Consider the following 71,851-nt stretch of genomic DNA (forward strand, 5'->3'; position numbering starts at 1 on the left):
ACCCACTTTCAGATTCTACTAAAAGAGTGTTTCAAAACTGCTCTAGGGAAAGGAAGGTTCAACTCTGTGAGTTGGATGCACACATTGCCAAGTCGTTTCTGAGTATGCTTCTGTCTAGCTTTTAGGGGAAGATATTTCATTTCCCAGCAGAGGCCTCATATCGCTCCAAATATTCACTTGCAGATTCTACAAAAAGGGTGTTTCAAAACTTCTCTATCAATAGGTAGGTTCAACTCTGTGAGTTGAATGCAGTCATCACAAAGATGTTTCTGACAATGCTTCCGTCTAGTTTTTAGGTGAAGATATTTCCTTTTCCAGCATAGGCCTCAAAGCGTTCGAAATAAACACTCGCAGATTCTACAAAAGGAGTGTTTCAAAACTATCCTATGCAAAGGAACGTGCAAGTCTGTGAGTTGAATCCACTCATCACAAAGAAGTTTCTGAGAATGCTTCTGTCTAGTTTTTATGTGATGATATTTCGTTTTCCAGCCTTGGCCTCAAAGCGCTCCAAATATCCACTTTCAGATGCTACTAAAAGAGCGTTTCAAAACTGCTCTATCAAAAGGAAGGTTCAGGTCTGTGAGTTGAATGCACTCATCACACCGAAGTTTCTGACAATGCTTCTGTCTAGTGTTTAAGTGAAGATATTTCCTTTTCCAGCCTAGTCCTGAAATCGCTCAAAACATCCCCTAGCAAATTCTGCAAAAAGAGTGTTTCCACACTGCGCTCTCAAAGGGAAGATTCCTCTCAGTGAGTTGAATGCATAAAACACAGGGTAGTTTCTGAGAATGCTTCCATCTGGTTTGTATGTGAAGGTATTTCCTTTTCCAGTGTTGGCCTCGTAGCACTCCAAATATTCCCTTGCAGATTCTACTAACAGAGCGTTTCAAAAGTGCTATATGAAAAGGAAGCTTCAACTCTGTGAGTTGAATGCGCACATCACAAAGAAGTTTCTGAGAATGCTTCTGTCTAGTTTTTATGTGAAGATATTTCGTTTTGCAGCATACGCCTCAAAGCGCTCCAACTATCCACTTGCGGTTTGCACAAAAAGTGTGTTTCAAAACTATTCTATCAAAAGGAAGGTACAACTCTGTGAGTAGAATGCACTCACCTCAAGAAGTTTCTGAGAATGGTTCTATCTAGTTTTCGTCTGAAAGTATTTCCTTTTCCACTGGATGACGCAATCGCACCAAACATCCACGTGCAGTTTCCACCAAAAGAGGGTTGCAGAACTGCTCTGTGAAAAGGAATGTTCCACTCTGTGAGTTCCATCCCCACATGACACAGAAGTTTCTGAGAATGCTTCTGTCTAGTTTGTATATGAAGATATTACCTTTTCCAGCCTAAGCCTCAAAGAGCTCCAAGCATCCACTTGCGGATTCTACAGAAGCAGTGTTTCAAAGCTGGCCTATCAAAAGGAAGGTTTCACTCTGTGACTTGAAGGCCCTCATCGCAAAGAAGTTTCTGAGAATGCTTCCGTCCCGTTTCTATGCCAGGATATTTCCTTTTGAAGCATAGGCCTCAAAGCGTTCCAAATATCCACGTGCAGATTCTACAAAAAGAGTGTTTCAAAACTGCTCTATCAAAAGGAAGGTTGAACTCTGTGAGTTGAATGCACAAAGCACAGGGAACTTTCTGAGAATGCTTTTGCCTAGTTTCTACAGGAAGATATTTCCTTTTCCGGCGTAGGCCTCAAGGAACTCCATATATCCACTTGAAGATTCTGCTAAAAGAGTGTTTCAAAACTTCTCTCTCCAAAGAAAGGTTCAACACTGTGAGTTCAATGTACACATCACCAAGATGTTTCTGAGAATGCTTCTATCTACTTTTTAGGGGAAGATATTTCCTTTTCCAGCATAGGCCTGAAAGCGCTCCAAATAAACACTTGCAGATTCTACAAAAGGAGTGTTTCAAAACTGTTCTATCAAAAGGAACGTTCGAGTCTCTGAGTTGAATGCACTCATCACAAAGAACTTTCGCAGAACGCTTCTGTCTAGTTTTTCTGTGATGATATTTCGTTGCCCAGCACTGGCCTCAAAACGCTCCAAATATCCACTTTCAGATTCTACTAAAAGAGTGTTTCAAAACTGCTCTACGGAAAGGAAGGTTCAACTCTGTGAGTTGGATGCACACATTGCCAAGTCGTTTCTGAGTATGCTTCTGTCTAGCTTTTAGGGGAAGATATTTCATTTCCCAGCAGAGGCCTCATATCGCTCCAAATATTCACTTGCAGATTCTACAAAAAGGGTGTTTCAAAACTTCTCTATCAATAGGTAGGTTCAACTCTGTGAGTTGAATGCAGTCATCAGAAAGATGTTTCTGACAATGCTTCTGTCTAGTTTTTAGGTGAAGATATTTCCTTTTCCAGCATGGGCCTCAAAGCGTTCGAAATAAACACTCGCAGATTCTACAAAAGGAGTGTTTCAAAACTATCCTATCCAAAGGAACGTGCAAGTCTGTGAGTTGAATCCACTCATCACAAAGAAGTTTCTGAGAATGCTTCTGTCTAGTTTTTATGTGATGATATTTCGTTTTCCAGCCTTGGCCTCAAAGCGCTCCAAATATCCACTTTCAGATGCTACTAAAAGAGCGTTTCAAAACTGCTCTATCAAAAGGAAGGTTCAGGTCTGTGAGTTCAATGCACTCATCACACCGAAGTTTCTGACAATGCTTCTGTCTAGTGTTTAAGTGAAGATATTTCCTTTTCCAGCATAGTCCTGAAATCGCTCCAAACCTCCCCTAGCAAATTCTGCAAAAAGAGGGTTTCCAAACTGCGCTCTCAAAGGGAAGATTCCTCTCAGTGACTTGAATGCATAAAGCACAGGGTAGTTTCTGAGAATGCTTCCGTCTGGTTTGTATGTGAAGGTATTTCCTTTTCCAGTGTTGGCCTCGTAGCACTCCAAATATTCCCTTGCAGATTCTACTAACAGAGCGTTTCAAAAGTGCTATATGAAAAGGAAGCTTCAACTCTGTGAGTTGAATGCGCACATCACAAAGAAGTTTCTGAGAATGCTTCTGTCTAGTTTGTATGTGAAGATATTTCGTTTTGCAGCATACGCCTCAAAGCGCTCCAACTATCCACTTGCGGTTTGCACAAAAAGTGTGTTTCAAAGCTATTCTATCAAAAGGAAGGTACAACTCTGTGAGTAGAATGCACTCATCTCAAGAAGTTTCTGAGAATGGTTCTATCTAGTTTTCGTCTGAATGTATTTCCTTTTCCACTGGATGACGCAATCGCAACAAACATCCACTTGCAGTTTCCACCAAAAGAGGGTTGCAGAACTGCTCTGTGAAAAGGAATGTTCAACTCTGTGAGTTACATCCCCACATGAGAAAGAAGTTTCTGAGAATGCTTCTGTCTAGTTTGTATATGAAGATATTACCTTTTCCAGCCTAAGCCTCAAAGAGCTCCAAGCATCCAATTGCGGATTCTACAGAAGCAGTGTTTCAAAGCTGGCCTATCAAAAGGAAGGTTCCACTCTGTGACTTGAAGGCCCTCATCGCAAAGAAGTTTCTGAGAATGCTTCCGTCCAGTTTCTATGCCAGGATATTTCCTTTTGAAGCATAGGCCTCAAAGCGTTCCAAATATCCTCGTGCAGATTCTACAAAAAGAGTGTTTCAAAACTGCTCTATCAAAAGGAAGGTTGAACTCTGTGAGTTGAACGCACAAAGCACTGGGAACATTCTGAGAATGCTTTTGCCTAGTTTCTACGGGAAGATATTTCCTTTTCCGGCATAGGCCTCAAGGAACTCCATTTATCCACTTGAAGATTCTGCTAAAAGAGTATTTCAAAACTTCTCTATCCAAAGAAAGGTTCAACACTGTGAGTTCAATGTACACATCACCAAGAAGTTTCTGAGAATGCTTCTATCTACTTTTTAGGGGAAGATATTTCCTTTTCCAGCATAGGCCTGAAAGCGCTCCAAATAAACACATGCAGATTCTACAAAAGGAGTGTTTCAAAACTGTTCCATCAAAAGGAACGTTCGAGTCCCTGAGTTGAATGCACTCATCACAAAGAACTTTCGCAGAACGCTTCTGTCTAGTTTTTCTGTGATGATATTTCGTTTCCCAGCACTGGCCTCAAAGCGCTCCAAATATCCACTTTCAGATTCTACTGAAAGAGTGTTTCAAAACTGCTCTAGGGAAAGGAAGGTTCAACTCTGTGAGTTGGATGCACACATTGCCAAGTCGTTTCTGAGTATGCTTCTGTCTAGCTTTTAGGGGAAGGTATTTCATTTCCCAGCAGAGGCCTCATATCGCTCCAAATATTCACTTGCAGATTCTACAAAAAGGGTGTTTCCAAACTTCTCTATCAATAGGTAGGTTCAACTCTGTGAGTTGAATGCAGTCATCACAAAGATGTTTCTGACAATGCTTCTGTGTAGTTTTTAGGTGAAGATATTTCCTTTTCCAGCATAGGCCTCAAAGCGTTCGAAATAAACACTCGCAGATTCTACAAAAGGAGTGTTTCAAAACTATCCTATCGAAAGGAACGTGCAAGTCTGTGAGTTGAATCCACTCATCACAAAGAAGTTTCTGAGAATGCTTCTGTCTAGTTTTTATGTGATGATATTTCGTTTTCCAGCCTTGGCCTCAAAGCGCTCCAAATATCCACTTTCAGATGCTACTAAAAGAGCGTTTCAAAACTGCTCTATCAAAAGGAAGTTTCAGGTCTGTGAGTTGAATGCACTCATCACACCGAAGTTTCTGACAATGCTTCTGTCTAGTGTTTAAGTGAAGATATTTCCTTTTCCAACATAGTCCTGAAATCGCTCCAAACATGCCCTAGCAAATTCTGCAAAAAGAGTGTTTCCAAACTGCGCTCTCAAAGGGAAGATTCCTCTCAGTGTGTTGAATGCATAAAGCACAGGGTAGTTTCTGAGAATGCTTCCGTCTGGTTTGTGTGTGAAGGTATTTCCTTTTCCAGTGTTGGCCTCGTAGCACTCCAAATATTCCCTTGCAGATTCTACTAACAGAGCGTTTCAAAAGTGCTATAAGAAAAGGAAGCTTCAACTCTGTGAGTTGAATGCGCACATCACAAAGAAGTTTCTGACAATGCTTCTGTCTAGTTTGTATGTGAAGATAGTTCGTTTTGCAGCATAAGCCTCAAAGCGCTCCAACTATCCACTTGCGGTTTGCACAAAAAGTGTGTTTCAAAACTATTCTATCAAAAGGAAGGTACAACTCTGTGAGTAGAATGCACTCATCTCAAGAAGTTTCTGAGAATGGTTCTATCTAGTTTTCCTCTGAATGTATTTCCTTTTCCACTGGATGACGCAATCGCACCAGACATCCACGTGCAGTTTCCACCAAAAGAGGGTTGCAGAACTGCTCTGTGAAAAGGAATGTTCAACTCTGTGAGTTCCATCCCCACATGACACAGAAGTTTCTGAGAATGCTTCTGTCTAGTTTGTATATGAAGATATTACCTTTTCCAGCCTAAGCCTCAAAGAGCTCCCAGCATCCACTTGCGGATTCTACAAAAGCAGTGTTTCAAAGCTGGCCTATCAAAAGGAAGGTTTGACTCTGTGACTTGAAGGCCCTCATCGCAAAGAAGTTTCTGAGAATGCTTCCGTCCCGTTTCTATGCCAGGATATTTCCTTTTGAAGTATAGGCCTCAAAGCGTTCCAAATATCAACGTGCAGATTCTACAAAAAGAGTGTTTCAAAACTGCTCTATCAAAAGGAAGGTTGAACTCTGTGAGTTGAATGCACAAAGCACAGGGGACTTTCTGAGAATGCTTTTGCCTAGTTTCTACGGGAAGATATTTCCTTTTCCGGCGTAGGCCTCAAGGAACTCCATATATCCACTTGAAGATTCTACTAAAAGAGTGTTTCAAAACTTCTCTATCCAAAGAAAGGTTCAACACTGTGAGTTCAATGTACACATCACCAAGAGGTTTCTGAGAATGCTTCTATCTACTTTTTAGGGGAAGATATTTCCTTTTCCAGCATAGGCCTGAAAGCGCTCCAAATAAACACTTGCAGATTCTACAAAAGGAGTGTTTCAAAACTGTTCTATCAAAAGGAACGTTCGAGTCCCTGAGTTGAATGCACTCATCACAAAGAACTTTCGCAGAACGCTTCTGTCTAGTTTTTCTGTGATGATATTTCGTTGCCCAGCACTGGCCTCAAAGGGCTCCAAATATCCACTTTCAGATTCTACTAAAAGAGCGTTTCAAAACTGCTCTAGGGAAAGGAATGTTCAATTCTGTGAGTTGGATGCACACATTGCCAAGTCGTTTCTGAGTATGCTTCTGTCTAGCTTTTAGGGGAAGATATTTCATTTCCCAGCAGAGGCCTCATATCGCTCCAAATATTCACTTGCAGATTCTACAAAAAGGGTGTTTCAAAACTTCTCTATCAATAGGTAGGTTCAACTCTGTGAGTTGAATGCAGTCATCACAAAGATGTTTCTGACAATGCTTCTGTCTAGTTTTTAGGTGAAGATATTTCCTTTTCCAGCATGGGCCTCAAAGCGTTCGAAATAAACACTCGCAGATTCTACAAAAGGAGTGTTTCAAAACTATCCTATCCAAAGGAACGTGCAAGTCTGTTAGTTGAATCCACTCATCACAAAGAAGTTTCTGAGAATGCTTCTGTCTAGTTTTTATGTGATGATATTTCGTTTTCCAGCCTTGGCCTCAAAGCGCTCCAAATATCCACTTTCAGATGCTACTAAAAGAGCGTTTCAAAACTGCTCTATCAAAAGGAAGGTTCAGGTCTGTGAGTTGAATGCACTCATCACACCGAAGTTTCTGACAATGCTTCTGTCTAGTGTTTAAGTGAAGATATTTCCTTTTCCAGCCTAGTCCTGAAATCGCTCCAAACATCCCCTAGCAAATTCTGCAAAAAGAGTGTTTCCAAACTGCGCTCTCAAAGGGAAGATTCCTCTCAGTGAGTTGGATGCATAAGCCACAGGGTAGTTTCTGAGAATGCTTCCGTCTGGTTTGCATGTGAAGGTATTTCCTTTTCCAGTGTTGGCCTCGTAGCACTCCAAATATTCCCTTGCAGATTCTACTAACAGAGCGTTTCAAAAGTGCTATATGAAAAGGAAGCTTCAACTCTGTGAGTTGAATGCGCACATCACAAAGAAGTTTCTGAGAATGCTTCTGTCTAGTTTTTATGTGAAGATATTTCGTTTTGCAGCATACGCCTCAAAGCGCTCCAACTATCCACTTGCGGTTTGCACAAAAAGTGTGTTTCAAAACTATTCTATCAAAAGGAAGGTACAACTCTGTGAGTAGAATGCACTCATCTCAAGAAGTTTCTGAGAATGGTTCTATCTAGTTTTCGTCTGAATGTATTTCCTTTTCCACTGGATGACGCAATCGCACCAAACATCCACGTGCAGTTTCCACCAAAAGAGGGTTGCAGAACTGCTCTGTGAAAAGGAATGTTCCACTCTGTGAGTTCCATCCCCACATGACACAGAAGTTTCTGAGAATGCTTCTGTCTAGTTTGTATATGAAGATATTACCTTTTCCAGCCTAAGCCTCAAAGAGCTCCAAGCATCCACTTGCGGATTCTACAGAAGCAGTGTTTCAAAGCTGGCCTATCAAAAGGAAGGTTTCACTCTGTGACTTGAAGGCCCTCATCGCAAAGAAGTTTCTGAGAATGCTTCCGTCCCGTTTCTATGCCAGGATATTTCCTTTTGAAGCATAGGCCTCAAAGCGTTCCAAATATCCACGTGCAGATTCTACAAAAAGAGTGTTTCAAAACTGCTCTATCAAAAGGAAGGTTGAACTCTGTGAGTTGAATGCACAAAGCACAGGGAACTTTCTGAGAATGCTTTTGCCTAGTTTCTACAGGAAGATATTTCCTTTCCGGCGTAGGCCTCAAGGAACTCCATATATCCACTTGAAGATTCTGCTAAAAGAGTGTTTCAAAACTTCTCTCTCCAAAGAAAGGTTCAACACTGTGAGTTCAATGTACACATCACCAAGAAGTTTCTGAGAATGCTTCTATCTACTTTTTAGGGGAAGATATTTCCTTTTCCAGCATAGGCCTGAAAGCGCTCCAAATAAACACTTGCAGATTCTACAAAAGGAGTGTTTCAAAACTGTTCTATCAAAAGGAACGTTCGAGTCTCTGAGTTGAATGCACTCATCACACAGAACTTTCGCAGAACGCTTCTGTCTAGTTTTTCTGTGATGATATTTCGTTGCCCAGCACTGGCCTCAAAACGCTCCAAATATCCACTTTCAGATTATACTAAAAGAGTGTTTCAAAACTGCTCTACGGAAAGGAAGGTTCAACTCTGTGAGTTGGATGCACACATTGCCAAGTCGTTTCTGAGTATGCTTCTGTCTAGCTTTTAGGGGAAGATATTTCATTTCCCAGCAGAGGCCTCATATCGCTCCAAATATTCACTTGCAGATTCTACAAAAAGGGTGTTTCAAAACTTCTCTATCAATAGGTAGGTTCAACTCTGTGAGTTGAATGCAGTCATCACAAAGATGTTTCTGACAATGCTTCTGTCTAGTTTATAGGTGAAGATATTTCCTTTTCCAGCATAGGCCTCAAAGCGTTCGAAATAAACACTCGCAGATTCTACAAAAGGAGTGTTTCAAAACTATCCTATCCAAAGGAACGTGCAAGTCTGTGAGTTGAATCCACTCATCACAAAGAAGTTTCTGAGAATGCTTCTGTCTAGTTTTTATGTGATGATATTTCGTTTTCCAGCCTTGGCCTCAAAGCGCTCCAAATATCCACTTTCAGATGCTACTAAAAGAGCGTTTCAAAACTGCTCTATCAAAAGGAAGGTTCAGGTCTGTGAGTTGAATGCACTCATCACACCGAAGTTTCTGACAATGCTTCTGTCTAGTGTTTAAGTGAAGATATTTCCTTTTCCAGCCTAGTCCTGAAATCGCTCCAAACATCCCCTAGCAAATTCTGCAAAAAGAGTGTTTCCAAACTGCGCTCTCAAAGGGAAGATTCCTCTCAGTGAGTTGGATGCATAAGCCACAGGGTAGTTTCTGAGAATGCTTCCGTCTGGTTTGCATGTGAAGGTATTTCGTTTTCCAGTGTTGGCCTCGTAGCACTCCAAATATTCCCTTGCAGATTCTACTAACAGAGCGTTTCAAAAGTGCTATATGAAAAGGAAGCTTCAACTCTGTGAGTTGAATGCGCACATCACAAAGAAGTTTCTGAGAATGCTTCTGTCTAGTTTGTATGTGAAGATATTTCGTTTTGCCGCATACGCCTCAAAGCGCTCCAACTATCCACTTGCGGTTTGCACAAAAAGTGTGTTTCAAAACTATTCTATCAAAAGGAAGGTACAACTCTGTGAGTAGAATGCACTCATCTCAAGAAGTTTCTGAGAATGGTTCTATCTAGTTTTCGTCTGAATGTATTTCCTTTTCCACTGGATGACGCAATCGCACCAAACATCCACGTGCAGTTTCCACCAAAAGAGGGTTGCAGAACTGCTCTGTGAAAAGGAATGTTCCACTCTGTGAGTTCCATCCCCACATGACAAAGAAGTTTCTGAGAATGCTTCTGTCTAGTTTGTATATGAAGATATTACCTTTTCCAGCCTAAGCCTCAAAGAGCTCCAAGCATCCACTTGCGGATTCTACAGAAGCAGTGTTTCAAAGCTGGCCTATCAAAAGGAAGGTTTCACTCTGTGACTTGAAGGCTCTCATCGCAAAGAAGTTTCTGAGAATGCTTCCGTCCCGTTTCTATGCCAGGATATTTCCTTTTGAAGCATAGGCCTCAAAGCGTTCCAAATATCCACGTGCAGATTCTACAAAAAGAGTGTTTCAAAACTGCTCTATCAAAAGGAAGGTTGAACTCTGTGAGTTGAATGCACAAAGCACAGGGAACTTTCTGAGAATGCTTTTGCCTAGTTTCTACGGGAAGATATTTCCTTTTCCGGCGTAGGCCTCAAGGAACTCCATATATCCACTTGAAGATTCTGCTAAAAGAGTGTTTCAAAACTTCTCTATCCAAAGAAAGGTTCAACACTGTGAGTTCAATGTACACATCACCAAGAAGTTTCTGAGAATGCTTCTATCTACTTTTTAGGGGAAGATATTTCCTTTTCCAGCATAGGCCTGAAAGCGCTCCAAATAAACACTTGCAGATTCTACAAAAGGAGTGTTTCAAAACTGTTCTATCAAAAGGAACGTTCGAGTCTCTGAGTTGAATGCACTCATCACAAAGAACTTTCGCAGAACGCTTCTGTCTAGTTTTTCTGTGATGATATTTCGTTGCCCAGCACTGGCCTCAAAACGCTCCAAATATCCACTTTCAGATTCTACTAAAAGAGTGTTTCAAAACTGCTCTAGGGAAAGGAAGGTTCAACTCTGTGAGTTGGATGCACACATTGCCAAGTCGTTTCTGAGTATGCTTCTGTCTAGCTTTTAGGGGAAGATATTTCATTTCCCAGCAGAGGCCTCATATCGCTCCAAATATTCACTTGCAGATTCTACAAAAAGGGTGTTTCAAAACTTCTCTATCAATAGGTAGGTTCAACTCTGTGAGTTGAATGCAGTCATCACAAAGATGTTTCTGACAATGCTTCCGTCTAGTTTTTAGGTGAAGATATTTCCTTTTCCAGCATAGGCCTCAAAGCGTTCGAAATAAACACTCGCAGATTCTACAAAAGGAGTGTTTCAAAACTATCCTATGCAAAGGAACGTGCAAGTCTGTGAGTTGAATCCACTCATCACAAAGAAGTTTCTGAGAATGCTTCTGTCTAGTTTTTATGTGATGATATTTCGTTTTCCAGCCTTGGCCTCAAAGCGCTCCAAATATCCACTTTCAGATGCTACTAAAAGAGCGTTTCAAAACTGCTCTATCAAAAGGAAGGTTAAGGTCTGTGAGTTGAATGCAGTCATCACACCGAAGTTTCTGACAATGCTTCTGTCTAGTGTTTAAGTGAAGATATTTCCTTTTCCAGCCTAGTCCTGAAATCGCTCCAAACATCCCCTAGCAAATTCTGCAAAAAGAGTGTTTCCACACTGCGCTCTCAAAGGGAAGATTCCTCTCAGTGAGTTGAATGCATAAAACACAGGGTAGTTTCTGAGAATGCTTCCATCTGGTTTGTATGTGAAGGTATTTCCTTTTCCAGTGTTGGCCTCGTAGCACTCCAAATATTCCCTTGCAGATTCTACTAACAGAGCGTTTCAAAAGTGCTATATGAAAAGGAAGCTTCAACTCTGTGAGTTGAATGCGCACATCACAAAGAAGTTTCTGAGAATGCTTCTGTCTAGTTTTTATGTGAAGATATTTCGTTTTGCAGCATACGCCTCAAAGCGCTCCAACTATCCACTTGCGGTTTGCACAAAAAGTGTGTTTCAAAACTATTCTATCAAAAGGAAGGTACAACTCTGTGAGTAGAATGCACTCATCTCAAGAAGTTTCTGAGAATGGTTCTATCTAGTTTTCGTCTGAATGTATTTCCTTTTCCACTGGATGACGCAATCGCACCAAACATCCACGTGCAGTTTCCACCAAAAGAGGGTTGCAGAACTGCTCTGTGAAAAGGAATGTTCCACTCTGTGAGTTCCATCCCCACATGACAAAGAAGTTTCTGAGAATGCTTCTGTCTAGTTTGTATATGAAGATATTACCTTTTCCAGCCTAAGCCTCAAAGAGCTCCAAGCATCCACTTGCGGATTCTACAGAAGCAGTGTTTCAAAGCTGGCCTATCAAAAGGAAGGTTTCACTCTGTGACTTGAAGGCCCTCATCGCAAAGAAGTTTCTGAGAATGCTTCCGTCCCGTTTCTATGCCAGGATATTTCCTTTTGAAGCATAGGCCTCAAAGCGTTCCAAATATCCACGTGCAGATTCTACAAAAAGAGTGTTTCAAAACTGCTCTATCAAAAGGAAGGTTGAACTCTGTGAGTTGAATGCACAAAGCACAGGGAACTTTCTGAGAATGCTTTTGCCTAGTTTCTACAGGAAGATATTTCCTTTTCCGGCGTAGGCCTCAAGGAACTCCATATATCCACTTGAAGATTCTGCTAAAAGAGTGTTTCAAAACTTCTCTCTCCAAAGAAAGGTTCAACACTGTGAGTTCAATGTACACATCACCAAGAAGTTTCTGAGAATGCTTCTATCTACTTTTTAGGGGAAGATATTTCCTTTTCCAGCATAGGCCTGAAAGCGCTCCAAATAAACACTTGCAGATTCTACAAAAGGAGTGTTTCAAAACTGTTCTATCAAAAGGAACGTTCGAGTCTCTGAGTTGAATGCACTCATCACAAAGAACTTTCGCAGAACGCTTCTGTCTAGTTTTTCTGTGATGATATTTCGTTGCCCAGCACTGGCCTCAAAACGCTCCAAATATCCACTTTCAGATTCTACTAAAAGAGTGTTTCAAAACTGCTCTACGGAAAGGAAGGTTCAACTCTGTGAGTTGGATGCACACATTGCCAAGTCGTTTCTGAGTATGCTTCTGTCTAGCTTTTAGGGGAAGATATTTCATTTCCCAGCAGAGGCCTCATATCGCTCCAAATATTCACTTGCAGATTCTACAAAAAGGGTGTTTCAAAACTTCTCTATCAATAGGTAGGTTCAACTCTGTGAGTTGAATGCAGTCATCACAAAGATGTTTCTGACAATGCTTCCGTCTAGTTTTTAGGTGAAGATATTTCCTTTTCCAGCATAGGCCTCAAAGCGTTCGAAATAAACACTCGCAGATTCTACAAAAGGAGTGTTTCAAAACTATCCTATGCAAAGGAACGTGCAAGTCTGTGAGTTGAATCCACTCATCACAAAGAAGTTTCTGAGAATGCTTCTGTCTAGTTTTTATGTGATGATATTTCGTTTTCCAGCCTTGGCCTCAAAGCGCTCCAAATATCCACTTTCAGATGCTACTGAAAGAGCGTTTCAAAACTGCTCTATCAAAAGGAAGGTTCAGGTCTGTGAGTTGAATGCACTCATCACACCGAAGTTTCTGACAATGCTTCTGTCTAGCGTTTAAGTGAAGATATTTCCTTTTCCAGCCTAGTCCTGAAATCGCTCCAAACATCCCCTAGCAAATTCTGCAAAAAGAGTGTTTCCAAACTGCGCTCTCAAAGGGAAGATTCCTCTCAGTGAGTTGGATGCATAAACCACAGGGTAGTTTCTGAGAATGCTTCCGTCTGGTTTGCATGTGAAGGTATTTCGTTTTCCAGTGTTGGCCTCGTAGCACTCCAAATATTCCCTTGCAGATTCTACTAACAGAGCGTTTCAAAAGTGCTATATGAAAAGGAAGCTTCAACTCTGTGAGTTGAATGCGCACATCACAAAGAAGTTTCTGAGAATGCTTCTGTCTAGTTTTTATGTGAAGATATTTCGTTTTGCAGCATACGCCTCAAAGCGCTCCAACTATCCACTTGCGGTTTGCACAAAAAGTGTGTTTCAAAACTATTCTATCAAAAGGAAGGTACAACACTGTGAGTAGAATGCACTCATCTCAAGAAGTTTCTGGGAATGGTTCTATCTAGTTTTCGTCTGAATGTATTTCCTTTTCCACTGGATGACGCAATCGCACCAAACATCCACTTGCAGTTTCCACCAAAAGAGGGTTGCAGAACTGCTCTGTGAAAAGGAATGTTCAACTCTGTGAGTTCCATCCCCACATGAGAAAGAAGTTTCTGAGAACGCTTCTGTCTAGTTTGTATATGAAGATATTACCTTTTCCAGTCTAAGCCTCAAAGAGCTCCAAGCATCCACTTGCGGATTCTACAGAAGCAGTGTTTCAAAGCTGGCCTATCAAAAGGAAGGTTTCACTCTGTGACTTGAAGGCCCTCATCGCAAAGAGGTTTCTGAGAATGCTTCCGTCCCGTTTCTATGCCAGGATATTTCCTTTTCAACATAGGCCGCAAAGCTTTCCAAATATCCACGTGCAGATTCTACAAAAAGAGTGTTTCAAAACTGCTCTATCAAAAGGAAGGTTGAACTCTGTGAGTTGAATGCACAAAGCACAGGGAACTTTCTGAGAATGCTTTTGCCTAGTTTCTACGGGAAGATATTTCCTTTTCCGGTGTAGGCCTCAAGGAACTCCATATATCCACTTGAAGATTCTGCTAAAAGAGTGTTTCAAAACTTCTCTCTCCAAAGAAAGGTTCAACACTGTGAGTTCAATGTACACATCACCAAGAAGTTTCTGAGAATGCTTCTATCTACTTTTTAGGGGAAGATATTTCCTTTTCCAGCATAGGCCTGAAAGCGCTCCAAATAAACACTTGCAGATTCTACAAAAGGAGTGTTTCAAAACTGTTCTATCAAAAGGAACGTTCGAGTCCCTGAGTTGAATGCACTCATCACAAAGAACTTTCGCAGAACGCTTCTGTCTAGTTTTGCTGTGATGATATTTCGTTTCCCAGCACTGGCCTCAAAGCGCTCCAAATATCCACTTTCAGATTCTACTGAAAGAGTGTTTCAAAACTGCTCTAGGGAAAGGAAGGTTCAACTCTGTGAGTTGGATGCACACATTGCCAAGTCGTTTCTGAGTATGCTTCTGTCTAGCTTTTAGGGGAAGATATTTCATTTCCCAGCAGAGGCCTCATATCGCTCCAAATATTCACTTGCAGATTCTACAAAAAGGGTGTTTCAAAACTTCTCTATCAATAGGTAGGTTCAACTCTGTGAGTTGAATGCAGTCATCACAAAGATGTTTCTGACAATGCTTCTGTCTAGTTTATAGGTGAAGATTTTTCCTTTTCCAGCATGGGCCTCAAAGCGTTCGAAATAAACACTCGCAGATTCTACAAAAGGAGTGTTTCAAAACTATCCTATCCAAAGGAACGTGCAAGTCTGTGAGTTGAATCCACTCATCACAAAGAAGTTTCTGAGAATGCTTCTGTCTAGTTTTTATGTGATGATATTTCGTTTTCCAGCCTTGGCCTCAAAGCGCTCCAAATATCCACTTTCAGATGCTACTAAAAGAGCGTTTCAAAACTGCTCTATCAAAAGGAAGGTTCAGGTCTGTGAGTTGAATGCACTCATCACACCGAAGTTTCTGACAATGCTTCTGTCTAGTGTTTAAGTGAAGATATTTCCTTTTCCAGCCTAGTCCTGAAATCGCTCCAAACATCCCCTAGCAAATTCTGCAAAAAGAGTGTTTCCAAACTGCGCTCTCAAAGGGAAGATTCCTCTCAGTGAGTTGGATGCATAAGCCACAGGGTAGTTTCTGAGAATGCTTCCGTCTGGTTTGCATGTGAAGGTATTTCCTTTTCCAGTGTTGGCCTCGTAGCACTCCAAATATTCCCTTGCAGATTCTACTAACAGAGCGTTTCAAAAGTGCTATATGAAAAGGAAGCTTCAACTCTGTGAGTTGAATGCGCACATCACAAAGAAGTTTCTGAGAATGCTTCTGTCTAGTTTGTATGTGAAGATATTTCGTTTTGCCGCATACGCCTCAAAGCGCTCCAACTATCCACTTGCGGTTTGCACAAAAAGTGTGTTTCAAAACTATTCTATCAAAAGGAAGGTACAACTCTGTGAGTAGAATGCACTCATCTCAAGAAGTTTCTGAGAATGGTTCTATCTAGTTTTCGTCTGAATGTATTTCCTTTTCCACTGGATGACGCAATCGCACCAAACATCCACGTGCAGTTTCCACCAAAAGAGGGTTGCAGAACTGCTCTGTGAAAAGGAATGTTCCACTCTGTGAGTTCCATCCCCACATGACAAAGAAGTTTCTGAGAATGCTTCTGTCTAGTTTGTATATGAAGATATTACCTTTTCCAGCCTAAGCCTCAAAGAGCTCCAAGCATCCACTTGCGGATTCTACAGAAGCAGTGTTTCAAAGCTGGCCTATCAAAAGGAAGGTTTCACTCTGTGACTTGAAGGCCCTCATCGCAAAGAAGTTTCTGAGAATGCTTCCGTCCCGTTTCTATGCCAGGATATTTCCTTTTGAAGCATAGGCCTCAAAGCGTTCCAAATATCCACGTGCAGATTCTACAAAAAGAGTGTTTCAAAACTGCTCTATCAAAAGGAAGGTTGAACTCTGTGAGTTGAATGCACAAAGCACAGGGAACTTTCTGAGAATGCTTTTGCCTAGTTTCTACGGGAAGATATTTCCTTTTCCGGCGTAGGCCTCAAGGAACTCCATATATCCACTTGAAGATTCTGCTAAAAGAGTGTTTCAAAACTTCTGTATCCAAAGAAAGGTTCAACACTGTGAGTTCAATGTACACATCACCAAGAAGTTTCTGAGAATGCTTCTATCTACTTTTTAGGGGAAGATATTTCCTTTTCCAGCATAGGCCTGAAAGCGCTCCAAATAAACACTTGCAGATTCTACAAAAGGAGTGTTTCAAAACTGTTCTATCAAAAGGAACGTTCGAGTCTCTGAGTTGAATGCACTCATCACAAAGAACTTTCGCAGAACGCTTCTGTCTAGTTTTTCTGTGATGATATTTCGTTGCCCAGCACTGGCCTCAAAACGCTCCAAATATCCACTTTCAGATTCTACTAAAAGAGTGTTTCAAAACTGCTCTAGGGAAAGGAAGGTTCAACTCTGTGAGTTGGATGCACACATTGCCAAGTCGTTTCTGAGTATGCTTCTGTCTAGCTTTTAGGGGAAGATATTTCATTTCCCAGCAGAGGCCTCATATCGCTCCAAATATTCACTTGCAGATTCTACAAAAAGGGTGTTTCAAAACTTCTCTATCAATAGGTAGGTTCAACTCTGTGAGTTGAATGCAGTCATCACAAAATGTTTCTGACAATGCTTCCGTCTAGTTTTTAGGTGAAGATATTTCCTTTTCCAGCATAGGCCTCAAAGCGTTCGAAATAAACACTCGCAGATTCTACAAAAGGAGTGTTTCAAAACTATCCTATGCAAAGGAACGTGCAAGTCTGTGAGTTGAATCCACTCATCACAAAGAAGTTTCTGAGAATGCTTCTGTCTAGTTTTTATGTGATGATATTTCGTTTTCCAGCCTTGGCCTCAAAGCGCTCCAAATATCCACTTTCAGATGCTACTAAAAGAGCGTTTCAAAACTGCTCTATCAAAAGGAAGGTTCAGGTCTGTGAGTTGAATGCACTCATCACACCGAAGTTTCTGACAATGCTTCTGTCTAGTGTTTAAGTGAAGATATTTCCTTTTCCAGCCTAGTCCTGAAATCGCTCCAAACATCCCCTAGCAAATTCTGCAAAAAGAGTGTTTCCACACTGCGCTCTCAAAGGGAAGATTCCTCTCAGTGAGTTGAATGCATAAAACACAGGGTAGTTTCTGAGAATGCTTCCATCTGGTTTGTATGTGAAGGTATTTCCTTTTCCAGTGTTGGCCTCGTAGCACTCCAAATATTCCCTTGCAGATTCTACTAACAGAGCGTTTCAAAAGTGCTATATGAAAAGGAAGCTTCAACTCTGTGAGTTGAATGCGCACATCACAAAGAAGTTTCTGAGAATGCTTCTGTCTAGTTTTTATGTGAAGATATTTCGTTTTGCAGCATACGCCTCAAAGCGCTCCAACTATCCCCTTGCGGTTTGCACAAAAAGTGTGTTTCAAAACTATTCTATCAAAAGGAAGGTACAACTCTGTGAGTAGAATGCACTCATCTCAAGAAGTTTCTGAGAATGGTTCTATCTAGTTTTCGTCTGAATGTATTTCCTTTTCCACTGGATGACGCAATCGCACCAAACATCCACGTGCAGTTTCCACCAAAAGAGGGTTGCAGAACTGCTCTGTGAAAAGGAATGTTCCACTCTGTGAGTTCCATCCCCACATGACACAGAAGTTTCTGAGAATGCTTCTGTCTAGTTTGTATATGAAGATATTACCTTTTCCAGCCTAAGCCTCAAAGAGCTCCAAGCATCCACTTGCGGATTCTACAGAAGCAGTGTTTCAAAGCTGGCCTATCAAAAGGAAGGTTTCACTCTGTGACTTGAAGGCCCTCATCGCAAAGAAGTTTCTGAGAATGCTTCCGTCCCGTTTCTATGCCAGGATATTTCCTTTTGAAGCATAGGCCTCAAAGCGTTCCAAATATCCACGTGCAGATTCTACAAAAAGAGTGTTTCAAAACTGCTCTATCAAAAGGAAGGTTGAACTCTGTGAGTTGAATGCACAAAGCACAGGGAACTTTCTGAGAATGCTTTTGCCTAGTTTCTACGGGAAGATATTTCCTTTTCCGGCGTAGGCCTCAAGGAACTCCATATATCCACTTGAAGATTCTGCTAAAAGAGTGTTTCAAAACTTCTGTATCCAAAGAAAGGTTCAACACTGTGAGTTCAATGTACACATCACCAAGAAGTTTCTGAGAATGCTTCTATCTACTTTTTAGGGGAAGATATTTCCTTTTCCAGCATAGGCCTGAAAGCGCTCCAAATAAACACTTGCAGATTCTACAAAAGGAGTGTTTCAAAACTGTTCTATCAAAAGGAACGTTCGAGTCTCTGAGTTGAATGCACTCATCACAAAGAACTTTCGCAGAACGCTTCTGTCTAGTTTTTCTGTGATGATATTTCGTTGCCCAGCACTGGCCTCAAAACGCTCCAAATATCCACTTTCAGATTCTACTAAAAGAGTGTTTCAAAACTGCTCTACGGAAAGGAAGGTTCAACTCTGTGAGTTGGATGCACACATTGCCAAGTCGTTTCTGAGTATGCTTCTGTCTAGCTTTTAGGGGAAGATATTTCATTTCCCAGCAGAGGCCTCATATCGCTCCAAATATTCACTTGCAGATTCTACAAAAAGGGTGTTTCAAAACTTCTCTATCAATAGGTAGGTTCAACTCTGTGAGTTGAATGCAGTCCTCACAAAGATGTTTCTGACAATGCTTCTGTCTAGTTTATAGGTGAAGATATTTCCTTTTCCAGCATGGGCCTCAAAGCGTTCGAAATAAACACTCGCAGATTCTACAAAAGGAGTGTTTCAAAACTATCCTATCCAAAGGAACGTGCAAGTCTGTGAGTTGAATCCACTCATCACAAAGAAGTTTCTGAGAATGCTTCTGTCTAGTTTTTATGTGATGATATTTCGTTTTCCAGCCTTGGCCTCAAAGCGCTCCAAATATCCACTTTCAGATGCTACTAAAAGAGCGTTTCAAAACTGCTCTATCAAAAGGAAGGTTCAGGTCTGTGAGTTGAATGCACTCATCACACCGAAGTTTCTGACAATGCTTCTGTCTAGTGTTTAAGTGAAGATATTTCCTTTTCCAGCCTAGTCCTGAAATCGCTCCAAACATCCCCTAGCAAATTCTGCAAAAAGAGTGTTTCCAAACTGCGCTCTCAAAGGGAAGATTCCTCTCAGTGAGTTGAATGCATAAAGCACAGGGTAGTTTCTGAGAATGCTTCCGTCTGGTTTGCATGTGAAGGTATTTCCTTTTCCAGTGTTGGCGTCGTAGCACTCCAAATATTCCCTTGCAGATTCTACTAACAGAGCGTTTCAAAAGTGCTATATGAAAAGGAAGCTTCAACTCTGTGAGTTGAATGCGCACATCACAAAGAAGTTTCTGAGAATGCTTCTGTCTAGTTTGTATGTGAAGATATTTCCTTTTGCAGCATAAGCCTAAATGCGCTCCAACTATCCACTTGTGGTTTGCACAAAAAGTGTGTTTCAAAACTATTCTATCAAAAGGAAGGTACAACTCTGTGAGTAGAATGCACTCATCTCAAGAAGTTTCTGAGAATGGTTCTATCTAGTTTTCGTCTGAATGTATTTCCTTTTCCACTGGATGACGCAATCGCACCAAACATCGACTTGCAGTTTCCACCAAAAGAGGGTTGCAGAACTGCTCTGTGAAAAGGAATGTTCAACTCTGTGAGTTACATCCCCACATGAGAAAGAAGTTTCTGAGAATGCTTCTGTCTAGTTTGTATATGAAGATATTACCTTTTCCAGCCTAAGCCTCAAAGAGCTCCAAGCATCCACTTGCGGATTCTACAGAAGCAGTGTTTCAAAGCTGACCTATCAACAGGAAGGTTTCACTCTGTGACTTGAAGGCCCTCATCGCAAAGAAGTTTCTGAGAATGCTTCCGTCCCGTTTCTATGCCAGGATATTTCCTTTTGAAGCATAGGCCTCAAAGCGTTCCAAATATCCACGTGCAGATTCTACAAAAAGAGTGTTTCAAAACTGCTCTATCAAAAGGAAGGTTGAACTCTGTGAGTTGAATGCACAAAGCACAGGGAACTTTCTGAGAATGCTTTTGCCTAGTTTCTACGGGAAGATATTTCCTTTTCCGGCGTAGGCCTCAAGGAACTCCATATATCCACTTGAAGATTCTGCTAAAAGAGTGTTTCAAAACTTCTCTCTCCAAAGAAAGGTTCAACACTGTGAGTTCAATGTACACATCACCGAGAAGTTTCTGAGAATGCTTCTATCTACTTTTCAGGGGAAGATATTTCCTTTTCCAGCATAGGGCTGAAAGCGCTCCAAATAAACACTTGCAGATTCTACAAAAGGAGTGTTTCAAAACTGTTCTATCAAAAGGAACGTTCGAGTCTCTGAGTTGAATGCACTCATCACAAAGAACTTTCGCAGAACGCTTCTGTCTAGTTTTTCTGTGATGATATTTCGTTTCCCAGCACTGGCCTCAAAGCGCTCCAAATATCCACTTTCAGATTCTACTAAAAGAGTGTTTCAAAACTGCTCTAGGGAAAGGAAGGTTCAACTCTGTGAGTTGGATGCACACATTGCCAAGTCGTTTCTGAGTATGCTTCTGTCTAGCTTTTAGGGGAAGATATTTCATTTCCCAGCAGAGGCCTCATATCGCTCCAAATATTCACTTGCAGATTCTACAAAAAGGGTGTTTCAAAACTTCTCTATCAATAGGTAGGTTCAACTCTGTGAGTTGAATGCAGTCATCACAAAGATGTTTCTGACAATGCTTCTGTCTAGTTTTTAGGTGAAGTTATTTCCTTTTCCAGCATGGGCCTCAAAGCGTTCGAAATAAACACTCGCAGATTCTACAAAAGGAGTGTTTCAAAACTATCCTATCCAAAGGAACGTGCAAGTCTGTGAGTTGAATCCACTCATCACAAAGAAGTTTCTGAGAATGCTTCTGTCTAGTTTTTATGTGATGATATTTCGTTTTCCAGCCTTGGCCTCAAAGCGCTCCAAATATCCACTTTCAGATGCTACTAAAAGAGCGTTTCAAAACTGCTCTATCAAAAGGAAGGTTCAGGTCTGTGAGTTGAATGCACTCATCACACCGAAGTTTCTGACAATGCTTCTGTCTAGTGTTTAAGTGAAGATATTTCCTTTTCCAGCCTAGTCCTGAAATCGCTCCAAACATCCCCTAGCAAATTCTGCAAAAAGAGTGTTTCCAAACTGCGCTCTCAAAGGGAAGATTCCTCTCAGTGAGTTGGATGCATAAACCACAGGGTAGTTTCTGAGAATGCTTCCGTCTGGTTTGCATGTGAAGGTATTTCCTTTTCCAGTGTTGGCCTCGTAGCACTCCAAATATTCCCTTGCAGATTCTACTAACAGAGCGTTTCAAAAGTGCTATATGAAAAGGAAGCTTCAACTCTGTGAGTTGAATGCGCACATCACAAAGAAGTTTCTGAGAATGCTTCTGTCTAGTTTGTATGTGAAGATATTTCGTTTTGCAGCATACGCCTCAAAGCGCTCCAACTATCCACTTGCGGTTTGCACAAAAAGTGTGTTTCAAAACTATTCTATCAAAAGGAAGGTACAACTCTGTGAGTAGAATGCACTCATCTCAAGAAGTTTCTGAGAATGGTTCTATCTAGTTTTCGTCTGAATGTATTTCCTTTTCCACTGGATGACGCAATCGCACCAAACATCCACGTGCAGTTTCCACCAAAAGAGGGTTGCAGAACTGCTCTGTGAAAAGGAATGTTCAACTCTGTGAGTTCCATCCCCACATGAGAAAGAAGTTTCTGAGAATGCTTCTGTCTAGTTTGTATATGAAGATATTACCTTTTCCAGGCTAAGCCTCAAAGAGCTCCAAGCATCCACTTGTGGATTCTACAGAAGCAGTGTTTCAAAGCTGGCCTATCAAAAGGAAGGTTTCACTCTGTGACTTGAAGGCCCTCATCGCAATGAAGTTTCTGAGAATGCTTCCGTCCCGTTTCTATGCCAGGATATTTCCTTTTGAAGCATAGGCCTCAAAGCGTTCCAAATATCCTCGTGCAGATTCTACAAAAAGAGTGTTTCAAAACTGCTCTATCAAAAGGAAGATTGAACTCTGTGAGTTGAATGCACAAAGCACAGGGGACTTTCTGAGAATGCTTTTGCCTAGTTTCTACGGGAAGATATTTCCTTTTCCGGCGTAGGCCTCAAGGAACTCCATATATCCACTTGAAGATTCTGCTAAAAGAGTGTTTCAAAACTTCTCTATCCAAAGAAAGGTTCAACACTGTGAGTTCAATGTACACATCACCAAGAAGTTTCTGAGAATGCTTCTATCTACTTTTTAGGGGAAGATATTTCCTTTTCCAGCATAGGCCTGAAAGCGCTCCAAATAAACACATGCAGATTCTACAAAAGGAGTGTTTCAAAACTGTTCCATCAAAAGGAACGTTCGAGTCCCTGAGTTGAATGCACTCATCACAAAGAACTTTCGCAGAACGCTTCTGTCTAGTTTTTCTGTGATGATATTTCGTTTCCCAGCACTGGCCTCAAAGCGCTCCAAATATCCACTTTCAGATTCTACTGAAAGAGTGTTTCAAAACTGCTCTAGGGAAAGGAAGGTTCAACTCTGTGAGTTGGATGCACACATTGCCAAGTCGTTTCTGAGTATGCTTCTGTCTAGCTTTTAGGGGAAGGTATTTCATTTCCCAGCAGAGGCCTCATATCGCTCCAAATATTCACTTGCAGATTCTACAAAAAGGGTGTTTCCAAACTTCTCTATCAATAGGTAGGTTCAACTCTGTGAGTTGAATGCAGTCATCACAAAGATGTTTCTGACAATGCTTCTGTGTAGTTTTTAGGTGAAGATATTTCCTTTTCCAGCATAGGCCTCAAAGCGTTCGAAATAAACACTCGCAGATTCTACAAAAGGAGTGTTTCAAAACTATCCTATCCAAAGGAACGTGCAAGTCTGTGAGTTGAATCCACTCATCACAAAGAAGTTTCTGAGAATGCTTCTGTCTAGTTTTTATGTGATGATATTTCGTTTTCCAGCCTTGGCCTCAAAGCGCTCCAAATATCCACTTTCAGATGCTACTAAAAGAGCGTTTCAAAACTGCTCTATCAAAAGGAAGTTTCAGGTCTGTGAGTTGAATGCACTCATCACACCGAAGTTTCTGACAATGCTTCTGTCTAGTGTTTAAGTGAAGATATTTCCTTTTCCAACATAGTCCTGAAATCGCTCCAAACATGCCCTAGCAAATTCAGCAAAAAGAGTGTTTCCAAACTGCGCTCTCAAAGGGAAGATTCCTCTCAGTGTGTTGAATGCATAAAGCACAGGGTAGTTTCTGAGAATGCTTCCGTCTGGTTTGTATGTGAAGGTATTTCCTTTTCCAGTGTTGGCCTCGTAGCACTCCAAATATTCCCTTTCAGATTCTACTAACAGAGCGTTTCAAAAGTGCTATAAGAAAAGGAAGCTTCAACTCTGTGAGTTGAATGCGCACATCACAAAGAAGTTTCTGAGAATGCTTCTGTCTAGTTTGTATGTGAAGATAGTTCGTTTTGCAGCATAAGCCTCAAAGCGCTCCAACTATCCACTTGCGGTTTGCACAAAAAGTGTGTTTCAAAACTATTCTATCAAAAGGAAGGTACAACTCTGTGAGTAGAATGCACTCATCTCAAGAAGTTTCTGAGAATGGTTCTATCTAGTTTTCCTCTGAATGTATTTCCTTTTCCACTGGATGACGCAATCGCACCAGACATCCACGTGCAGTTTCCACCAAAAGAGGGTTGCAGAACTGCTCTGTGAAAAGGAATGTTCAACTCTGTGAGTTCCATCCCCACATGACACAGAAGTTTCTGAGAATGCTTCTGTCTAGTTTGTATATGAAGATATTACCTTTACCAGCCTAAGCCTCAAAGAGCTCCAAGCATCCACTTGCGGATTCTACAAAAGCAGTGTTTCAAAGCTGGCCTATCAAAAGGAAGGTTTGACTCTGTGACTTGAAGGCCCTCATCGCAAAGAAGTTTCTGAGAATGCTTCCGTCCCGTTTCTATGCCAGGATATTTCCTTTTGAAGTATAGGCCTCAAAGCGTTCCAAATATCAACGTGCAGATTCTACAAAAAGAGTGTTTCAAAACTGCTCTATCAAAAGGAAGGTTGAACTCTGTGAGTTGAATGCACAAAGCACAGGGAATTTTCTGAGAATGCTTTTGCCTAGTTTCTACGGGAAGATATTTCCTTTTCCGGCGTAGGCCTCAAGGAACTCCATATATCCACTTGAAGATTCTGCTAAAAGAGTGTTTCAAAACTTCTCTATCCAAAGAAAGGTTCAACACTGTGAGTTCAATGTACACATCACCAAGAGGTTTCTGAGAATGCTTCTATCTACTTTTTAGGGGAAGATATTTCCTTTTCCAGCATAGGCCTCAAAGCGCTCCAAATAAACACTTGCAGATTCTACAAAAGGAGTGTTTCAAAACTGTTCTATCAAAAGGAACGTTCGAGTCCCTGAGTTGAATGCACTCATCACAAAGAACTTTCGCAGAACGCTTCTGTCTAGTTTTTCTGTGATGATATTTCGTTGCCCAGCACTGGCCTCAAAGCGCTCCAAATATCCACTTTCAGATTCTACTAAAAGAGTGTTTCAAAACTGCTCTAGGGAAAGGAATATTCAACTCTGTGAGTTGGATGCACACATTTCCAAGTCGTTTCTGAGTATGCTTCTGTCTAGCTTTTAGGGGAAGATATTTCATTTCCCAGCAGAGGCCTCGTATCGCTCCAAATATTCACTTGCAGATTCTACAAAAAGGGTGTTTCAAAACTTCTCTATCAATAGGTAGGTTCAACTCTGTGAGTTGAATGCAGTCATCACAAAGATGTTTCTGACAATGCTTCTGTCTAGTTTTTAGGTGAAGATATTTCCTTTTCCAGCATAGGCCTCAAGCGTTCGAAATAAACACTCGCAGATTCTACAAAAGGAGTGTTTCAAAACTATCCTATCCAAAGGAACGTGCAAGTCTGTGAGTTGAATCCACTCATCACAAAGAAGTTTCTGGGAATGCTTCTGTGTAGTTTTTATGTGATGATATTTCGTTTTCCAGCCTTGGCCTAAAAGCGCTCCAAATATCCACTTTCAGATGCTACTAAAAGACCGTTTCAAAACTGCTCTATCAAAAGGAAGGTTCAGGTCTGTGAGTTGAATGCACTCATCACACCGAAGTTTCTGACAATGCTTCTGTCTAGTGTTTAAGTGAAGATATTTCCTTTTCCAGCATAGTCCTGAAATCGCTCCAAACCTCCCCTAGCAAATTCTGCAAAAAGAGTGTTTCCAAACTGCGCTCTCAAAGGGAAGATTCCTCTCAGTGACTTGAATGCATAAAGCACAGGGTAGTTTCTGAGAATGCTTCCGTCTGGTTTGTATGTGAAGGTATTTCCTTTTCCAGTGTTGGCATCGTAGCACTCCAAATATTCCCTTTCAGATTCTACTAACAGAGCGTTTCAAAAGTGCTATATGAAAAGGAAGCTTCAACTGTTTGAGTTGAATGCGCACATCACAAAGAAGTTTCTGAGAATGCTTCTGTCTAGTTTGTATGTGAAGATATTTCGTTTTGCAGCATACGCCTCAAAGCGCTCCAACTATCCACTTGCGGTTTGCACAAAATGTGTGTTTCAAAACTATTCTATCAAAAGGAAGGTACAACTCTGTGTGTAGAATGCACTCATCTCAAGAAGTTTCTGAGAATGGTTCTATCTAGTTTTCGTCTGAAAGTATTTCCTTTTCCACTGGATGACGCAATCGCACCAAACATCCACGTGCAGTTTCCACCAAAAGAGGGTTGCAGAACTGCTCTGTGAAAAGGAATGTTCAACTCTGTGAGTTCCATCCCCACATGACACAGAAGTTTCTGAGAATGCTTCTGTCTAGTTTGTATATGAAGATATTACCTTTTCCAGCCTAAGCCTCAAAGAGCTCCAAGTATCCACTTGCGGATTCTACAGAAGCAGTGTTTCAAAGCTGGCCTATCAAAAGGAAGGTTTCACTCTGTGACTTGAAGGCCCTCATCACAAAGAAGTTTCTAAGAATGCTTTCGTCCAGTTTCTATGCCAGGATATTTCCTTTTGAAGCATAGGCCTCAAAGCGTTCCAAATATCCACGTGCAGCTTCTACAAAAAGAGTGTTTCAAAACTGCTCTATCAAAAGGAAGGTTGAACTCTGTGAGTTGAATGCACAAAGCACAGGGAACTTTCTGAGAATGCTTTTGCCTAGTTTCTACGGGAAGATATTTCCTTTTCAGGCGTAGGCCTCAAGGAACTCCATATATCCACTTGAAGATTCTGCTAAAAGAGTGTTTCAAAACTTCTCTATCCAAAGAAAGGTTCAACACTGTGAGTTCAATGTACACATCACCAAGAAGTTTCTGAGAATGCTTCTATCTACTTTTTAGGGGAAGATATTTCCTTTTCCAGCATAGGCCTGAAAGCGCTCCAAATAAACACTTGCAGATTCTACAAAAGGAGTGTTTCAAAACTGTTCTATCAAAAGGAACGTTCGAGTCTCTGAGTTGAATGCACTCATCACAAAACTTTTGCAGAATGCTTCTGTCTAGTTTTGCTGTGATGATATTTCGTTTCCCAGCACTGGCCTCAAAGCGCTCCAAATATCCACTTTCAGATTCTACTAAAAGAGTGTTTCAAAACTGCTCTAGGGAAAGGAAGGTTCAACTCTGCGAGTTGGATGCACACATTGCCAAGTCGTTTCTGAGTATGCTTCTGTCTAGCTTTTAGGGGAAGATATTTCATTTCCCAGCAGAGGCCTCATATCGCTCCAAATATTCACTTGCAGATTCTACAAAAAGGGTGTTTCAAAACTTCTCTATCAATAGGTAGGTTCAACTCTGTGAGTTGAATGCAGTCATCACAAAGATGTTTCTGACAATGCTTCTGTCTAGTTTTTAGGTGAAGATATTTCCTTTTCCAGCATAGGCCTCAAAGCGTTCGAAATAAACACTCGCAGATTCTACAAAAGGAGTGTTTCAAAACTATCCTATCCAAAGGAACGTGCAAGTCTGTGAGTTGAATCCACTCATCACAAAGAAGTTTCTGAGAATGCTTCTGTCTAGTTTTTATGTGATGATATTTCGTTTTCCAGCCTTGGCCTCAAAGCGCTCCAAATATCCACTTTCAGATGCTACTAAAAGAGCGTTTCAAAACTGCTCTATCAAAAGGAAGGTTCAGGTCTGTGAGTTGAATGCACTCATCACACCGAAGTTTCTGACAATGCTTCTGTCTAGTGTTTAAGTGAAGATATTTCCTTTTCCAGCATAGTCCTGAAATCGCTCCAAACCTCCCCTAGCAAATTCTGCATAAAGAGTGTTTCCAAACTGCGCTCTCAAAGGGAAGATTCCTCTCAGTGACTTGAATGCATAAAGCACAGGGTAGTTTCTGAGAATGCTTCCGTCTGGTTTGTATGTGAAGGTATTTCCTTTTCCAGTGTTGGCCTCGTAGCACTCCAAATATTCCCTTGCAGATTCTACTAACAGAGCGTTTCAAAAGTGCTATATGAAAAGGAAGCTTCAACTGTGTGAGTTGAATGCGCACATCACAAAGAAGTTTCTGAGAATGCTTCTGTCTAGTTTGTATGTGAAGATATTTCGTTTTGCAGCATACGCCTCAAAGCGCTCCAACTATCCACTTGCGGTTTGCACAAAAAGTGTGTTTCAAAGCTATTCTATCAAAAGGAAGGTACAACTCTGTGAGTAGAATGCACTCATCTCAAGAAGTTTCTGAGAATGGTTCTATCTAGTTTTCGTCTGAATGTATTTCCTTTTCCACTGGATGACGCAATCGCAACAAACATCCACTTGCAGTTTCCACCAAAAGAGGGTTGCAGAACTGCTCTGTGAAAAGGAATGTTCAACTCTGTGAGTTACATCCCCACATGAGAAAGAAGTTTCTGAGAATGCTTCTGTCTAGTTTGTATATGAAGATATTACCTTTTCCAGCCTAAGCCTCAAAGAGCTCCAAGCATCCACTTGCGGATTCTACAGAAGCAGTGTTTCAAAGCTGGCCTATCAAAAGGAAGGTTTCACTCTGTGACTTGAAGGCCCTCATCGCAAAGAAGTTTCTGAGAATGCTTCCGTCCAGTTTCTATGCCAGGATATTTCCTTTTGAAGCATAGGCCTCAAAGCGTTCCAAATATCCTCGTGCAGATTCTACAAAAAGAGTGTTTCAAAACTGCTCTATCAAAAGGAAGGTTGAACTCTGTGAGTTGAACGCACAAAGCACAGGGAACATTCTGAGAATGCTTTTGCCTAGTTTCTACGGGAAGATATTTCCTTTTCCGGCGTAGGCCTCAAGGAACTCCATTTATCCACTTGAAGATTCTGCTAAAAGAGTATTTCAAAACTTCTCTATCCAAAGAAAGGTTCAACACTGTGAGTTCAATGTACACATCACCAAGAAGTTTCTGAGAATGCTTCTATCTACTTTTTAGGGGAAGATATTTCCTTTTCCAGCATAGGCCTGAAAGCGCTCCAAATAAACACTTGCAGATTCTACAAAAGGAGTGTTTCAAAACTGTTCTATCAAAAGGAACGTTCGAGTCTCTGAGTTGAATGCACTCATCACAAAGACCTTTCGCACAACGCTTCTGTCTAGTTTTTCTGTGATGATATTTCGTTACCCAGCACTGGCCTCAAAGCGCTCCAAATATCCACTTTCAGATTCTACTGAAAGAGTGTTTCAAAACTGCTCTAGGGAACGGAAGGTTCAACTCTGCGAGTTGGATGCACACATTGCCAAGTCGTTTCTGAGTATGCTTCTGTCTAGCTTTTAGGGGAAGATATTTCATTTCCCAGCAGAGGCCTCATATCGCTCCAAATATTCACTTGCAGATTCTACAAAAAGGGTGTTTCCAAACTTCTCTATCAATAGGTAGGTTCAACTCTGTGAGTTGAATGCAGTCATCACAAAGATGTTTCTGACAATGCTTCTGTCTAGTTTTTAGGTGAAGATATTTCCTTTTCCTGCATAGGCCTCAAAGCGTTCGAAATAAACACTCGCAGATTCTACAAAAGGAGTGTTTCAAAACTATCCTATCCAAAGGAACGTGCAAGTCTGTGAGTTGAATCCACTCATCACAAAGAAGTTTCTGAGAATGCTTCTGTCTAGTTTTTATGTGATGATATTTCGTTTTCCAGCCTTGGCCTAGAAGCGCTCCAAATATCCACTTTCAGATGCTACTAAAAGAGCGTTTCAAAACTGCTCTATCAAAAGGAAGGTTCAGGTCTGTGAGTTGAATGCACTCATCACACCGAAGTTTCTGACAATGCTTCTGTCTAGTGATTAAGTGAAGATATTTCCTTTTCCAGCATAGCCCTGAAATCGCTCCAAACCTCCCCTAGCAAATTCTGCAAAAAGAGTGTTTCCAAACTGCGCTCTCAAAGGGAAGATTCCTCTCAGTGACTTGAATGCATAAAGCACAGGGTAGTTTCTGAGAATGCTTCCGTCTGGTTTGTATGTGAAGGTATTTCCTTTTCCAGTGCTGGCCTCGTAGCACTCCAAATATTCCCTTGCAGATTCTACTAACAGAGCGTTTCAAAAGTGCTATATGAAAAGGAAGCTTCATCTCTGTGAGTTGAATGCGCACATCACAAAGAAGTTTCTGAGAATGCTTCTGTCTAGTTTGTATGTGAAGATATTTTGTTTTGCAGCATACGCCTCAAAGCGCTCCAACTATCCACTTGAGGTTTGCACCAAAAGTGTGTTTCAAAACTATTCTATCAAAAGGAAGGTACAACTCTGTGAGTAGAATGCACTCATCTCAAGAAGTTTCTGAGAATGGTTCTATCTAGTTTTCGTCTGAATGTATTTCCTTTTCCACTGGATGACCCAATCGCACCAAACATCCACGTGCAGTTTCCACCAAAAGAGGGTTGCAGAACTGCTCTGTGAAAAGGAATGTTCAACTCTGTGAGTTCCATCCCCACATGACACAGAAGTTTCTGAGAATGCTTCTGTCTAGTTTGTATATGAAGATATTACCTTTTCCAGCCTAAGCCTCAAAGAGCTCCAAGCATCCACTTGCGGATTCTACAGAAGCAGTGTTTCAAAGCTGGCCTATCAAAAGGAAGGTTTCACTCTGTGACTTGAAGGCCCTCATCGCAAAGAAGTTTCTGAGAATGCTTCCGTCCAGTTTCTATGCCAGGATATTTCCTTTTGAAGCATAGGCCTCAAAGCGTTCCAAATATCCTCGTGCAGATTCTACAAAAAGAGTGTTTCAAAACTGCTCTATCAAAAGGAAGGTTGAACTCTGTGAGTTGAACGCACAAAGCACAGGGAACATTCTGAGAATGCTTTTGCCTAGTTTCTACGGGAAGATATTTCCTTTTCCGGCGTAGGCCTCAAGGAACTCCATTTATCCACTTGAAGATTCTGCTAAAAGAGTATTTCAAAACTTCTCTATCCAAAGAAAGGTTCAACACTGTGAGTTCAATGTACACATCACCAAGAAGTTTCTGAGAATGCTTCTATCTACTTTTTAGGGGAAGATATTTCCTTTTCCAGCATAGGCCTGAAAGCGCTCCAAATAAACACTTGCAGATTCTACAAAAGGAGTGTTTCAAAACTGTTCTATCAAAAGGAACGTTCGAGTCTCTGAGTTGAATGCACTCATCACAAAGACCTTTCGCACAACGCTTCTGTCTAGTTTTTCTGTGATGATATTTCGTTACCCAGCACTGGCCTCAAAGCGCTCCAAATATCCACTTTCTGATTCTACTGAAAGAGTGTTTCAAAACTGCTCTAGGGAACGGAAGGTTCAACTCTGCGAGTTGGATGCACACATTGCCAAGTCGTTTCTGAGTATGCTTCTGTCTAGCTTTTAGGGGAAGATATTTCATTTCCCAGCAGAGGCCTCATATCGCTCCAAATATTCACTTGCAGATTCTACAAAAAGGGTGTTTCAAAACTTCTCTATCAATAGGTAGGTTCAACTCTGTGAGTTGAATGCAGTCATCACAAAGATGTTTCTGACAATGCTTCTGTCTAGTTTTTAGGTGAAGATATTTCCTTTTCCTGCATAGGCCTCAAAGCGTTCGAAATAAACACTCGCAGATTCTACAAAAGGAGTGTTTCAAAACTATCCTATCCAAAGGAACGTGCAAGTCTGTGAGTTGAATCCACTCATCACAAAGAAGTTTCTGAGAATGCTTCTGTCTAGTTTTTATGTGATGATATTTCGTTTTCCAGCCTTGGCCTAGAAGCGCTCCAAATATCCACTTTCAGATGCTACTAAAAGAGCGTTTCAAAACTGCTCTATCAAAAGGAAGGTTCAGGTCTGTGAGTTGAATGCACTCATCACACCGAAGTTTCTGACAATGCTTCTGTCTAGTGTTTAAGTGAAGATATTTCCTTTTCCAGCATAGTCCTGAAATCGCTCCAAACCTCCCCTAGCAAATTCTGCAAAAAGAGTGTTTCCAAACTGCGCTCTCAAAGGGAAGATTCCTCTCAGTGACTTGAATGCATAAAGCACAGGGTAGTTTCTGAGAATGCTTCCGTCTGGTTTGTATGTGAAGGTATTTCCTTTTCCAGTGTTGGCCTCGTAGCACTCCAAATATTCCCTTGCAGATTCTACTAACAGAGCGTTTCAAAAGTGCTATATGAAAAGGAAGCTTCAACTGTGTGAGTTGAATGCGCACATCACAAAGAAGTTTCTGAGAATGCTTCTGTCTAGTTTGTATGTGAAGATATTTCGTTTTGCAGCATACGCCTCAAAGCGCTCCAACTATCCACTTGCGGTTTGCACAAAAAGTGTGTTTCAAAACTATTCTATCAAAAGGAAGGTACAACTCTGTGAGTAGAATGCACTCATCTCAAGAAGTTTCTGAGAATGGTTCTATCTAGTTTTCGTCTGAATGTATTTCCTTTTCCACTGGGTGACGCAATCGCACGAAACATCCACGTGCAGTTTCCACCAAAAGAGGGTTGCAGAACTGCTCTGTGAAAAGGAATGTTCAACTCTGTGAGTTCCATCCCCACATGACACAGAAGTTTCTGAGAATGCTTCTGTCTAGTTTGTATATGAAGATATTACCTTTTCCAGCCTAAGCCTCAAAGAGCTCCAAGCATCCACTTGCGGATTCTACAGAAGCAGTGTTTCAAAGCTGGCCTATCAAAAGGAAGGTTTCACTCTGTGACTTGAAGGCCCTCATCGCAAAGAAGTTTCTGAGAATGCTTCCGTCCAGTTTCTATGTCAGGATATTTCCTTTTGAAGCATAGGCCTCAAAGCGTTCCAAATATCCACGTGCAGATTCTACAAAAAGAGTGTTTCAAAACTGCTCTATCAAAAGGAAGGTTGAACTCTGTGAGTTGAATGCACAAAGCACAGGGAACTTTCTGAGAATGCTTTTGCCTAGTTTCTACGGGAAGATATTTCCTTTTCCGGCGTAGGCCTCAAGGAACTCCATATATCCACTTGAAGATTCTGCTAAAAGAGTGTTTCAAAACTTCTCTATCCAAAGAAAGGTTCAACACTGTGAGTTCAATGTAAACATCACCAAGAAGTTTCTGAGAATGCTTCTATCTACTTTTTAGGGGAAGACATTTCCTTTAACAGCATAGGCCTCAAAGCGCTCCAAATAAACACTTGCAGATTCTACAAAAGGAGTGTTTCAAAACTGTTCTTTCAAAAGGAACGTTCGAGTCCCTGAGTTGAATGCACTCATCACAAAGAACTTTCGCAGAACGCTTCTGTCTAGTTTTTCTGTGATGATATTTCGTTGCCCAGCACTGGCCTCAAAGCGCTCCAAATATCCACTTTCAGATTCTACTGAAAGAGTGTTTCAAAACTGCTCTACGGAAAGGAAGGTTGAACTCTGTGAGTTGGATGCACACATTGCCAAGTCGTTTCTGAGTATGCTTCTGTCTAGCTTTTAGGGGAAGATATTTCATTTCCCAGCAGAGGCCTCATATCGCTCCAAATATTCATTTGCAGATTCTACAAAAAGGGTGTTTCCAAACTTCTCTATCAATAGGTAGGTTCAACTCTGTGAGTTGAATGCAGTCATCACAAAGATGTTTCTGACAATGCTTCTGTCTAGTTTTTAGGTGAAGATATTTCCTTTTCCAGCATAGGCCTCAAAGCGTTCGAAATAAACACTCGCAGATTCTACAAAAGGAGTGTTTCAAAACTATCCTATCCAAAGGAACGTGCAAGTCTGTGAGTTGAATCCACTCATCACAAAGAAGTTTCTGAGAATGCTTCTGTCTAGTTTTTATGTGATGATATTTCGTTTTCCAGCCTTGGCCTAGAAGCGCTCCAAATATCCACTTTGAGATGCTGCTAAAAGAGCGTTTCAAAACTGCTCTATCAAAAGGAAGGTTCAGGTCTGTGAGTTGAATGCACTCATCACACCGAAGTTTCTGACAATGCTTCTGTCTAGTGTTTAAGTGAAGATATTTCCTTTTCCAGCATAGTCCTGAAATCGCTCCAAACCTCCCCTAGCAAATTCTGCAAAAAGAGTGTTTCCAAACTGCGCTCTCAAAGGGAAGATTCCTCTCAGTGACTTGAATGCATAAAGCACAGGGTAGTTTCTGAGAATGCTTCCGTCTGGTTTGTATGTGAAGGTATTTCCTTTTCCAGTGTTCGCCTCGTAGCACTCCAAATATTCCCTTGCAGATTCTACTAACAGAGCGTTTCAAAAGTGCTATATGAAAAGGAAGCTTCAACTGTGTGAGTTCAATGCGCACATCACAAAGAAGTTTCTGAGAATGCTTCTGTCTAGTTTGTATGTGAAGATATTTCGTTTTGCAGCATACGCCTCAAAGCGCTCCAACTATCCACTTGCGGTTTGCACAAAAAGTGTGTTTCAAAACTATTCTATCAAAAGGAAGGTACAACTCTGTGAGTAGAATGCACTCATCTCAAGAAGTTTCTGAGAATGCTTCTATCTACTTTTTAGGGGAAGATATTTCCTTTTCCAGCATAGGCCTCAAAGCGCTCCAAATAAACACTTGCAGATTCTACAAAAGGAGTGTTTCAAAACTGTTCTATCAAAAGGAACGTTCGAGTCTCTGAGTTGAATGCACTCATCACAAAGAACTTTCGCAGAACGCTTCTGTCTAGTTTTTCTGTGATGATATTTCGTTGCCCAGCACTGACCTCAAAGCGCTCCAAATATCCACTTTCAGATTCTACTGAAAGAGTGTTTCAAAACTGCTCTAGGGAAAGGAAGGTTCAACTCTGTGAGTTGGATGCACACATTGCCAAGTCGTTTCTGAGTATGCTTCTGTCTAGCTTTTAGGGGAAGTTATTTCATTTCCCAGCAGAGGCCTCATATCGCTCCAAATATTCACTTGCAGATTCTACAAAAAGGGTGTTTCCAAACTTCTCTATCAATAGGTAGGTTCAACTCTGTGAGTTGAATGCAGTCATCACAAAGATGTTTCTGACAATGCTTCTGTCTAGTTTTTAGGTGAAGATATTTCCTTTTCCTGCATAGGCCTCAAAGCGTTCGAAATAAACACTCGCAGATTATACAAAAGGAGTGTTTCAAAACTATCCTATAAAGAGGAACGTGCAAGTATGTGAGTTGAATCCACTCATCACAAAGAAGTTTCTGAGAATGCTTCTGTCTAGTTTTTATGTGATGATATTTCGTTTTCCAGCCTTGGCCTCAAAGCGCTCCAAATATCCACTTTGAGATGCTACTAAAAGAGCGTTTCAAAACTGCTCTATCAAAAGGAAGGTTCAGGTCTGTGAGTTGAATGCACTCATCACACCGAAGTTTCTGACAATGCTTCTGTCTAGTGTTTAAGTGAAGATATTTCCTTTTCCAGCATAGTCCCGAATACGCTCCAAACCTCCCCTAGCAAATTCTGCAAAAAGAGTGTTTCCAAACTGCGCTCTCAAAGGGAAGATTCCTCTCAGTGACTTGAATGCATAAAGCACAGGGTAGTTTCTGAGAATGCTTCCGTCTGGTTTGTATGTGAAGGTAATTCCTTTTCCAGTGTTGGCCTCGTAGCACTCCAAATATTCCCTTGCAGATTCTACTAACTGAGCGTTTCAAAAGTGCTATATGAAAAGGAAGCTTCAACTGTGTGAGTTGAATGCGCACATCACAAAGAAGTTTCTGAGAATGCTTCTGTCTAGTTTGTATGTGAAGATATTTCGTTTTGCAGCATACGCCTCAAAGCGCTCCAACTATCCACTTGCGGTTTGCACAAAAAGTGTGTTTCAAAACTATTCTATCAAAAGGAAGGTACAACTCTGTGAGTAGAATGCACTCATCTCAAGAAGTTTCTGAGAATGGTTCTATCTAGTTTTCGTCTGAATGTATTTCCTTTTCCACTGGATGACGCAATCGCACCAAACATCCACGTGCAGTTTCCACCAAAAGAGGTTTGCAGAACTGCTCTGTGAAAAGGAATGTTCAACTCTGTGAGTTCCATCCCCACATGACACAGAAGTTTCTGAGAATGCTTCTGTCTAGTTTGTATATGAAGATATTACCTTTTCCAGCCCAAGCCTCAAAGAGCTCCAAGCATCCACTTGCGGATTCTACAGAAGCAGTGTTTCAAAGCTGGCCTATCAAAAGGAAGGTTTCACTCTGTGACTTCAAGGCCCTCATCGCAAAGAAGTTTCTGAGAATGCTTCCATCCAGTTTCTATGCCAGGATATTTCCTTTTGAAGCATAGGCCTCAAAGCGTTCCAAATATCCACGTACAGATTCTACAAAAAGAGTGTTTCAAAACTGCTCTATCAAAAGGAAGGTTGAACTCTGTGCGTTGAATGCACAAAGCACAGGGAACTTTCTGAGAATGCTTTTGCCTAGTTTCTACGGGAAGATATTTCCTTTTCCGGCGTAGGCCTCAAGGAACTCCATATATCCACTTGAAGATTCTGCTAAAAGAGTGTTTCAAAACTTCTCTATCCAAAGAAAGGTTCAACACTGTGAGTTCAATGTAAACATCACCAAGAAGTTTCTGAGAATGCTTCTATCTACTTTTTAGGGGAAGACATTTCCTTTTACAGCACATGCCTCAAAGCGCTCCAAATAAACACTTGCAGATTCTACAAAAGGAGTGTTTCAAAACTGTTCTATCAAAAGGAACGTTCGAGTCCCTGAGTTGAATGCACTCATCACAAAGAACTTTCGCAGAAGGCTTCTGTCTAGTTTTTCTGTGATGATATTTCGTTGCCCAGCACTGGCCTCAAAGCGCTCCAAATATCCACTTTCAGATTCTACTGAAAGAGTGTTTCAAAACTGCTCTAGGGAAAGGAAGGTTGAACTCTGTGAGTTGGATGCACACATTGCCAAGTCGTTTCTGAGTATGCTTCTGTCTAGCTTTTAGGGGAAGATATTTCATTTCCCAGCAGAGGCCTCATATCGCTCCAAATATTCATTTGCAGATTCTACAAAAAGGGTGTTTCAAAACTTCTCTATCAATAGGTAGGTTCAACTCTGTGAGTTGAATGCAGTCATCACAAAGATGTTTCTGACAATGATTCTGTCTAGTTTTTAGGTGAAGATATTTCCTTTTCCAGCATAGGCCTCAAAGCGTTCGAAATAAACACTCGCAGATTCTACAAAAGGAGTGTTTCAAAACTATCCTATCCAAAGGAACGTGCAAGTCTGTGAGTTGAATCCACTCATCACAAAGAAGTTTCTGAGAATGCTTCTGTCTAGTTTTTATGTGATGATATTTCGTTTTCCAGCCTTGGCCTAGAAGCGCTCCAAATATCCACTTTCAGATGCTACTAAAAGAGCGTTTCAAAACTGCTCTATCAAAAGGAAGGTTCAGGTCTGTGAGTTGAATGCACTCATCACACCGAAGTTTCTGACAATGCTTCTGTCTAGTGTTTAAGTGAAGATATTTCCTTTTCCAGCATAGTCCTGAAATCGCTCCAAACCTCCCCTAGCAAATTCTGCAAAAAGAGTGTTTCCAAACTGCGCTCTCAAAGGGAAGATTCCTCTCAGTGACTTGAATGCATAAAGCACAGGGTAGTTTCTGAGAATGCTTCCGTCTGGTTTGTATGTGAAGGTATTTCCTTTTCCAGTGTTGGCCTCGTAGCACTCCAAATATTCCCTTGCAGATTCTACTAACAGAGCGTTTCAAAAGTGCTGTATGAAAAGGAAGCTTCAACTGTGTGAGTTGAATGCGCACATCACAATGAAGTTTCTGAGAATGCTTCTGTCTAGTTTGTATGTGAAGATATTTCGTTTTGCAGCATACGCCTCAAAGCGCTCCAACTATCCACTTGCGGTTTGCACAAAAAGTGTGTTTCAAAACTATTCTATCAAAAGGAAGGTACAACTCTGTGAGTAGAATGCACTCATCTCAAGAAGTTTCTGAGAATGGTTCTATCTAGTTTTCGTCTGAATGTATTTCCTTTTCCACTGGATGACGCAATCACACCAAACATCCACGTGCAGTTTCCACCAAAAGAGGGTTGCAGAACTGCTCTGTGAAAAGGAATGTTCAACTCTGTGAGTTCCATCCCCACATGACACAGAAGTTTCTGAGAATGCTTCTGTCTAGTTTGTATATGAAGATATTACCTTTTCCAGCCTAAGCCTCAAAGAGCTCCAAGCATCCACTTGCGGATTCTACAGAAGCAGTGTTTCAAAGCTGGCCTATCAAAAGGAAGGTTTCACTCTGTGACTTGAAGGCCCTCATCGCAAAGAAGTTTCTGAGAATGCTTCCGTCCAGTTTCTATGCCAGGATATTTCCTTTTGAAGCATAGGCCTCAAAGCGTTCCAAATATCCACGTGCAGATTCTACAAAAAGAGTGTTTCAAAACTGCTCTATCAAAAGGAAGGTTGAACTCTCTGAGTTGAATGCACAAAGCACAGGGAACTTTCTGAGAATGCTTTTGCCTAGTTTCTACGGGAAGATATTTCCTTTTCCGGCGTAGGCCTCAAGGAACTCCATATATCCACTTGAAGATTCTGCTAAAAGAGTGTTTCAAAACTTCTCTATCCAAAGAAAGGTTTAACACTGTGAGTTCAATGTACACATCACCAAGAAGTTTCTGAGAATGCTTCTATCTACTTTTTAGGGGAAGATATTTCCTTTTCCAGCATAGGCCTCAAAGCGCTCCAAATAAACACTTGCAGATTCTACAAAAGGAGTGTTTCAAAACTGTTCTATCAAAAGGAACGTTCGAGTCTCTGAGTTGAATGCACTCATCACAAAGAACTTTCGCAGAACGCTTCTGTCTAGTTTTTCTGTGATGATATTTCGTTGCCCAGCCCTGACCTCAAAGCGCTCCAAATATCCACTTTCAGATTCTACTGAAAGAGTGTTTCAAAACTGCTCTAGGGAAAGGAAGGTTCAACTCTGTGAGTTGGATGCACACATTGCCAAGTCGTTTCTGAGTATGCTTCTGTCTAGCTTTTAGGGGAAGATATTTCATTTCCCAGCAGAGGCCTCATATCGCTCCAAATATTCACTTGCAGATTCTACAAAAAGGGTGTTTCCAAACTTCTCTATCAATAGGTAGGTTCAACTCTGTGAGTTGAATGCAGTCATCACAAAGATGTTTCTGACAATGCTTCTGTCTAGTTTTTAGGTGAAGATATTTCCTTTTCCTGCATAGGCCTCAAAGCGTTCGAAATAAACACTCGCAGATTATACAAAAGGAGTGTTTCAAAACTATCCTATAAAGAGGAACGTGCAAGTATGTGAGTTGAATCCACTCATCACAAAGAAGTTTCTGAGAATGCTTCTGTCTAGTTTTTATGTGATGATATTTCGTTTTCCAGCCTTGGCCTCAAAGCGCTCCAAATATCCACATTCAGATGCTACTAAAAGAGCGTTTCAGAACTGCTCTATCAAAAGGAAGGTTCAGGTCTGTGAGTTGAATGCACTCATCACACCGAAATTTCTGACAATGCTTCTGTCTAGTGTTTAAGTGAAGATATTTCCTTTTCCAGCATAGTCCCGAAATCGCTCCAAACCTCCCCTAGCAAATTCTGCAAAAAGAGTGTTTCCAAACTGCGCTCTCAAAGGGAAGATTCCTCTCAGTGACTTGAATGCATAAAGCACAGGGTAGTTTCTGAGAATGCTTCCGTCTGGTTTGTATGTGAAGGTATTTCCTTTTCCAGTGTTGGCCTCGTAGCACTCCAAATATTCCCTTGCAGATTCTACTAACAGAGCGTTTCAAAAGTGCTATATGAAAAGGAAGCTTCAACTGTGTGAGTTCAATGCGCACATCACAAAGAAGTTTCTGAGAATGCTTCTGTCTAGTTTGTATGTGAAGATATTTCGTTTTGCAGCATACGCCTCAAAGCGCTCCAACTATCCACTTGCGGTTTGCACAAAAAGTGTGTTTCAAAACTATTCTATCAAAAGGAAGGTACAACTCTGTGAGTAGAATGCACTCATCTCAAGATGTTTCTGAGAATGGTTCTATCTAGTTTTCGTCTGAATGTATTTCCTTTTCCACTGGATGACGCAATCACACCAAACATCCACGTGCAGTTTCCACCAAAAGAGGGTTGCAGAACTGCTCTGTGAAAAGGAATGTTCAACTCTGTGAGTTCCATCCCCACATGACACAGAAGTTTCTGAGAATGCTTCTGTCTAGTTTGTATATGAAGATATTACCTTTTCCAGCCTAAGCCTCAAAGAGCTCCAAGCATCCACTTGCGGATTCTACAGAAGCAGTGTTTCAAAGCTGGCCTATCAAAAGGAAGGTTTCACTCTGTGACTTGAAGGCCCTCATCGCAAAGAAGTTTCTGAGAATGCTTCCGTCCAGTTTCTATGCCAGGATATTTCCTTTTGAAGCATAGGCCTCAAAGCGTTCCAAATATCCACGTGCAGATTCTACAAAAAGAGTGTTTCAAAACTGCTCTATCAAAAGGAAGGTTGAACTCTCTGAGTTGAATGCACAAAGCACAGGGAACTTTCTGAGAATGCTTTTGCCTAGTTTCTACGGGAAGATATTTCCTTTTCCGGCGTAGGCCTCAAGGAACTCCATATATCCACTTGAAGATTCTGCTAAAAGAGTGTTTCAAAACTTCTCTATCCAAAGAAAGGTTTAACACTGTGAGTTCAATGTACACATCACCAAGAAGTTTCTGAGAATGCTTCTATCTACTTTTTAGGGGAAGATATTTCCTTTTCCAGCATAGGCCTCAAAGCGCTCCAAATAAACACTTGCAGATTCTACAAAAGGAGTGTTTCAAAACTGTTCTATCAAAAGGAACGTTCGAGTCTCTGAGTTGAATGCACTCATCACAAAGAACTTTCGCAGAACGCTTCTGTCTAGTTTTTCTGTGATGATATTTCGTTGCCCAGCCCTGACCTCAAAGCGCTCCAAATATCCACTTTCAGATTCTACTGAAAGAGTGTTTCAAAACTGCTCTAGGGAAAGGAAGGTTCAACTCTGTGAGTTGGATGCACACATTGCCAAGTCGTTTCTGAGTATGCTTCTGTCTAGCTTTTAGGGGAAGATATTTCATTTCCCAGCAGAGGCCTCATATCGCTCCAAATATTCACTTGCAGATTCTACAAAAAGGGTGTGTCCAAACTTCTCTATCAATAGGTAGGTTCAACTCTGTGAGTTGAATGCAGTCATCACAAAGATGTTTCTGACAATGCTTCTGTCTAGTTTTTAGGTGAAGATATTTCCTTTTCCTGCATAGGCCTCAAAGCGTTCGAAATAAACACTCGCAGATTATACAAAAGGAGTGTTTCAAAACTATCCTATAAAGAGGAACGTGCAAGTATGTGAGTTGAATCCACTCATCACAAAGAAGTTTCTGAGAATGCTTCTGTCTAGTTTTTATGTGATGATATTTCGTTTTCCAGCCTTGGCCTCAAAGCGCTCCAAATATCCACATTCAGATGCTACTAAAAGAGCGTTTCAAAACTGCTCTATCAAAAGGAAGGTTCAGGTCTGTGAGTTGAATGCACTCATCACACCGAAATTTCTGACAATGCTTCTGTCTAGTGTTTAAGTGAAGATATTTCCTTTTCCAGCATAGTCCCGAAATCGCTCCAAACCTCCCCTAGCAAATTCTGCAAAAAGAGTGTTTCCAAACTGCGCTCTCAAAGGGAAGATTCCTCTCAGTGACTTGAATGCATAAAGCACAGGGTAGTTTCTGAGAATGCTTCCGTCTGGTTTGTATGTGAAGGTATTTCCTTTTCCAGTGTTGGCCTCGTAGCACTCCAAATATTCCCTTGCAGATTCTACTAACAGAGCGTTTCAAAAGTGCTATATGAAAAGGAAGCTTCAACTGTGTGAGTTCAATGCGCACATCACAAAGAAGTTTCTGAGAATGCTTCTGTCTAGTTTGTATGTGAAGATATTTCGTTTTGCAGCATACGCCTCAAAGCGCTCCAACTATCCACTTGCGGTTTGCACAAAAAGTGTGTTTCAAAACTATTCTATCAAAAGGAAGGTACAACTCTGTGAGTAGAATGCACTCATCTCAAGATGTTTCTGAGAATGGTTCTATCTAGTTTTCGTCTGAATGTATTTCCTTTTCCACTGGATGACGCAATCACACCAAACATCCACGTGCAGTTTCCACCAAAAGAGGGTTGCAGAACTGCTCTGTGAAAAGGAATGTTCAACTCTGTGAGTTCCATCCCCACATGACACAGAAGTTTCTGAGAATGCTTCTGTCTAGTTTGTATATGAAGATATTACCTTTTCCAGCCTAAGCCTCAAAGAGCTCCAAGCATCCACTTGCGGATTCTACAGAAGCAGTGTTTCAAAGCTGGCCTATCAAAAGGAAGGTTTCACTCTGTGACTTGAAGGCCCTCATCGCAAAGAAGTTTCTGAGAATGCTTCCGTCCAGTTTCTATGCCAGGATATTTCCTTTTGAAGCATAGGCCTCAAAGCGTTCCAAATATCCACGTGCAGATTCTACAAAAAGAGTGTTTCAAAACTGCTCTATCAAAAGGAAGGTTGAACTCTGTGAGTTGAATGCACAAAGCACAGGGAACTTTCTGAGAATGCTTTTGCCTAGTTTCTACGGGAAGATATTTCCTTTTCCGGCGTAGGCCTCAAGGAACTCCATATATCCACTTGAAGATTCTGCTAAAAGAGTGTTTCAAAACTTCTCTATCCAAAGAAAGGTTTAACACTGTGAGTTCAATGTACACATCACCAAGAAGTTTCTGAGAATGCTTCTATCTACTTTTTAGGGGAAGATATTTCCTTTTCCAGCATAGGCCTCAAAGCGCTCCAAATAAACACTTGCAGATTCTACAAAAGGAGTGTTTCAAAACTGTTCTATCAAAAGGAACGTTCGAGTCTCTGAGTTGAATGCACTCATCACAAAGAACTTTCGCAGAACGCTTCTGTCTAGTTTTTCTGTGATGATATTTCTTTGCCCAGCCCTGACCTCAAAGCGCTCCAAATATCCACTTTCAGATTCTACTGAAAGAGTGTTTCAAAACTGCTCTAGGGAAAGGAAGGTTCAACTCTGTGAGTTGGATGCACACATTGCCAAGTCGTTTCTGAGTATGCTTCTGTCTAGCTTTTAGGGGAAGATATTTCATTTCCCAGCAGAGGCCTCATATCGCTCCAAATATTCACTTGCAGATTCTACAAAAAGGGTGTGTCCAAACTTCTCTATCAATAGGTAGGTTCAACTCTGTGAGTTGAATGCAGTCATCACAAAGATGTTTCTGACAATGCTTCTGTCTAGTTTTTAGGTGAAGATATTTCCTTTTCCTGCATAGGCCTCAAAGCGTTCGAAATAAACACTCGCAGATTATACAAAAGGAGTGTTTCAAAACTATCCTATAAAGAGGAACGTGCAAGTATGTGAGTTGAATCCACTCATCACAAAGAAGTTTCTGAGAATGCTTCTGTCTAGTTTTTATGTGATGATATTTCGTTTTCCAGCCTTGGCCTCAAAGCGCTCCAAATATCCACATTCAGATGCTACTAAAAGAGCGTTTCAAAACTGCTCTATCAAAAGGAAGGTTCAGGTCTGTGAGTTGAATGCACTCATCACACCGAAATTTCTGACAATGCTTCTGTCTAGTGTTTAAGTGAAGATATTTCCTTTTCCAGCATAGTCCCGAAATCGCTCCAAACCTCCCCTAGCAAATTCTGCAAAAAGAGTGTTTCCAAACTGCGCTCTCAAAGGGAAGATTCCTCTCAGTGACTTGAATGCATAAAGCACAGGGTAGTTTCTGAGAATGCTTCCATCTGGTTTGTATGTGAAGGTATTTCCTTTTCCATTGTTGGCCCCGTAGCACTCCAAATATTCCCTTGCAGATTCTACTAACAGAGCGTTTCAAAAGTGCTATATGAAAAGGAAGCTTCAACTGTGTGAGTTGAATGCGCACATCACAAAGAAGTTTCTGAGAATGCTTCTGTCTAGTTTGTATGTGAAGATATTTCGTTTTGCAGCATACGCCTCAAAGCGCTCCAACTATCCACTTGCGGTTTGCACAAAAAGTGTGTTTCAAAACTATTCTATCAAAAGGAAGGTACAACTCTGTGAGTAGAATGCACTCATCTCAAGAAGTTTCTGAGAATGGTTCTATCTAGTTTTCGTCTGAATGTATTTCCTTTTCCACTGGATGACGCAAACGCACCAAACATCCACGTGCAGTTTCCACCAAAAGAGGTTTGCAGAACTGCTCTGTGAAAAGGAATGTTCAACTCTGTGAGTTCCATCCCCACATGACACAGAAGTTTCTGAGAATGCTTCTGTCTAGTTTGTATATGAAGATATTACCTTTTCCAGCCCAAGCCTCAAAGAGCTCCAAGCATCCACTTGCGGATTCTACAGAAGCAGTGTTTCAAAGCTGGCCTATCAAAAGGAAGGTTTCACTCTGTGACTTCAAGGCCCTCATCGCAAAGAAGTTTCTGAGAATGCTTCCGTCCAGTTTCTATGCCAGGATATTTCCTTTTGAAGCATAGGCCTCAAAGCGTTCCAAATATCCACGTACAGATTCTACAAAAAGAGTGTTTCAAAACTGCTCTATCAAAAGGAAGGTTGAACTCTGTGCGTTGAATGCACAAAGCACAGGGAACTTTCTGAGAATGCTTTTGCCTAGTTTCTACGGGAAGATATTTCCTTTTCCGGCGTAGGCCTCAAGGAACTCCATATATCCACTTGAAGATGCTGCTAAAAGAGTGTTTCAAAACTTCTCTATCCAAAGAAAGGTTCAACACTGTGAGTTCAATGTACACATCACCAAGAAGTTTCTGAGAATGCTTCTATCTACTTTTTAGGGGAAGATATTTCCTTTTCCAGCATAGGCCTCAAAGCGCTCCAAATAAACACTTGCAGATTCTACAAAAGGAGTGTTTCAAAACTGTTCTATCAAAAGGAACGTTCGAGTCCCTGAGTTGAATGCACTCATCACAAAGAACTTTCGCAGAACGCTTCTGTCTAGTTTTTCTGTGATGATATTTCGTTTCCCAGCACTGGCCTCAAAGCGCTCCAAATATCCACTTTCAGATTCTACTGAAAGAGTGTTTCAAAACTGCTCTAGGGAAAGGAAGGTTCAACTCTGTGAGTTGGATGCACACATTGCCAAGTCGTTTCTGAGTATGCTTCTGTCTAGCTTTTAGGGGAAGATACTTCATTTCCCAGCAGAGGCCTCATATCGCTCCAAATATTCACTTGCAGATCCTACAAAAAGGGTGTTTCAAAACTTCTCTATCAACAGGTAGGTTCAACTCTGTGAGTTGAATGCAGTCATCACAAAGATGTTTCTGACAATGCTTCTGTCTAGTTTTTAGGTGAAGATATTTCCTTTTCCAGCATAGGCCTCAAAGCGTTCGAAATAAACACTCGCAGATTCTACAAAAGGAGTGTTTCAAAACTATCCTATCCAAAGGAACGTGCAAGTCTGTGAGTTGAATCCACTCATCACAAAGAAGTTTCTGAGAATGCTTCTGTCTAGTTTTTATGTGATGATATATCGTTTTCCAGCCTTGGTCTCAAAGCGCTCCAAATATCCACTTTCAGATGCTACTAAAAGAGCGTTTCAAAACTGCTCTATCAAAAGGAAGGTTCAGGTCTGTGAGTTGAATGCACTCATCACACCGAAGTTTCTGACAATCCTTCTGTCTAGTGTTTAAGTGAAGATATTTCCTTTTCCAGCATAGTCCTGAAATCGCTCCAAACCTCCCCTAGCAAATTCTGCAAAAAGAGTGTTTCCAAACTGCGCTCTCAAAGGGAAGATTCCTCTCAGTGACTTGAATGCATAAAGCACAGGGTAGTTTCTGAGAATGCTTCCGTCTGGTTTGTATGTGAAGGTATTTCCTTTTCCAGTGTTGGCCTCGTAGCACTCCAAATATTCCCTTGCAGATTCTACTAACAGAGCGTTTCAAAAGTGCTATATGAAAAGGAAGCTTCAACTCTGTGAGTTGAATGCGCACATCACAAAGAAGTTTCTGAGAATGCTTCTGTCTAGTTTGTATGTGAAGATATTTCGTTTTGCAGCATACGCCTCAAAGCGCTCCAACTATCCACTTGCGGTTTGCACAAAAAGTGTGTTTCAAAGCTATTCTATCAAAAGGAAGGTACAACTCTGTGAGTAGAATGCACTCATCTCAAGAAGTTTCTGAGAATGGTTCTATCTAGTTTTCGTGTGAATGTATTTCCTTTTCCACTGGATGACGCAATCGCACCAAACATCCACGTGCAGTTTCCACCAAAAGAGGGTTGCAGAACTGCTCTGTGAAAAGGAATGTTCAACTCTGTGATTTCCATCCCCACATGACACAGAAGTTTCTGAGAATGCTTCTGTCTAGTTTGTATATGAAGATATTACCTTTTCCAGCCTAAGCCTCAAAGAGCTCCAAGCATCCACTTGCGGATTCTACAGAAGCAGTGTTTCAAAGCTGGCCTATCAAAAGGAAGGTTTCACTCTGTGACTTCAAGGCCCTCATCGCAAAGAAGTTTCTGAGAATGCTTCCGTCCAGTTTCTATGCCCGGATATTTCCTTTTGAAGCATAGGCCTCAAAGCGTTCCAAATATCCACGTGCAGATTCTACAAAAAGAGTGTTTCAAAACTGCTCTATCAAAAGGAAGGTTGAACTCTGTGAGTTGAATGCACAAAGCACAGGGAACTTTCTGAGAATGCTTTTGCCTAGTTTCTATGGGAAGATATTACCTTTTCCGGCGTAGGCCTCAAGGAACTCCATATATCCACTTGAAGATTCTGCTAAAAGAGTGTTTCAAAACTTCTCTATCCAAAGAAAGGTTCAACACGGTGAGTTCAATGTACACATCACCAAGAAGTTTCTGAGAATGCTTCTATCTACTTTTTAGGGGAAGATATTTCCTTTTCCAGCATAGGCCTCAAAGCGCTCCAAATAAACACTTGCAGATTCTACAAAAGGAGTGTTTCAAAACTGTTCTATCAAAAGGAACGTTCGAGTCCCTGAGTTGAATGCACTCATCAAAAGAACTTTCGCAGAACGCTTCTGTCTAGTTTTTCTGTGATGATATTTCGTTGCCCAGCACTGGCCTCAAAGCGCCCCAAATATCCACTTTCAGATTCTACTGAAAGAGTGTTTCAAAACTGCTCTAGGGAAAGGAAGGTTCAACTCTGTGAGTTGGATGCACACATTGCCAAGTCGTTTCTGAGTATGCTTCTTTCTAGCTTTTAGGGGAAGATATTTCATTTCCCAGCAGAGGCCTCATATAGCTCCAAATATTCACTTGCAGATTCTACAAAAAGGGTGTTTCAGAACTTCTCTATCAATAGGTAGGTTCAACTCTGTGAGTTGAATGCAGTCATCACAAAGATGTTTCTGATAATGCTTCTGTCTAGTTTTTAGGTGAAGATATTTCCTTTTCCAGCATAGGCCTCAAAGCGTTCGAAATAAACATTCGCAGGTTCTACAAAAGGAGTGTTTCAAAACTATCCTATCCAAAGGAACGTGCAAGTCTGTGAGTTGAATCCACTCATCACAAAGAAGTTTCTGAGAATGCTTCTGTCTAGTTTTTATGTGATGATATTTCGTTTTCCAGCCTTGGCCTAAAAGCGCTCCAAATATCAACTTTCAGATGCTACTAAAAGAGCGTTTCAAAACTGCTCTATCAAAAGGAAGGTTCAGGTCTGTGAGTTGAATGCACTCATCACACCGAAGTTTCTGACAATGCTTCTGTCTAGTGTTTAAGTGAAGATATTCCCTTTTCCAGCATAGTCCTGAAATCGCTCCAAACCTCCCCTAGCAAATTCTGCAAAAAGAGTGTTTCCAAACTGCGCTCTCAAAGGGAAGATTCCTCTCAGTGACTTGAATGCATAAAGCACAGGGTAGTTTCTGAGAATGCTTCCGTCTGGTTTGTATGTGAAGGTATTTCCTTTTCCAGTGTTGGCCTCGTAGCACTCCAAATATTCCCTTGCAGATTCTACTAACAGAGCGTTTCAAAAGTGCTATATGAAAAGGAAGCTTCAACTGTGTGAGTTGAATGCGCACATCACAAAGAAGTTTCTGAGAATGCTTCTGTCTAGTTTGTATGTGAAGATATTTCGTTTTGCAGCATACGCCTCAAAGCGCTCCAACTATCCACTTGCGGTTTGCACAAAAAGTGTGTTTCAAAACTATTCTATCAAAAGGAAGGTACAACTCTGTGAGTAGAAGGTACTCATCTCAAGAAGTTTCTGAGAATGGTTCTATCTAGTTTTCGTCTGAATGTATTTCCTTTTCCACTGGATGACGCAATCGCACCAAACATCCACGTGCAGTTTCCACCAAAAGAGGGTTGCAGAACTGCTCTGTGAAAAGGAATGTTCAACTCTGTGAGTTCCATCCCCACATGACACAGAAGTTTCTGAGAATGCTTCTGTCTAGTTTGTATATGAAGATATTACCTTTTCCAGCCTAAGCCTCAAAGAGCTCCAAGCATCCACTTGCGGATTCTACAGAAGCAGTGTTTCAAAGCTGGCCTATCAAAAGGAAGGTTTCACTCTGTGACTTGAAGGCCCTCATCGCAAAGAAGTTTCTGAGAATGCTTCCGTCCAGTTTCTATGCCAGGATATTTCCTTTTGAAGCATAGGCCTCAAAGCGTTCCAAATATCCACGTGCATATTCTACAAAAAGAGTGTTTCAAAACTGCTCTATCAAAAGGAAGGTTGAACTCTGTGAGTTGAATGCACAAAGCACAGGGAACTTTCTGTGAATGCTTTTGCCTAGTTTCTACGGGAAGATATTTCCTTTTCCGGCGTAGGCCTCAAGGAACTCCATATATCCACTTGAAGATTCTGCTAAAAGAGTGTTTCAAAACTTCTCTATCCAAAGAAAGGTTCAACACGGTGAGTTCAATGTACACATCACCAAGAAGTTTCTGAGAATGCTTCTATCTACTTTTTAGGGGAAGATATTTCCTTTTCCAGCATAGGCCTGAAAGCGCTCCAAATAAACACTTGCAGATTCTACAAAAGGAGTGTTTCAAAACTGTTCTATCAAAAGGAACATTCGAGTCTCTGAGTTGAATGCACTCATCACAAAGAACTTTCGCAGAACGCTTCTGTCTAGTTTTTCTGTGATGATATTTCGTTTCCCAGCACTGGCCTCAAAGCGCTCCAAATATCCACTTTCAGATTCTACTAAAAGAGTGTTTCAAAACTGCTCTAGGGAAAGGAAGGTTCAACTCTGTGAGTTGGATGCACACATTGCCAAGTCGTTTCTGAGTATGCTTCTGTCTAGCTTTTAGGGGAAGGTATTTCATTTCCCAGCAGAGGCCTCATATCGCTCCAAATATTCACTTGCAGATTCTACAAAAAGGGTGTTTCAAAACTTCTCTATCAATAGGTAGGTTCAACTCTGTGAGTTGAATGCAGTCATCACAAAGATGTTTCTGACAATGCTTCTGTCTAGTTTTTAGGTGAAGATATTTCCTTTTCCAGCATGGGCCTCAAAGCGTTCGAAATAAACACTCGCAGATTCTACAAAAGGAGTGTTTCAAAACTATCCTATCCAAAGGAACGTGCAAGTCTGTGAGTTGAATCCACTCATCACAAAGAAGTTTCTGAGAATGCTTCTGTCTAGTTTTTATGTGATGATATTTCGTTTTCCAGCCTTGGCCTCAAAGCGCTCCAAATATCCCCTTTCAGATGCTACTAAAAGAGCGTTTCAAAACTGCTCTATCAAGAGGAAGGTTCAGGTCTGTGAGTTGAATGCACTCATCACACCGAAGTTTCTGACAATGCTTCTGTCTAGTGTTTAAGTGAAGATATTTCCTTTTCCAGCCTAGTCCTGAAATCGCTCCAAACATCCCCTAGCAAATTCTGCAAAAAGAGTGTTTCCAAACTGCGCTCTCAAAGGGAAGATTCCTCTCAGTGAGTTGAATGCATAAAGCACAGGGTAGTTTCTGAGAATGCTTCCATCTGGTTTGTATGTGAAGGTATTTCCTTTTCCAGTGTTGGCCTCGTAGCACTCCAAATATTCCCTTGCAGATTCTACTAACAGAGCGTTTCAAAAGTGCTATATGAAAAGGAAGCTTCAACTCTGTGAGTTGAATGCGCACATCACAAAGAAGTTTCTGAGAATGCTTCTGTCTAGTTTTTATGTGAAGATATTTCGTTTTGCAGCATACGCCTCAAAGCGCTCCAACTATCCACTTGCGGTTTGCACAAAAAGTGTGTTTCAAAACTATTCTATCAAAAGGAAGGTACAACTCTGTGAGTAGAATGCACTCATCTCAAGAAGTTTCTGAGAATGGTTCTATCTAGTTTTCGTCTGAATGTATTTCCTTTTCCACTGGATGACGCAATCGCACCAAACATCCACTTGCAGTTTCCACCAAAAGAGGGTTGCAGAACTGCTCTGTGAAAAGGAATGTTCAACTCTGGGAGTTCCATCCCCATATGAGAAAGAAGTTTCTGAGAATGCTTCTGTCTAGTTTGTATATGAAGATATTACCTTTTCCAGCCTAAGCCACAAAGAGCTCCAAGCATCCACTTGCGGATTCTACAGAAGCAGTGTTTCAAAGCTGGCCTATCAAAAGGAAGGTTTCACTCTGTGACTTGAAGGCCCACATCGCAAAGAAGTTTCTGAGAATGTTTCCGTCCCGTTTCTATGCCAGGATATTTCCTTTTGAAGCATAGGCCTCAAAGCGTTCCAAATATCCACGTGCAGATTCTACAAAAACAGCGTTTCAAAACTGCTCTATCAAAAGGAAGGTTGAACTCTGTGAGTTGAATGCACAAAGCACAGGGAACTTTCTGAGAATGCTTTTGCCTAGTTTCTACGGGAAGATATTTCCTTTTCCGGCGTAGGCCTCAAGGAACTCCATATATCCACTTGAAGATTCTGCTAAAAGAGTGTTTCAAAACTTCTCTATCCAAAGAAAGGTTCAACACTGTGAGTTCAATGTACACATCACCAAGAAGTTTCTGAGAATGCTTCTATCTACTTTTTAGGGGAAGATATTTCCTTTTCCAGCATAGGCCTGAAAGCGCTCCAAATAAACACTTGCAGATTCTACAAAAGGAGTGTTTCAAAACTGTTCTATCAAAAGGAACGTTCGAGTTTCTGAGTTGAATGCACTCATCACAAAGAACTTTCGCAGAACGCTTCTGTCTAGTTTTTCTGTGATGATATTTCGTTTCCCAGCACTGGCCTCAAAGCGCTCCAAATATCCACTTTCAGATTCTACTAAAAGAGTGTTTCAAAACTGCTCTAGGGAAAGGAAGGTTCAACTCTGTGAGTTGGATGCACACATTGCCAAGATCGTTTCTGAGTATGCTTCTGTCTAGCTTTTAGGGGAAGATATTTCATTTCCCAGCAGAGGCCTCATATCGCTCCAAATATTCACTTGCAGATTCTACAAAAAGGGTGTTTCAAAACTTCTCTATCAATAGGTAGGTTCAACTCTGTGAGTTGAATGCAGTCATCACAAAGATGTTTCTGACAATGCTTCTGTCTAGTTTTTAGGTGAAGATATTTCCTTTTCCAGCATAGGCCTCAAAGCGTTCGAAATAAACACTCGCAGATTCTACAAAAGGAGTGTTTCAAAACTATCCTATGCAAAGGAACGTGCAAGTCTGTGAGTTGAATCCACTCATCACAAAGAAGTTTCTGAGAATGCTTCTGTCTAGTTTTTATGTGATGATATTTCGTTTTCCAGCCTTGGCCTCAAAGCGCTCCAAATATCCACTTTCAGATGCTACTAAAAGAGCGTTTCAAAACTGCTCTATCAAAAGGAAGGTTCAGGTCTGTGAGTTGAATGCACTCATCACACCGAAGTTTCTGACAATGCTTCTGTCTAGTGTTTAAGTGAAGATATTTCCTTTTCCAGCCTAGTCCTGAAATCGCTCCAAACATCCCCTAGCAAATTCTTCAAAAAGAGTGTTTCCAAACTGCGCTCTCAAAGGGAAGATTCCTCTCAGTGAGTTGGATGCATAAACCACAGGGTAGTTTCTGAGAATGCTTCCGTCTGGTTTGCATGTGAAGGTATTTCCTTTTCCAGTGTTGGCCTCGTAGCACTCCAAATATTCCCTTGCAGATTCTACTAACAGAGCGTTTCAAAAGTGCTATATGAAAAGGAAGCTTCAACTCTGTGAGTTGAATGCGCACATCACAAAGAAGTTTCTGAGAATGCTTCTGTCTAGTTTTTATGTGAAGATATTTGGTTTTGCAGCATACGCCTCAAAGCGCTCCAACTATCCACTTGCGGTTTGCACAAAAAGTGTGTTTCAAAACTATTCTATCAAAAGGAAGGTACAACTCTGTGAGTAGAATGCACTCATCTCAAGAAGTTTCTGGGAATGGTTCTATCTAGTTTTCGTCTGAATGTATTTCCTTTTCCACTGGATGACGCAATCACACCAAACATCCACTTGCAGTTTCCACCAAAAGAGGGTTGCAGAACTGCTCTGTGAAAAGGAATGTTCAACTCTGTGAGTTCCATCCCCACATGAGAAAGAAGTTTCTGAGAACGCTTCTGTCTAGTTTGTATATGAAGATATTACCTTTTCCAGCCTAAGCCTCAAAGAGCTCCAAGCATCCACTTGCGGATTCTACAGAAGCAGTGTTTCAAAGCTGGCCTCTCAAAAGGAAGGTTTCACTCTGTGACTTGAAGGCCCTCATCGCAAAGTGGTTTCTGAGAATGCTTCCGTCCCGTTTCTATGCCAGGATATTTCCTTTTGAAGCATAGGCCTCAAAGCGTTCCAAATATCCACGTGCAGATTCTACAAAAAGAGTGTTTCAAAACTGCTCTATCAAAAGGAAGGTTGAACTCTGTGAGTTGAATGCACAAAGCACAGGGAACTTTCTGAGAATGCTTTTGCCTAGTTTCTACGGGAAGATATTTCCTTTTCCGGCGTAGGCCTCAAGGAACTCCATATATCCACTTGAAGATTCTGCTAAAAGAGTGTTTCAAAACTTCTCTATCCAAAGAAAGGTTCAACACTGTGAGTTCAATGTACACATCACCGAGAAGTTTCTGAGAATGCTTCTATCTACTTTTTAGGGGATGATATTTCCTTTTCCAGCATAGGCCTGAAAGCGCTCCAAATAAACACTTGCAGATTCTACAAAAGGAGTGTTTCAAAACTGTTCTATCAAAAGGAACGTTCGAGTCCCAGAGTTGAATGCACTCATCACAAAGAACTTTCGCAGAACGCTTCTGTCTAGTTTTTCTGTGATGATATTTCGTTACCCAGCACTGGCCTCAAAGCGCTCCAAATATCCACTTTCAGATTCTACTAAAAGAGTGTTTCAAAACTGCTCTAGGGAAAGGAAGGTTCAACTCTGTGAGTTGGATGCACACATTGCCAAGTCGTTTCTGAGTATGCTTCTGTCTAGCTTTTAGGGGAAGATATTTCATTTCCCAGCAGAGGCCTCATATCGCTCCAAATATTCACTTGCAGATTCTACAAAAAGGGTGTTTCAAAACTTCTCTATCAATAGGTAGGTTCAACTCTGTGAGTTGAATGCAGTCCTCACAAAGATGTTTCTGACAATGCTTCTGTCTAGCTTTTAGGTGAAGATATTTCCTTTTCCAGCATATGCCTCAAAGCGTTCGAAATAAACACTCGCAGATTCTACAAAAGGAGTGTTTCAAAACTATCCTATCCAAAGGAACGTGCAAGTCTGTGAGTTGAATCCACTCATCACAAAGAAGTTTCTGAGAATGCTTCTGTCTAGTTTTTATGTGATGATATTTCGTTTTCCAGCCTTGGCCTCAAAGCGCTCCAAATATCCACTTTCAGATGCTACTAAAAGAGCGTTTCAAAACTGCTCTATCAAAAGGAAGGTTCAGGTCTGTGAGTTGAATTCACTCATCACACCGAAGTTTCTGACAATGCTTCTGTCTAGTGTTTAAGTGAAGATACTTCCTTTTCCAGCCTAGTCCTGAAATCGCTCCAAACATCCCCTAGCAAGTTCTGCAAAAAGAGTGTTTCCAAACTGCGCTCTCAAAGGGAAGATTCCTCTCAGTGAGTTGAATGCATAAAGCACAGTTTAGTTTCTGAGAATGCTTCCGTCTGGTTTGCATGTGAAGGTATTTCCTTTTCCAGTGTTGGCCTCGTAGCACTCCAAATATTCCCTTGCAGATTGTACTAACAGAGCGTTTCAAAAGTGCTATATGAAAAGGAAGCTTCAACTCTGTGAGTTGAATGCGCCCATCACAAAGAAGTTTCTGAGAATGCTTCTGTCTAGTTTTTATGTGAAGATATTTCGTTTTGCAGCATACGCCTCAAAGCGCTCCAACTATCCACTTGCGGTTTGCACAAAAAGTGTGTTTCAAAACTATTCTATCAAAAGGAAGGTACAACTCTGTGAGTAGAATGCACTCATCTCAAGAAGTTTCTGAGAATGGTTCTATCTAGTTTTCGTCTGAATGTATTTCCTTTTCCACTGGATGACGCAATCGCACCAAACATCCACTTGCAGTTTCCACCAAAAGAGGGTTGCAGAACTGCTCTGTGAAAAGGAATGTTCAACTCTGTGAGTTCCATCCCCACATGAGAAAGAAGTTTCTGAGAATGCTTCTGTCTAGTTTGTATATGAAGATATTACCTTTTCCAGCCTAAGCCTCAAAGAGCTCCAAGCATCCACTTGCGGATTCTACAGAAGCAGTGTTTCAAAGCTGACCTATCAACAGGAAGGTTTCACTCTGTGACTTGAAGGCCCTCATCGCAAAGAAGTTTCTGAGAATGCTTCCGTCCCGTTTCTATGCCAGGATATTTCCTTTTGAAGCATAGGCCTCAAAGCGTTCCAAATATCCACGTGCAGATTCTACAAAAAGAGTGTTTCAAAACTGCTCTATCAAAAGGAAGGTTGAACTCTGTGAGTTGAATGCACAAAGCACAGGGAACTTTCTGAGAATGCTTTTGCCTAGTTTCTACGGGAAGATATTTCCTTTTCCGGCGTAGGCCTCAAGGAACTCCATATATCCACTTGAAGATTCTGCTAAAAGAGTGTTTCAAAACTTCTCTCTCCAAAGAAAGGTTCAACACTGTGAGTTCAATGTACACATCACCTAGAAGTTTCTGAGAATGCTTCTATCTACTTTTCAGGGGAAGATATTTCCTTTTCCAGCATAGGGCTGAAAGCGCTCCAAATAAACACTTGCAGATTCTACAAAAGGAGTGTTTCAAAACTGTTCTATCAAAAGGAACGTTCGAGTCTCTGAGTTGAATGCACTCATCACAAAGAACTTTCGCAGAACGCTTCTGTCTAGTTTTTCTGTGATGATATTTCGTTTCCCAGCACTGGCCTCAAAGCGCTCCAAATATCCACTTTCAGATTCTACTAAAAGAGTGTTTCAAAACTGCTCTAGGGAAAGGAAGGTTCAACTCTGTGAGTTGGATGCACACATTGCCAAGTCGTTTCTGAGTATGCTTCTGTCTAGCTTTTAGGGGAAGGTATTTCATTTCCCAGCAGAGGCCTCATATCGCTCCAAATATTCACTTGCAGATTCTACAAAAAGGGTGTTTCAAAACTTCTCTATCAATAGGTAGGTTCAACTCTGTGAGTTGAATGCAGTCATCACAAAGATGTTTCTGACAATGCTTCTGTCTAGTTTTTAGGTGAAGATATTTCCTTTTCCAGCATGGGCCTCAAAGCGTTCGAAATAAACACTCGCAGATTCTACAAAAGGAGTGTTTCAAAACTATCCTATCCAAAGGAACGTGCAAGTCTGTGAGTTGAATCCACTCATCACAAAGAAGTTTCTGAGAATGCTTCTGTCTAGTTTTTATGTGATGATATTTCGTTTTCCAGCCTTGGCCTCAAAGCGCTCCAAATATCCCCTTTCAGATGCTACTAAAAGAGCGTTTCAAAACTGCTCTATCAAGAGGAAGGTTCAGGTCTGTGAGTTGAATGCACTCATCACACCGAAGTTTCTGACAATGCTTCTGTCTAGTGTTTAAGTGAAGATATTTCCTTTTCCAGCCTAGTCCTGAAATCGCTCCAAACATCCCCTAGCAAATTCTGCAAAAAGAGTGTTTCCAAACTGCGCTCTCAAAGGGAAGATTCCTCTCAGTGAGTTGAATGCATAAAGCACAGGGTAGTTTCTGAGAATGCTTCCATCTGGTTTGTATGTGAAGGTATTTCCTTTTCCAGTGTTGGCCTCGTAGCACTCCAAATATTCCCTTGCAGATTCTACTAACAGAGCGTTTCAAAAGTGCTATATGAAAAGGAAGCTTCAACTCTGTGAGTTGAATGCGCACATCACAAAGAAGTTTCTGAGAATGCTTCTGTCTAGTTTTTATGTGAAGATATTTCGTTTTGCAGCATACGCCTCAAAGCGCTCCAACTATCCACTTGCGGTTTGCACAAAAAGTGTGTTTCAAAACTATTCTATCAAAAGGAAGGTACAACTCTGTGAGTAGAATGCACTCATCTCAAGAAGTTTCTGAGAATGGTTCTATCTAGTTTTCGTCTGAATGTATTTCCTTTTCCACTGGATGACGCAATCGCACCAAACATCCACTTGCAGTTTCCACCAAAAGAGGGTTGCAGAACTGCTCTGTGAAAAGGAATGTTCAACTCTGTGAGTTCCATCCCCATATGAGAAAGAAGTTTCTGAGAATGCTTCTGTCTAGTTTGTATATGAAGATATTACCTTTTCCAGCCTAAGCCACAAAGAGCTCCAAGCATCCACTTGCGGATTCTACAGAAGCAGTGTTTCAAAGCTGGCCTATCAAAAGGAAGGTTTCACTCTGTGACTTGAAGGCCCACATCGCAAAGAAGTTTCTGAGAATGTTTCCGTCCCGTTTCTATGCCAGGATATTTCCTTTTGAAGCATAGGCCTCAAAGCGTTCCAAATATCCACGTGCAGATTCTACAAAAAGAGCGTTTCAAAACTGCTCTATCAAAAGGAAGGTTGAACTCTGTGAGTTGAATGCACAAAGCACAGGGAACTTTCTGAGAATGCTTTTGCCTAGTTTCTACGGGAAGATATTTCCTTTTCCGGCGTAGGCCTCAAGGAACTCCATATATCCACTTGAAGATTCTGCTAAAAGAGTGTTTCAAAACTTCTCTATCCAAAGAAAGGTTCAACACTGTGAGTTCAATGTACACATCACCAAGAAGTTTCTGAGAATGCTTCTATCTACTTTTTAGGGGAAGATATTTCCTTTTCCAGCATAGGCCTGAAAGCGCTCCAAATAAACACTTGCAGATTCTACAAAAGGAGTGTTTCAAAACTGTTCTATCAAAAGGAACGTTCGAGTTTCTGAGTTGAATGCACTCATCACAAAGAACTTTCGCAGAACGCTTCTGTCTAGTTTTTCTGTGATGATATTTCGTTTCCCAGCACTGGCCTCAAAGCGCTCCAAATATCCACTTTCAGATTCTACTAAAAGAGTGTTTCAAAACTGCTCTAGGGAAAGGAAGGTTCAACTCTGTGAGTTGGATGCACACATTGCCAAGATCGTTTCTGAGTATGCTTCTGTCTAGCTTTTAGGGGAAGATATTTCATTTCCCAGCAGAGGCCTCATATCGCTCCAAATATTCACTTGCAGATTCTACAAAAAGGGTGTTTCAAAACTTCTCTATCAATAGGTAGGTTCAACTCTGTGAGTTGAATGCAGTCCTCACAAAGATGTTTCTGACAATGCTTCTGTCTAGCTTTTAGGTGAAGATATTTCCTTTTCCAGCATAGGCCTCAAAGCGTTCAAAATAAACACTCGCAGATTCTACAAAAGGAGTGTTTCAAAACTATCCTATCCAAAGGAACGTGCAAGTCTGTGAGTTGAATCCACTCATCACAAAGAAGTTTCTGAGAATGCTTCTGTCTAGTTTTTATGTGATGATATTTCGTTTTCCAGCCTTGGCCTCAAAGCGCTCCAAATATCCACTTTCAGATGCTACTAAAAGAGCGTTTCAAAACTGCTCTATCAAAAGGAAGGTTCAGGTCTGTGAGTTGAATTCACTCATCACACCGAAGTTTCTGACAATGCTTCTGTCTAGTGTTTAAGTGAAGATACTTCCTTTTCCAGCCTAGTCCTGAAATCGCTCCAAACATCCCCTAGCAAATTCTGCAAAAAGAGTGTTTCCAAACTGCGCTCTCAAAGGGAAGATTCCTCTCAGTGAGTTGAATGCATAAAGCACAGTTTAGTTTCTGAGAATGCTTCCGTCTGGTTTGCATGTGAAGGTATTTCCTTTTCCAGTGTTGGCCTCGTAGCACTCCAAATATTCCCTTGCAGATTCTACTAACAGAGCGTTTCAAAAGTGCTATATGAAAAGGAAGCTTCAACTCTGTGAGTTGAATGCGCACATCACAAAGAAGTTTCTGAGAATGCTTCTGTCTAGTTTTTATGTGAAGATATTTCGTTTTGCAGCATACGCCTCAAAGCGCTCCAACTATCCACTTGCGGTTTGCACAAAAAGTGTGTTTCAAAACTATTCTATCAAAAGGAAGGTACAACTCTGTGAGTAGAATGCACTCATCTCAAGAAGTTTCTGAGAATGGTTCTATCTAGTTTTCGTCTGAATGTATTTCCTTTTCCACTGGATGACGCAATCGCACCAAACATCCACTTGCAGTTTCCACCAAAAGAGGGTTGCAGAACTGCTCTGTGAAAAGGAATGTTCAACTCTGTGAGTTCCATCCCCACATGAGAAAGAAGTTTCTGAGAATGCTTCTGTCTAGTTTGTATATGAAGATATTACCTTTTCCAGCCTAAGCCTCAAAGAGCTCCAAGCATCCACTTGCGGATTCTACAGAAGCAGTGTTTCAAAGCTGACCTATCAACAGGAAGGTTTCACTCTGTGACTTGAAGGCCCTCATCGCAAAGAAGTTTCTGAGAATGCTTCCGTCCCGTTTCTATGCCAGGATATTTCCTTTTGAAGCATAGGCCTCAAAGCGTTCCAAATATCCACGTGCAGATTCTACAAAAAGAGTGTTTCAAAACTGCTCTATCAAAAGGAAGGTTGAACTCTGTGAGTTGAATGCACAAAGCACAGGGAACTTTCTGAGAATGCTTTTGCCTAGTTTCTACGGGAAGATATTTCCTTTTCCGGCGTAGGCCTCAAGGAACTCCATATATCCACTTGAAGATTCTGCTAAAAGAGTGTTTCAAAACTTCTCTCTCCAAAGAAAGGTTCAACACTGTGAGTTCAATGTACACATCACCTAGAAGTTTCTGAGAATGCTTCTATCTACTTTTCAGGGGAAGATATTTCCTTTTCCAGCATAGGGCTGAAAGCGCTCCAAATAAACACTTGCAGATTCTACAAAAGGAGTGTTTCAAAACTGTTCTATCAAAAGGAACGTTCGAGTCTCTGAGTTGAATGCACTCATCACAAAGAACTTTCGCAGAACGCTTCTGTCTAGTTTTTCTGTGATGATATTTCGTTTCCCAGCACTGGCCTCAAAGCGCTCCAAATATCCACTTTCAGATTCTACTAAAAGAGTGTTTCAAAACTGCTCTAGGGAAAGGAAGGTTCAACTCTGTGAGTTGGATGCACACATTGCCAAGTCGTTTCTGAGTATGCTTCTGTCTAGCTTTTAGGGGAAGGTATTTCATTTCCCAGCAGAGGCCTCATATCGCTCCAAATATTCACTTGCAGATTCTACAAAAAGGGTGTTTCAAAACTTCTCTATCAATAGGTAGGTTCAACTCTGTGAGTTGAATGCAGTCATCACAAAGATGTTTCTGACAATGCTTCTGTCTAGTTTTTAGGTGAAGATATTTCCTTTTCCAGCATGGGCCTCAAAGCGTTCGAAATAAACACTCGCAGATTCTACAAAAGGAGTGTTTCAAAACTATCCTATCCAAAGGAACGTGCAAGTCTGTGAGTTGAATCCACTCATCACAAAGAAGTTTCTGAGAATGCTTCTGTCTAGTTTTTATGTGATGATATTTCGTTTTCCAGCCTTGGCCTCAAAGCGCTCCAAATATCCCCTTTCAGATGCTACTAAAAGAGCGTTTCAAAACTGCTCTATCAAGAGGAAGGTTCAGGTCTGTGAGTTGAATGCACTCATCACACCGAAGTTTCTGACAATGCTTCTGTCTAGTGTTTAAGTGAAGATATTTCCTTTTCCAGCCTAGTCCTGAAATCGCTCCAAACATCCCCTAGCAAATTCTGCAAAAAGAGTGTTTCCAAACTGCGCTCTCAAAGGGAAGATTCCTCTCAGTGAGTTGAATGCATAAAGCACAGGGTAGTTTCTGAGAATGCTTCCATCTGGTTTGTATGTGAAGGTATTTCCTTTTCCAGTGTTGGCCTCGTAGCACTCCAAATATTCCCTTGCAGATTCTACTAACAGAGCGTTTCAAAAGTGCTATATGAAAAGGAAGCTTCAACTCTGTGAGTTGAATGCGCACATCACAAAGAAGTTTCTGAGAATGCTTCTGTCTAGTTTTTATGTGAAGATATTTCGTTTTGCAGCATACGCCTCAAAGCGCTCCAACTATCCACTTGCGGTTTGCACAAAAAGTGTGTTTCAAAACTATTCTATCAAAAGGAAGGTACAACTCTGTGAGTAGAATGCACTCATCTCAAGAAGTTTCTGAGAATGGTTCTATCTAGTTTTCGTCTGAATGTATTTCCTTTTCCACTGGATGACGCAATCGCACCAAACATCCACTTGCAGTTTCCACCAAAAGAGGGTTGCAGAACTGCTCTGTGAAAAGGAATGTTCAACTCTGTGAGTTCCATCCCCATATGAGAAAGAAGTTTCTGAGAATGCTTCTGTCTAGTTTGTATATGAAGATATTACCTTTTCCAGCCTAAGCCACAAAGAGCTCCAAGCATCCACTTGCGGATTCTACAGAAGCAGTGTTTCAAAGCTGGCCTATCAAAAGGAAGGTTTCACTCTGTGACTTGAAGGCCCACATCGCAAAGAAGTTTCTGAGAATGTTTCCGTCCCGTTTCTATGCCAGGATATTTCCTTTTGAAGCATAGGCCTCAAAGCGTTCCAAATATCCACGTGCAGATTCTACAAAAAGAGCGTTTCAAAACTGCTCTATCAAAAGGAAGGTTGAACTCTGTGAGTTGAATGCACAAAGCACAGGGAACTTTCTGAGAATGCTTTTGCCTAGTTTCTACGGGAAGATATTTCCTTTTCCGGCGTAGGCCTCAAGGAACTCCATATATCCACTTGAAGATTCTGCTAAAAGAGTGTTTCAAAACTTCTCTATCCAAAGAAAGGTTCAACACTGTGAGTTCAATGTACACATCACCAAGAAGTTTCTGAGAATGCTTCTATCTACTTTTTAGGGGAAGATATTTCCTTTTCCAGCATAGGCCTGAAAGCGCTCCAAATAAACACTTGCAGATTCTACAAAAGGAGTGTTTCAAAACTGTTCTATCAAAAGGAACGTTCGAGTTTCTGAGTTGAATGCACTCATCACAAAGAACTTTCGCAGAACGCTTCTGTCTAGTTTTTCTGTGATGATATTTCGTTTCCCAGCACTGGCCTCAAAGCGCTCCAAATATCCACTTTCAGATTCTACTAAAAGAGTGTTTCAAAACTGCTCTAGGGAAAGGAAGGTTCAACTCTGTGAGTTGGATGCACACATTGCCAAGATCGTTTCTGAGTATGCTTCTGTCTAGCTTTTAGGGGAAGATATTTCATTTCCCAGCAGAGGCCTCATATCGCTCCAAATATTCACTTGCAGATTCTACAAAAAGGGTGTTTCAAAACTTCTCTATCAATAGGTAGGTTCAACTCTGTGAGTTGAATGCAGTCATCACAAAGATGTTTCTGACAATGCTTCTGTCTAGTTTTTAGGTGAAGATATTTCCTTTTCCAGCATAGGCCTCAAAGCGTTCGAAATAAACACTCGCAGATTCTACAAAAGGAGTGTTTCAAAACTATCCTATGCAAAGGAACGTGCAAGTCTGTGAGTTGAATCCACTCATCACAAAGAAGTTTCTGAGAATGCTTCTGTCTAGTTTTTATGTGATGATATTTCGTTTTCCAGCCTTGGCCTCAAAGCGCTCCAAATATCCACTTTCAGATGCTACTAAAAGAGCGTTTCAAAACTGCTCTATCAAAAGGAAGGTTCAGGTCTGTGAGTTGAATGCACTCATCACACCGAAGTTTCTGACAATGCTTCTGTCTAGTGTTTAAGTGAAGATATTTCCTTTTCCAGCCTAGTCCTGAAATCGCTCCAAACATCCCCTAGCAAATTCTGCAAAAAGAGTGTTTCCAAACTGCGCTCTCAAAGGGAAGATTCCTCTCAGTGAGTTGGATGCATAAACCACAGGGTAGTTTCTGAGAATGCTTCCGTCTGGTTTGCATGTGAAGGTATTTCCTTTTCCAGTGTTGGCCTCGTAGCACTCCAAATATTCCCTTGCAGATTCTACTAACAGAGCGTTTCAAAAGTGCTATATGAAAAGGAAGCTTCAACTCTGTGAGTTGAATGCGCACATCACAAAGAAGTTTCTGAGAATGCTTCTGTCTAGTTTTTATGTGAAGATATTTCGTTTTGCAGCATACGCCTCAAAGCGCTCCAACTATCCACTTGCGGTTTGCACAAAAAGTGTGTTTCAAAACTATTCTATCAAAAGGAAGGTACAACTCTGTGAGTAGAATGCACTCATCTCAAGAAGTTTCTGGGAATGGTTCTATCTAGTTTTCGTCTGAATGTATTTCCTTTTCCACTGGATGACGCAATCGCACCAAACATCCACTTGCAGTTTCCACCAAAAGAGGGTTGCAGAACTGCTCTGTGAAAAGGAATGTTCAACTCTGTGAGTTCCATCCCCACATGAGAAAGAAGTTTCTGAGAACGCTTCTGTCTAGTTTGTATATGAAGATATTACCTTTTCCAGCCTAAGCCTCAAAGAGCTCCAAGCATCCACTTGCGGATTCTACAGAAGCAGTGTTTCAAAGCTGGCCTCTCAAAAGGAAGGTTTCACTCTGTGACTTGAAGGCCCTCATCGCAAAGAGGTTTCTGAGAATGCTTCCGTCCCGTTTCTATGCCAGGATATTTCCTTTTGAAGCATAGGCCTCAAAGCGTTCCAAATATCCACGTGCAGATTCTACAAAAAGAGTGTTTCAAAACTGCTCTATCAAAAGGAAGGTTGAACTCTGTGAGTTGAATGCACAAAGCACAGGGAACTTTCTGAGAATGCTTTTGCCTAGTTTCTACGGGAAGATATTTCCTTTTCCGGCGTAGGCCTCAAGGAACTCCATATATCCACTTGAAGATTCTGCTAAAAGAGTGTTTCAAAACTTCTCTATCCAAAGAAAGGTTCAACACTGTGAGTTCAATGTACACATCACCAAGAAGTTTCTGAGAATGCTTCTATCTACTTTTTAGGGGAAGATATTTCCTTTTCCAGCAGAGGCCTCAAAGCGCTCCAAATAAACACTTGCAGATTCTACAAAAGGAGTCTTTCAAAACTGTTCTATCAAAAGGAACGTTCGAGTCTCTGAGTTGAATGCACTCATCACAAAGAACTTTCGCAGAACTCTTCTGTCTAGTTTTTCTGTGATGATATTTCGTTGCCCAGCACTGGCCTCAAAACGCTCCAAATATCCACTTTCAGATTCTACTAAAAGAGTGTTTCAAAACTTCTCTATCCAAAGAAAGGTTCAACACTGTGAGTTCAATGTACACATCACCAAGAAGTTTCTGAGAATGCTTCTATCTACTTTTTAGGGGAAGATATTTCGTTTTCCAGCATAGGCCAGAAAGCCCTCCAAATAAACACTTGCAGATTCTACAAAAGGAGTGTTTCAAAACTGTTCTATCAAAAGGAACATTCGAGTCCCTGAGTTGAATGCACTCATCACAAAGAACTTTCGCAGAACGCTTCTGTCTAGTTTTGCCGTGATGACATTTCGTTTCCCAGCACTGGCCTCAAAGCGCTCCAAATATCCACTTTCAGATTCTACTAAAAGAGTGTTTCAAAACTGCTCTAGGGAAAGGAAGGTTCAACTCTGTGAGTTGGATGCACACATTGCCAAGTCGTTTCTGAGTATGCTTCTGTCTAGCTTTTAGGGGAAGATATTTCATTTCCCAGCAGAGGCCTCATATCGCTCCAAATATTCACTTGCAGATTCTACAAAAAGGGTGTTTCAAAACTTCTCTATCAATAGGTAGGTTCAACTCTGTGAGTTGAATGCAGTCATCACAAAGATGTTTCTGACAATGCTTCTGTCTAGTTTTTAGGTGAAGATATTTCCTTTTCCAGCATAGGCCTCAAAGCGTTCGAAATAAACACTCGCAGATTCTACAAAAGGAGTGTTTCAAAACTATCCTATGCAAAGGAACGTGCAAGTCTGTGAGTTGAATCCACTCATCACAAAGAAGTTTCTGAGAATGCTTCTGTCTAGTTTTTATGTGATGATATTTCGTTTTCCAGCCTTGGCCTCAAAGCGCTCCAAATATCCACTTTCAGATGCTACTAAAAGAGCGTTTCAAAACTGCTCTATCAAAAGGAAGGTTCAGGTCTGTGAGTTGAATGCACTCATCACACCGAAGTTTCTGACAATGCTTCTGTCTAGTGTTTAAGTGAAGATATTTCCTTTTCCAGCCTAGTCCTGAAATCGCTCCAAACATCCCCTAGCAAATTCTTCAAAAAGAGTGTTTCCAAACTGCGCTCTCAAAGGGAAGATTCCTCTCAGTGAGTTGGATGCATAAACCACAGGGTAGTTTCTGAGAATGCTTCCGTCTGGTTTGCATGTGAAGGTATTTCCTTTTCCAGTGTTGGCCTCGTAGCACTCCAAATATTCCCTTGCAGATTCTACTAACAGAGCGTTTCAAAAGTGCTATATGAAAAGGAAGCTTCAACTCTGTGAGTTGAATGCGCACATCACAAAGAAGTTTCTGAGAATGCTTCTGTCTAGTTTTTATGTAAAGATATTTCGTTTTGCAGCATACGCCTCAAAGCGCTCCAACTATCCACTTGCAGTTTGCACAAAAAGTGTGTTTCAAAACTATTCTATCAAAAGGAAGGTACAACTCTGTGAGTAGAATGCACTCATCTCAAGAAGTTTCTGGGAATGGTTCTATCTAGTTTTCGTCTGAATGTATTTCCTTTTCCACTGGATGACGCAATCGCACCAAACATCCACTTGCAGTTTCCACCAAAAGAGGGTTGCAGAACTGCTCTGTGAAAAGGAATGTTCAACTCTGTGAGTTCCATCCCCACATGAGAAAGAAGTTTCTGAGAACGCTTCTGTCTAGTTTGTATATGAAGATATTACCTTTTCCAGCCTAAGCCTCAAAGAGCTCCAAGCATCCACTTGCGGATTCTACAGAAGCAGTGTTTCAAAGCTGGCCTCTCAAAAGGAAGGTTTCACTCTGTGACTTGAAGGCCCTCATCGCAAAGAGGTTTCTGAGAATGCTTCCGTCCCGTTTCTATGCCAGGATATTTCCTTTTGAAGCATAGGCCTCAAAGCGTTCCAAATATCCACGTGCAGATTCTACAAAAAGAGTGTTTCAAACCTGCTCTATCAAAAGGAAGGTTGAACTCTGTGAGTTGAATGCACAAAGCACAGGGAACTTTCTGAGAATGCTTTTGCCTAGTTTCTACGGGAAGATATTTCCTTTTCCGGCGTAGGCCTCAAGGAACTCCATATATCCACTTGAAGATTCTGCTAAAAGAGTGTTTCAAAACTTCTCTATCCAAAGAAAGGTTCAACACTGTGAGTTCAATGTACACATCACCAAGAAGTTTCTGAGAATGCTTCTATCTACTTTTTAGGGGAAGATATTTCCTTTTCCAGCATAGGCCTCAAAGCGCTCCAAATAAACACTTGCAGATTCTACAAAAGGAGTGTTTCAAAACTGTTCTATCAAAAGGAACTTTCGAGTCTCTGAGTTGAATGCACTCATCACAAAGAACTTTCGCAGAACTCTTCTGTCTAGTTTTTCTGTGATGATATTTCGTTGCCCAGCACTGGCCTCAAAACGCTCCAAATATCCACTTTCAGATTCTACTAAAAGAGTGTTTCAAAACTGCTTTAGGGAAAGGAAGGTTCAACTCTGTGAGTTGGATGCACACATTGCCAAGTCGTTTCTGAGTATGCTTCTGTCTAGCTTTTAGGGGAAGATATTTCATTTCCCAGCAGAGGCCTCATATCGCTCCAAATATTCACTTGCAGATTCTACAAAAAGGGTGTTTCAAAACTTCTCTATCAATAGGTAGGTTCAACTCTGTGAGTTGAATGCAGTCATCACAAAGATGTTTCTGACAATGCTTCTGTCTAGTTTTTAGGTGAAGATATTTCCTTTTCCAGCATAGGCCTCAAAGCGTTCGAAATAAACACTCGCAGATTCTACAAAAGGAGTGTTTCAAAACTATCCTATGCAAAGGAACGTGCAAGTCTGTGAGTTGAATCCACTCATCACAAAGAAGTTTCTGAGAATGCTTCTGTCTAGTTTTTATGTGATGATATTTCGTTTTCCAGCCTTGGCCTCAAAGCGCTCCAAATATCCACTTTCAGATGCTACTAAAAGAGCGTTTCAAAACTGCTCTATCAAAAGGAAGGTTCAGGTCTGTGAGTTGAATGCACTCATCACACCGAAGTTTCTGACAATGCTTCTGTCTAGTGTTTAAGTGAAGATATTTCCTTTTCCAGCCTAGTCCTGAAATCGCTCCAAACATCCCCTAGCAAATTCTGCAAAAAGAGTGTTTCCAAACTGCGCTCTCAAAGGGAAGATTCCTCTCAGTGAGTTGGATGCATAAAGCACAGGGTAGTTTCTGAGAATGCTTCCGTCTGGTTTGCATGTGAAGGTATTTCCTTTTCCAGTGTTGGCCTCGTAGCACTCCAAATATTCCCTTGCAGATTCTACTAACAGAGCGTTTCAAAAGTGCTATATGAAAAGGAAGCTTCAACTCTGTGAGTTGAATGCGCACATCACAAAGAAGTTTCTGAGAATGCTTCTGTCTAGTTTTTATGTGAAGATATTTCGTTTTGCAGCATACGCCTCAAAGCGCTCCAACTATCCACTTGCGGTTTGCACAAAAAGTGTGTTTCAAAACTATTCTATCAAAAGGAAGGTACAACTCTGTGAGTAGAATGCACTCATCTCAAGAAGTTTCTGGGAATGGTTCTATCTAGTTTTCGTCTGAATGTATTTCCTTTTCCACTGGATGACGCAATCGCACCAAACATCCACGTGCAGTTTCCACCAAAAGAGGGTTGCAGAACTTCTCTGCGAAAAGGAATGTTCCACTCTGTGAGTTCCATCCCCACATGACAAAGAAGTTTCTGAGAATGCTTCTGTCTAGTTTGTATATGAAGATATTACCTTTTCCAGCCTAAGCCTCAAAGAGCTCCAAGCATCCACTTGCGGATTCTACAGAAGCAGTGTTTCAAAGCTGGCCTATCAAAAGGAAGGTTTCACTCTATGACTTGAAGGCCCTCATCGCAAAGAAGTTTCTGAGAATGCTTCCGTCCCGTTTCTATGCCAGGATATTTCCTTTTGAAGCATAGGCCTCAAAGCGTTCCAAATATCCACGTGCAGATTCTACAAAAAGAGTGTTTCAAAACTGCTCTATCAAAAGGAAGGTTGAACTCTGTGAGTTGAATGCACAAAGCACAGGGAACTTTCTGAGAATGCTTTTGCCTAGTTTCTACAGGAAGATATTTCCTTTTCCGGCGTAGGCCTCAAGGAACTCCATATATCCACTTGAAGATTCTGCTAAAAGAGTGTTTCAAAACTTCTCTATCCAAAGAAAGGTTCAACACTGTGAGTTCAATGTACACATCACCAAGAAGTTTCTGAGAATGCTTCTATCTACTTTTTAGGGGAAGATATTTCCTTTTCCAGCATAGGCCTGAAAGCGCTCCAAATAAACACTTGCAGATTCTACAAAAGGAGTGTTTCAAAACTGTTCTATCAAAAGGAACGTTCGAGTCCCTGAGTTGAATGCACTCATCACAAAGAACTTTCGCAGAACGCTTCTGTCTAGTTTTGCCGTGATGACATTTCGTTTCCCAGCACTGGCCTCAAAGCGCTCCAAATATCCACTTTCAGATTCTACTAAAAGAGTGTTTCAAAACTGCTCTAGGGAAAGGAAGGTTCAACTCTGTGAGTTGGATGCACACATTGCCAAGTCGTTTCTGAGTATGCTTCTGTCTAGCTTTTAGGGGAAGATATTTCATTTCCCAGCAGAGGCCTCATATCGCTCCAAATATTCACTTGCAGATTCTACAAAAAGGGTGTTTCAAAACTTCTCTATCAATAGGTAGGTTCAACTCTGTGAGTTGAATGCAGTCATCACAAAGATGTTTCTGACAATCCTTCTGTCTAGTTTTTAGGTGAAGATATTTCCTTTTCCAGCATAGGCCTCAAAGCGTTCGAAATAAACACTCGCAGATTCTACAAAAGGAGTGTTTCAAAACTATCCTATGCAAAGGAACGTGCAAGTCTGTGAGTTGAATCCACTCATCCCAAAGAAGTTTCTGAGAATGCTTCTGTCTAGTTTTTATGTGATGATATTTCGTTTTCCAGCCTTGGCCTCAAAGCGCTCCAAATATCCACTTTCAGATGCTACTAAAAGAGCGTTTCAAAACTGCTCTATCAAAAGGAAGGTTCAGGTCTGTGAGTTGAATGCACTCATCACACCGAAGTTTCTGACAATGCTTCTGTCTAGTGTTTAAGTGAAGATATTTCCTTTTCCAGCCTAGTCCTGAAATCGCTCCAAACATCCCCTAGCAAATTCTGCAAAAAGAGTGTTTCCAAACTGCGCTCTCAAAGGGAAGATTCCTCTCAGTGAGTTGGATGCATAAACCACAGGGTAGTTTCTGAGAATGCTTCCGTCTGGTTTGCATGTGAAGGTATTTCCTTTTCCAGTGTTGGCCTCGTAGCACTCCAAATATTCCCTTGCAGATTCTACTAACAGAGCGTTTCAAAAGTGCTATATGAAAAGGAAGCTTCAACTCTGTGAGTTGAATGCGCACATCACAAAGAAGTTTCTGAGAATGCTTCTGTCTAGTTTTTATGTGAAGATATTTCGTTTTGCAGCATACGCCTCAAAGCGCTCCAACTATCCACTTGCGGTTTGCACAAAAAGTGTGTTTCAAAACTATTCTATCAAAAGGAAGGTACAACTCTGTGAGTAGAATGCACTCATCTCAAGAAGTTTCTGGGAATGGTTCTATCTAGTTTTCGTCTGAATGTATTTCCTTTTCCACTGGATGACGCAATCGCACCAAACATCCACGTGCAGTTTCCACCAAAAGAGGGTTGCAGAACTTCTCTGTGAAAAGGAATGTTCCACTCTGTGAGTTCCATCCCCACATGACAAAGAAGTTTCTGAGAATGCTTCTGTCTAGTTTGTATATGAAGATATTACCTTTTCCAGCCTAAGCCTCAAAGAGCTCCAAGCATCCACTTGCGGATTCTACAGAAGCAGTGTTTCAAAGCTGGCCTCTCAAAAGGAAGGTTTCACTCTGTGACTTGAAGGCCCTCATCGCAAAGAAGTTTCTGAGAATGCTTCCGTCCCGTTTCTATGCCAGGATATTTCCTTTTGAAGCATAGGCCTCAAAGCGTTCCAAATATCCACGTGCAGATTCTACAAAAAGAGTGTTTCAAAACTGCTCTATCAAAAGGAAGGTTGAACTCTGTGAGTTGAATGCACAAAGCACAGGGAACTTTCTGAGAATGCTTTTGCCTAGTTTCTACGGGAAGATATTTCCTTTTCCGGCGTAGGCCTCAAGGAACTCCATATATCCACTTGAAGATTCTGCTAAAAGAGTGTTTCAAAACTTCTCTATCCAAAGAAAGGTTCAACACTGTGAGTTCAATGTACACATCACCAAGAAGTTTCTGAGAATGCTTCTATCTACTTTTTAGGGGAAGATATTTCCTTTTCCAGCATAGGGCTGAAAGCGCTCCAAATAAACACTTGCAGATTCTACAAAAGGAGTGTTTCAAAACTGTTCTATCAAAAGGAACGTTCGAGTCTCTGAGTTGAATGCACTCATCACAAAGAACTTTCGCAGAACGCTTCTGTCTAGTTTTTCTGTGATGATATTTCGTTGCCCAGCACTGGCCTCAAAACGCTCCAAATATCCACTTTCAGATTCTACTAAAAGAGTGTTTCAAAACTGCTCTAGGGAAAGGAAGGTTCAACTCTGTGAGTTGGATGCACACATTGCCAAGTCGTTTCTGAGTATGCTTCTGTCTAGCTTTTAGGGGAAGATATTTCATTTCCCAGCAGAGGCCTCATATCGCTCCAAATATTCACTTGCAGATTCTACAAAAAGGGTGTTTCAAAACTTCTCTATCAATAGGTAGGTTCAACTCTGTGAGTTGAATGCAGTCATCACAAAGATGTTTCTGACAATGCTTCTGTCTAGTTTTTAGGTGAAGATATTTCCTTTTCCAGCATAGGCCTCAAAGCGTTCGAAATAAACACTCGCAGATTCTACAAAAGGAGTGTTTCAAAACTATCCTATGCAAAGGAACGTGCAAGTCTGTGAGTTGAATCCACTCATCACAAAGAAGTTTCTGAGAATGCTTCTGTCTAGTTTTTATGTGATGATATTTCGTTTTCCAGCCTTGGCCTCAAAGCGCTCCAAATATCCACTTTCAGATGCTACTAAAAGAGCGTTTCAAAACTGCTCTATCAAAAGGAAGGTTCAGGTCTGTGAGTTGAATGCACTCATCACACCGAAGTTTCTGACAATGCTTCTGTCTAGTGTTTAAGTGAAGATATTTCCTTTTCCAGCCTAGTCCTGAAATCGCTCCAAACATCCCCTAGCAAATTCTGCAAAAAGAGTGTTTCCAAACTGCGCTCTCAAAGGGAAGATTCCTCTCAGTGAGTTGGATGCATAAAGCACAGGGTAGTTTCTGAGAATGCTTCCGTCTGGTTTGCATGTGAAGGTATTTCCTTTTCCAGTGTTGGCCTCGTAGCACTCCAAATATTCCCTTGCAGATTCTACTAACAGAGCGTTTCAAAAGTGCTATATGAAAAGGAAGCTTCAACTCTGTGAGTTGAATGCGCACATCACAAAGAAGTTTCTGAGAATGCTTCTGTCTAGTTTTTATGTGAAGATATTTCGTTTTGCAGCATACGCCTCAAAGCGCTCCAACTATCCACTTGCGGTTTGCACAAAAAGTGTGTTTCAAAACTATTCTATCAAAAGGAAGGTACAACTCTGTGAGTAGAATGCACTCATCTCAAGAAGTTTCTGGGAATGGTTCTATCTAGTTTTCGTCTGAATGTATTTCCTTTTCCACTGGATGACGCAATCGCACCAAACATCCACGTGCAGTTTCCACCAAAAGAGGGTTGCAGAACTTCTCTGCGAAAAGGAATGTTCCACTCTGTGAGTTCCATCCCCACATGACAAAGAAGTTTCTGAGAATGCTTCTGTCTAGTTTGTATATGAAGATATTACCTTTTCCAGCCTAAGCCTCAAAGAGCTCCAAGCATCCACTTGCGGATTCTACAGAAGCAGTGTTTCAAAGCTGGCCTATCAAAAGGAAGGTTTCACTCTGTGACTTGAAGGCCCTCATCGCAAAGAAGTTTCTGAGAATGCTTCCGTCCCGTTTCTATGCCAGGATATTTCCTTTTGAAGCATAGGCCTCAAAGCGTTCCAAATATCCACGTGCAGATTCTACAAAAAGAGTGTTTCAAAACTGCTCTATCAAAAGGAAGGTTGAACTCTGTGAGTTGAATGCACAAAGCACAGGGAACTTTCTGAGAATGCTTTTGCCTAGTTTCTACGGGAAGATATTTCCTTTTCCGGCGTAGGCCTCAAGGAACTCCATATATCCACTTGAAGATTCTGCTAAAAGAGTGTTTCAAAACTTCTCTATCCAAAGAAAGGTTCAACACTGTGAGTTCAATGTACACATCACCAAGAAGTTTCTGAGAATGCTTCTATCTACTTTTTAGGGGAAGATATTTCCTTTTCCAGCATAGGGCTGAAAGCGCTCCAAATAAACACTTGCAGATTCTACAAAAGGAGTGTTTCAAAACTGTTCTATCAAAAGGAACGTTCGAGTCTCTGAGTTGAATGCACTCATCACAAAGAACTTTCGCAGAACGCTTCTGTCTAGTTTTTCTGTGATGATATTTCGTTGCCCAGCACTGGCCTCAAAACGCTCCAAATATCCACTTTCAGATTCTACTAAAAGAGTGTTTCAAAACTGCTCTAGGGAAAGGAAGGTTCAACTCTGTGAGTTGGATGCACACATTGCCAAGTCGTTTCTGAGTATGCTTCTGTCTAGCTTTTAGGGGAAGATATTTCATTTCCCAGCAGAGGCCTCATATCGCTCCAAATATTCACTTGCAGATTCTACAAAAAGGGTGTTTCAAAACTTCTCTATCAATAGGTAGGTTCAACTCTGTGAGTTGATTGCAGTCATCACAAAGATGTTTCTGACAATGCTTCTGTCTAGTTTTTAGGTGAAGATATTTCCTTTTCCAGCATAGGCCTCAAAGCGTTCGAAATAAACACTCGCAGATTCTACAAAAGGAGTGTTTCAAAACTATCCTATGCAAAGGAACGTGCAAGTCTGTGAGTTGAATCCACTCATCACAAAGAAGTTTCTGAGA

This window comes from Pongo pygmaeus, chromosome 3, assembly GCF_028885625.2.
Source record: "Pongo pygmaeus isolate AG05252 chromosome 3, NHGRI_mPonPyg2-v2.0_pri, whole genome shotgun sequence".
Lineage (NCBI taxonomy): Eukaryota > Metazoa > Chordata > Mammalia > Primates > Hominidae > Pongo > Pongo pygmaeus.